This window comes from Diabrotica virgifera, chromosome 4 (assembly GCF_917563875.1).
Source record: "Diabrotica virgifera virgifera chromosome 4, PGI_DIABVI_V3a".
Taxonomy (NCBI): domain Eukaryota; kingdom Metazoa; phylum Arthropoda; class Insecta; order Coleoptera; family Chrysomelidae; genus Diabrotica; species Diabrotica virgifera.
Window position 1 is genome coordinate 123127745 of NC_065446.1, and position 72089 is coordinate 123199833.

A 72089-nucleotide genomic window follows, 5' to 3' on the forward strand; every position below is an offset into this window, starting at 1 on the left:
GACACTAATTGTTTGCAGCTAAATGCGTCTAAATGTAATGTTATGTCTTTTTCTAGAAGCCCTTCTCCAACACACTATGATTATCATATACATAATACTTCCATTTTTCGCCCCTGCTCTATTAAGGACCTGGGGGTCATATTTGACTGCAGACTAGCATTTGTTCCACACATCACTAATATCGTTGCGTGTGCGTTTAGTACTCTAGGTTTCATTTTACGAAATGCGAAAGAACTTACCGATATTGACACTTGCAAATTTTTATATTCATCTCTTGTTCTCCCCAAACTCTATTATGCATCGATAGTTTGGTCTCCAATTTATCAAAATCACACAACTGTTTTGGAATCAGTACAGAGGCGGTTTTTAAAAAGTATGCACTTTAAATCCACTGGCATTTATCCTGCTAGGGGATTTTCCGAAGAGCTACTTCTCGATAAATTTAAGATGCAAAGTCTTCAGCGTCGTAGAATAACTCAATCTTTATGCTTTTTATTTAAAATTATTAACAATCAAGTAAATACTCCTGAGTTATTGCAACTTCTTAATCTCCACGTACCACGTGTTGCTTCTCGTACTTCACAAACGTTTTATGTTAACAGAGCCAGATCAAATATTTTGGTGCAGTCACCTCTAGTACAAATGCAAGCTCACTACAATGCGAACTCTGATCTCTTTGACATCTTCAATTCTAATTTACGCATCATTAAGAATACTGCTAACGATATTAGGTTGCAACCAGTCACTTTTTAACATCTTGCTGTTATATTATATATTTATTCTGTATTTTTGTATTTAATTGTTTTACATATTATGTATTTTCTGTTTTTCTTTAATTACTTTATAAGTTTTTGTTCGTCGTTGTCCGTATGTGAGTATGTTTTTCTCATTTTGAGTTTTTTCACACACTTACATATAAACGGCGTTTATATAGTCTATGTATTTTATACTGTTTTGTTGTTATGTTTATGATCTGTAAACGGTAAATTTACTAATACGCTTAATACACTAACCCAGATTGTAATTGGTCCAGTACTGTTATTTGGGTACTATATAAATAAAAAAATAAAAATAAATAAAATAAATAAATGTGCCACGTGTCCTACCCAGTTCCATTTCATTTACGCAATTCTTTCAATTACATATTCCACCTTCGTCTTGCTTCGCACGTCTTCGTTTCGTATATTATGTTCTCTCAGACATACTCCCACATTCTTTTGTGGGACTTTTTGTTTTTCGACCCATAACTGAGTCTTCCTACTGCTGCTAAATTCATTCGGATTCTTCTAGTTATCTCTGCCGTTTGATTCTGTTTGACTAGTTTGATCATGTGACCTAGGTATATATACTCTTCGACACTCTCGATTTCACTTCCATCTAAGTAGATTGTGATTATATTGATTTGTCATCACTTTTGTTTTATTTAAATTCATTTTTAAACCAACTTTTTCAGATTTTTGTTTAAGCTCATTAAGCATGCAAATCAGTTCCTCTGTATTGTTGCTTATGAGTACTATGTCATCGGCAAGTCTTAGGTGACTAAGATCTGTCATCGATTTTAATTCCACGTTGTTCCCAATTTAACTTCTTGAACACATCTTCTAATGCAAGAGTAAATAATTTTGGAGATATGGAGTCTCCCTATCTAACACCTCCTTCCGTTCTTATTTTGCTTGTTGTTAGGCCTTCTGCTACATTTATTTGCGTAGTAGCATTCTCGTATAATGTATTATATAGGCTATTGATAATGTTTAAAATAAGAGAGCTAAAAGGAACTACAACGTTAACGGAATTTTATTGTCTCATATGGTCAATAGATCTCTAAATTTGAAAGAACCGCTGAGTGCTACCATTTAAATGGGTGCGTTTTTGAGAAAGTGGTGAATTAGTCCCTAGGCACAGAGTACATTAGGGTAAGTTCTATGCACTTTTGGTACAAATATGTCTACAGAAAAGTTGTTCCAGATTAAATTTACTATCTAAACAACACCTTTTAAAGTCAAAAATATTTTTTTTTACAAAAATATATTCAAAAGAAAAGCAAGGAAAAAATACGAAAGACAGCAATTTTGTTTTTTGCCCCATAACTTTTTTCCACAGGGATATAGGTATAGGCATTGCTTTAGTGAAAAATAACTTCTATCCTTCCTCTTTAAAATAAAGTTTGGTAAAAGTCTCTAGGATTTACAGTTTCTGAGATAGAATTTTTCAAAGTTCGCCGCTCACATCATTTTTGGGACATTTTCCCCATTATTTCGGAAACATTGTTCTGTAACTTTTTTCTACGCATTTATAGGTATATGCAATGGTGCATTTAGTAGAAAGAGAAGTCAGTTACCTTTAAAATGGTCTATTGTATAAGGTTACACGACTCTTTCTATGCAACTTATGCTTTTTCAAGCTTTTATACTTTTTATAATTTTTGATATTTTTTATGATTATTTTTAAATTTTTCATTGTGAATTTTTTCCTTGTAAATTTAGGTATGTACATTGTAAAATAAAAAAAAGCTTGTTTTCTTTACTTTAAAATGGTGTATTGCAAAAAACTCTAGGGCTATTTTTAAACCAGATCTTTGTAGGATATCCATAGTCCTGTCGCCAGGGGGGGGGGTACAACGGCCTTCTTAATTCAGATGGACTTACCCAAGTTTTTTTTATGTATTTTGACCCGTAGAACACGAATTTTTTGGGTAACAGTTGATCCGGATGTCGATAAGATTGTTATAAACAAAGAAGTTGAGGAATTACATAACAGCGATTTCTCGCAAAACAAAACATTTTTTTGTATTTTTTGGGTCATTCTAACCAAAAAATGTTCCTACAAGTTTTTTCGTAGGATGCATAGTTTTCGAGATAAACGCGGTTGAACTTTCAAAAAATGGAAAAATTGCAATTTTTGAACCCGAATAACGTTTGAATAAAAAATAAAATAGCAATTCTGCTTACCGCCTTTAAAAGTTTAAGTCAAATTATATCTGTTTTGAGTATTTGTATTGCTACAAATTTATTTTTTGATTGTTAAAAAAAGCTATAAACACATACTGTTTCCCGTGCCTAATACATGCGTTTTATTGCATGCTACTTAGAAATAGCCCCGCTTGCACTTTGACCTCCTCTACGTACTCGTTCGATTTTAAATGAGAAATCATTGAAACATCACTCAAGCACTAGGTGTTTATAGCTTTGTTTTAACAATAAAATAATACATTTTTGGCAATACAAATAATTAAAACCGATATAATTTGACTTGAACTTTCAAATGCGGTAAGCAGAATTGCTATTTTATTTTTTAATCAAAAGTTTTTCGGGTTCAAAAATTCCAATTTTTCGATTTTTTGAAAGTTCAACCTCGTTTATCTCGAAAACTATGCATCCTACGAAAAAATTTGTAGGAACATTTTTTGGTTAAAATGGCCCAAAAAATACAAAAAAATGTTTTGTTTTGCGAGAAATCGCTGTTATGTGATTCTTCAACTTCTTGGTTTATAACAATCTTATCGACATCCGGATCAACTGTTACCCAAAAAATTCGTGTTCTACAGGTCAAAATACATAAAAAAAACTTGGGTAAGTCCATCTGAATACAGGAGGCCGTTGTACCCCCCCTGGCGACAGGACTACCAAGAGTATCCGTAATTTAAGAATAATTTTAATTTTTTTTTTATTTTTTTTTTCAATTAGAAGAATATAATTGCATATTATAACATAATTTTTAATTCCAAATAACTTTTCTTAATAACACTTTTCGATATTGTGAAATCTAAAGGTACTTTACTCTTGAGCGAAATTCATATTTTTTAATATACCTCGTACAATATTGATACAATTTTATATCTGATGATTGCATCTTAGGTTTTAGACTATGCAGAGCATTTTATAAACAATATTTTTTTCATAAAGTTATTAATAAAAAAGTTTTCCATATGGTTTCAACTTAGTAGGGCCTATTGCATGTGTATATGTCACATTTTGAAAAAGCATATCTTGTTTAAAAATAGCCCTATAATTTTTTACGATACACCATTTTAAAGTAAAGAAAATATTCTATCTTTTTTTATTGTACAATGTATTTACCGAAATATGCCATAAAAAACGTTATAATAAGAAATTTAAAAATAATCGTAAAATATATCAAAAATCATTAAAAGTATAAAATTTTTAACAACCATATCTTGTTTAAAAATAGCCATACAGCCTTCTATAGGAGACCATTTTTAAGGGGAATTAACTTTCCTTCCTATTAAATGCAACAATGCATATACCTAAAGCTACGTAGAAAAAAGTTACAGAACGATGTTTGAGAAGTAACAAGCAAAATGGGCCAAAATCGCTGTGAGTGGCGAATTTTGAAAAATCATATTTTGGAAAATTTAAATCATAGAGACTTCTACCAAACGCCATTTTAAACAAAAGGATTGAAGATTTTTTCCTGTGAAGCAATACCTATACCCACATCCCCGTGGAACAAAGTTATGGGGCAAAAACAAAATTGCTATCATTTGTGTTTTTTTCTTGCTTTTCTTTTGAATATATTTTTGCAAAAAAAAATATTTTCGACTTTTAAAGGTGATGTCTCGATAGCAAATTTAACCTGGAACAATTTTCCTGTAGACATGTTTGTACCAAAAGTGTATAGAACTCACCCTAATTCGCCCTGTGCCTAGGGCCTAACTGACCCCTTTCTCAAAAACGCACCCCTTTAAATGGTAGCACTCCCCGGGTTTTTATCATTTAGAGGTCCATTGACCATATGAAACAATAAAACCCCGTTAACGTTGTAGTTCCTTTCTAAAATACATAATTAATAGCCTATATAGGAGCATTCTACAGTGAACGGCTAAATTATGGAATATTATCATTATTTCGAGAACCGTCGAGTTTTGAGGGTAATCCCGAAACAGGTCGATTTTTGTTATAAAATACCCATCTTATAAGGGTAAGGACGTAATCGTTAATTTTTTTAAATAGAAATGGGTATAATGCGACACCTTATTTGAAGGAGAATTTAATTCTCTATTTAACGACATTACATTTGTAACTAAAATATTTTTTTAAGGGTACAAAAACATTTTTTTTTTATTTAAATTCAACCAAATTACAACTAATGATTTAATTCATAACGTACCTTAAAGTAACCAAAATATGCATAATAAATATTTTAAATTAAATGTTCGAAATGCCCTCCGTCGGTTTCTTGACAATATGCGAATCTACGGACACATTCATCCAGTACATTGCGGATGACTTCTGGAGTAATGAGACTCATTTCATGCCTAATTCTATCTTTTAAGTTCTGTAAATTTTGGGGTCTATTGACATAAACTTTTGATTTTATGTAACCCCACAGGAAAAAGTCTAGAGGTGTTAGATCTGGCGACCTTGCTGGCCACTCTATAAAACCTCGTCTTCCGATCCATCTCCTGGGAAAGCAATTATTTAAAAATTGACGTACTTCACGTGCGTAATGCGGAGGGGCTCCATCTTGTTGAAACCAGATATTGTCACTAGGTTTTGCATTATTGGCATTTGGATACATGTTAGCAAGGACAGGTATAAGTTGATTTCTCAAAAAAGTTAAATAACGTTCTCCTGTTAGATTTTCTTCAAAGAAAAAAGGGCCAATGATTCTGTCATCGATGATCCCTGCCCATACATTCACTTTCTGAGGATATTGCGTGTGTGCCTCAGTCATCCAATGTGGGTTTTCTTGACTCCAATACCTGCAATTTTGACGATTCACGGTACCATGTAAAAAAAATGTGGCTTCATCGGAAAAGAGGATTTGATTGATGAAACGTGGATTGCCGATACATAAATCCTGCATAATTTCAGAAAATTGAAGCCGGCGATCGGGATCGTCGTCGTTTAATTCCTGGTGTAGTTGAATTTTGTAGGGATGGTATTTTTCTTTTTTTTAAATACGTAATACCGATCGTTGGGAAACTCCAGCATATTCACCCATTTGTGTTGAACTACTGTGAGGATTGTCATGGACATTTAATAAAACATCAAGTTTCACATTGTCTTCAATTTTAGGACGCCCAGCGTTTGGAATATGTTTAACGTGCCCAGTTTCTCCAAATTTTCGGACTATTTTACTTACTGTTGATTGGCTGATGGGTCTGTCTGAATATTTTGCGTTGAATAAATTGCATACCTCGTTCTGTGTTCTTTTTTATCTCCACATCCGCTAAGAATTAATATTTCTATGCGTTGTGTTTCATCTACGTGAGCCATATTTTAGTATTCAAAAGTAAAAATTACAATTGACGACTGATGACAATTCACAAAATAAAAAAATATTTACGACAATAAATATTACAGTAACTATGCCAATATCACTTGCTTGAATTAACATTTGACAAAAAGTTTCAATGTTTATGAGATAACTTTTTGTGTCCATTATTATTTTTACTTATTTTTGCTTTTATAAGTATTTATTTCAGAAAGTCATGGCAGGAACCGATGGATGGCATTTGGAACATTTAATTTAAAATAATTATTATGCATAATTTGGTTACTTTAAAGGACGTTATGAATTAAATCATTAGTTGTAATTTGGTTGAATTTAAATAAAAAAAAATGTTTTTGTACCCTTAAAAAAATATTTTAGTTACAAATGTAATGTCGTTAAATAGAGAATTAAATTCTCCTTCAAATAAGGTGTCGCATTATACCCATTTCTATTTAAAAAAATAACGATTACGTCACTACACCCACACCGGTGACGTCATCCTTACTCCATGTACGTTATAAGATGGGTATTTTATAACAAAAATCGACCTGTTTCGGGATTACCCTCAAAACTCGACGGTTCTCGAAATAATGATAATATTCCATAATTTAGCCGTCCACTGTATATCTGTAATCAATCCTTGCGGTATTCATTCCGCGGGTGTAATACCGCCCAGAGCTCTATGGATTCGAATGCCTTATTGTTGTCCACAAATGCTAAATGAAGAGGTTCATTGTCTTCGTTACACTTTTCGATAAGTGTCCTTATGGTCTGTGTAGGTGTCCTAGGTGTTCTAGGTACTATAACCTTTGCGGGATCCCGCTTGTTCAACAGGTTGGTAACTATCCAATTTATTTCATAGTCTGTTGGTAATTATCTTGGTAAGCAGTTTGTACGGATGTGGCAACAGGTTTATTGGTCTGTAATTTTTGAGTTTGTGTTTGTCTTCTTTCTTGTGTAGTAAAGGTACCTGCACATTTTGCCAAGAGGTTGGAATAGCACCCCCAAAGACGCCGAAGAGGCATTTGTTCATTATGATTTTAACTATCCCCAAAGTAATTTGACCTCCAGCTGTAATCATCTTCTTTGTTATTCTGTCGTCTCCAGGAGATTTTCCATTTTTCATTTTCTATGGGTTTTCAATGCCTCTTGAATTTGTTCATAGAACGATTCCACCTCTTCGTCTTTTTTTTTTCGGCCGTTGGGGCATAGACCTGGATTATGTTAATTTTTCTGTCGGTCGTTTTTAGTTGTAGTAGCATAACTCTTTCGGAAAAAGTTAGAATATTCTGGATGTGTTGTGAGATTTCATTGGTCAGTATTATTGCTACGCCATGTCGACGTTGTGTGTCATTATTACCAGAATAGTATATTGTATAACTTGACATTTTCCATTTCCTATCCATCGGATTTCACTTATTCCTAAAATATTTATGTTAACTCTTTTCATTTCTTGGATTACATTGTGTGTTTTTCCGGATTCGATTATGCTGGTTATATTCCACGTTCCAATTTTAAATTGACGGTTGCTTTTTACTTTTTCTGGCTGGGACTTCGCTAATTGACGACCTGAAAAGCCCTGACTTCTTTTCTGTCGGATCTTGGTGTCCGATACCTATGATCAGTATCCGTCTGCTTACTCTGTCTTTTCATTTCATGATGATTCCACTAGGGATATCTTACGACCTTTAATGCAGTGGTTTCCCGTTGCCTTCTGTATACTTATGCCGTTGACTAATGTCGTAGCTCATCCGCCTTTGGAACCAGTTTCCCAACCCCTAAAAAGAGTGCCCTACCACTTACCAACTAATCCGCCAGAATCTGTTGGTCAGTAAGTGGGATTTTGCTTATACCGGCAATCACTCGGGTGACAAATGTGTTCACGGACAAATGTGTTCAATGGTGTTTAAATCTGGACTCCTCTCTGGCCACTCCATGACCTGAATAGGTGGTTAAACCATTAATTTTGCATTATCCTGGCCACATGCGCTCTCTCATTGTGTTGCTGAAGGAACAATTCTGGATCTATATTTTTAGCAATTGGGACAACAGGTCGTTCAAGAATTTCGTTAATGTACTAGATCAGAGCGGCCATTGAAAGTTATTCCACAACACACCATAATTGGGACATGTTAAATAAAAAGCAACCAACCCTCAATTTGTAAATTAAGAGAAAATTAACTTTTTATGTTTTTCTAAATATTTAATTTTCCGTCGTATTTTTTTAAACGATAGCTTCACTAATCAATAGTTTAATTTTAGAGCAATTTTATTATAGTTGTATCAAAATTATCCTAATAAATTTTTACAAAAAAAAAGCCACATTGAGGGTTGATTTCTTTTTGCTGTTGGAAATATATCTAATAATATGCAATCTGCAAAATCCTACCAACCCACAAAATCCATGAATAAAACCGAATAATTTCAGTCAACTCAGTAATACTATACAGAAGAATTTCTACTATTAAACATAACATCAATACAAATAAAAAATATGCGATAATCAGTCAAAACAACAAACCATAATATTTAAAAAGTAAGATAAACATAGCCTTAATCCTAAACTTACCATTTTCTGCAATTTCGCGAGCCGCTTTAATTATTTTAACAGTCCTTGATTTAAACATATTTTTCGCATTAAAGATTCAAAGGTTTCTTCATAATATAATAGATATAACACAACAAATATTTTAATATTTAAGCACTAACTAAGATTGTTCAGTACCTACAAGTAAAAACAAAAAGATGCAACATTCCAGGAACCCTAATCGGCAAAACAATATCAACCCACCTGACTGGTACTTTTCGACAGTGCAATGTAATAATATGTTAAGTCACACAAACAATCCAAGTGGATTGGTTGTCTTATGCGAAATCTTAAGTGAACTATTATTAAACAGAAATAATTTGGAGTAGTATTTTTCATGGTTTAATATTTAGAATGGCTTGGTTGCTTTTTACACAATGTAGAATACACATTTTTAAATCGATATGTGACATTATCTTGTTTTCCGTAAAAATGTGGGTTGGTTGCTTTTTGCATAACAAGGCCCAATTGAACCTCCGCCAAAAGTCTGGGGGAATCCAAAAAGCACTGGCCTGGTCTTCTCCAGACTCTAACACGTCCATCAACATGATCTAAAAGAAATCTGGACTCGTCAGTAAACATCACGTTACTCCATTGTGCCATGGTCCAATCCATATGTTCTTCTGTAGAGAAGCGTCTGGCTCTGCGATGTGTAGGGGTCAAAGGAGATACTATTGTTGACCTTCTTTCATTCAAAACATGATCGTGAAGCCGATTACGTATAGTTTAAGTATTTACTCTTGTACATGTAGCTTTACCATCTCATTTTGTAGAGTTCTAGCAGTACTTCGACTAACTCTGACTGCCCATGGTTTGTAAAAGTCGATCCTCTCTAGCAGTAGTCGCTCTTTCACGATACGTATAAGGTGGTTTTTTAATAACTCGATACATTTCATGTCTGGTCCATGCTCTATTAATCGCAGACGACCAACGTTGAACATTTTCGCTATACGGCGTCTTGAGTAACCTTCTTGAAATAAAGTTATTGCTCTAGAAATTTAAATCTTTGTGAAATACACTCTCTACCTTCTAGTCTAAAAGCTAGTGAACCCTCCGACTAACGGTCTTCCTGTAAGGCAAGAAATTTGTATAGTGATAACTCATAGCACACCAAGGGGCTAAAAACCATGACCTGACAGGCATCAGCCCTCTCTCCCTGGGGCTGTATTTTTACCTCGACGGCGGTGGGAGGGCCGAGTAACGGGTCGTGGTCCCTAAAATTGTGAGGGGGGCACGACCGGTGAAACCAAGAACAGTCCCAGCGTCCAGCGACTGTGCACCGGGTGGGCGCCGGACACCGCCGCTGGACGCTAAAAGGCGTCGCAACTGAGGCGAGCAGTTGCGACGCCTTCGCCTTCAGCAGTTCTATTTCACCCTCGAACTTCCCTACGGCTACTCTAATCCCTCAATTTAATCTCGCCCACCTCAGCATTGTGGCCGGAGGTCGATAGGGGGGCCCCAAAGCACTGTGCGGGGGGCTCTGCCGTCGAACTCCGATTACAAGTTTTTGTTCGAAAACTTTTTCGATATACCCAATGCGAGTAGCCGCCATGTCTTACCCCACCAATGTACCTTTCCCACCACACATCCATTCCAAATCCCGCGTAACAGGGGAGGCAGCAGTTACGCGGAAACTCCAGGTAGCCTGTGAATACAGACTGCCACTGCGTCCGGAGGCAACCGTGATAAAAAGCCTAGAGGAGTAAACCTCAATAAAAAATCCCCATTATCACGGTGGAAGGCATCGTGCCAAAGATATGAGAGATGCGAGGGTTAGAGCATCATAAACGATCCCTTCGGGATACCTGGCGACCTCCCGAAGTAATACAGCCTTAACGCGGTAAGGGCGCACTGCTGCGTCGGACGAATAGCACGTCCCGACTCGTGGGAATTCATATGAATCCAAATCAAACAAAGAAAGCAAAGAGGGAAGACGAAGACGACCAAACGCAAACGAACAAGGATAACGCTACAGGTAAAAATGTGAATAGGGAAGAACAGCCGCTAGACGGCAAAGTAGACGAAGAAGAGCAGAGAAAATTCGAATTGGAACTATTGAATTGGCATAGTCAGCAGCCAAAAATGAACAGATCGGGTGCCCAAAAACACTCGACACTGGTAGGGGAGGAGATTCTAGGAGAAATACATAGGGAAGAAGAAGAAGAAGAAAAAGAAGATGGAGGCAAAAGAGAGGAAGGTTCCTCGGCAGAAATTGTAGAGAATGCAGAAGCAGAAGCTGAAGGAAAAAAAGAAAGCCAAGGGGAAGCAGGATGGCAGGATATAGAAGAAAGCATCCTGGCAACTTTCCTGTTCGATGAGGGGGAAAGAATCGAAATGCAACAAGTAAAAAAAAGAAAGGGGGATAGTCTGGAGATTAATGAGAAATTTAAGAAGGAGAAATTAGAAGAGAGTAAGAAATACTCTGAAGAAACGGATAAAGAGAGGGTCCAGAGGAAGATAAGGGAGATGCTCGATATCCTAAACACGGATGGATCCATAGAACAAGAGAGGATTAGAATGAAGAAGCTACTGGGGGAAATAAACACGATTCAAAATAAAACCAGCCATATCCAAGTGTCAAAAGGAGAGGAAGAAGAGATAAAATGCCAGCAATGTCAATTAAAGGTAGAACAAGACAGGCAGAGAAAGGAGACAGAAAAAATAATAGGGATCCTAAACAAAGGGGGAGACTCAAACGCCTTTAGCCAAATCTACAAAAAGAAATGGGAAGAAAATGTCTTTGAAAAAACGAAGTGGGAACAAGGTGGACTACAGGAAACGGTAGAAAAGAAAGAATGCTTAATAATAACGAAAAACGAAATAACAGAGGGGGGGATAGAAAGTGTAATAAGAACATATAGGGAGGAAGTCTTTGAACTCATAGAGGGATGCAAAGAGGGGGACATAGAGTACATCGAGAATGCTAAGAGAAGCTCTATGGCTAGTCAAAAAAACCAGTGGTATACATACGTCACAAAAATAAAGAGACACGGGATGTATGAGATGGCCGAGAAGGCCATCAAGCAGACAAAAGAAAGGGAGAAGCAACCGGAAACGGTTAGAGTAATCGTCAATAATGAAATTAATAAAGACGATGTGCGGAAGTCACTAGAATTCGTGGGTCGGGGGGAGAATATTAACTGGGAAATTATAGTAAGAGGAAAGGAAATGGATAGAGAGGTGAGAAACGAACAAGAGGAAGCCCTCCTAATTAAAACGGGAGAAAAAACATACACGGACGTGCTTAAAGAAATGAATAAAAAGATCGATATCGGGAAGATAGGAGTAAAAGTCGACAGATTAAAAAAAACCGAAGGGGGAGATATCCTCGTTAAATTAAAAGGGAGGGGAGCCGAGGAAAAATTAAAAAACGAAATGGATACAAGGATGTCTGGTATGAACATGGCCATACGGAAAAAAGAAAATTATTTTACGATAACGAAGTTGGACCCTGGAGTAACAGAGAAGATACTACATAACGCCATAAAAGCCTATACGGGTATCCCTACAGAAGAAGTGGATATAAAAACGCTAAGAACTAATAGGCACGGGGAACAGGTGGCTACTATAGCCGTACGCCCAACAAAAGCCGAGGAACTGAGGAAGTATAGCACAATATGTATAGGCTGGGTGGTATGCCCGATCATGGAAAAGCATACGCCCGTAAGATGCTACAAATGCCTCTTATATGGGCACAATACATATGAATGTAAGGGTGAAAGCAGGGTAGCGTGCTGCTACAACTGCTTTAACAGCGGTCACACGGCGGCGCAGTGTAGCAGCACTGCCTACTGCCTGACGTGTAAAGAAGAAGGGCACCGCATGGATCGCATGACATGCCCAGCCTATAGGGCGTGTGTATATGGCAGAGTGGGAAAGGGAGCCCTCTAAGAAATTCGTAAAAAAAAGAAGAAAAAAAGCGAAAAGGTGAGAGATGGTCTCCTGGAGAACGGGGGTGGGCCCATATACAGTCCACCTGTGGCACAGGAGACCGTCTCTCGCAGGGTTTCGTTTGAAACATCTACGAGAAAAAATAGACCTAATGCACTGTTATTTATTTATATTAATAATATATTTATATTTCTTTATTTTTATTTAACGAAAAATTTTATTTATACAAACCCTATCTATTTTATTTATATTTATACAAATTTTATTTATTTACTCTATTTAACTATTTTATCTACACTTATTTATTTATTTATTTTAGTTCTTAGGTGTTTTAATTTATTGACGAGACGCGAATCCGACGCAGTAACGACCTCAGGGAACTGAACCAAAACGGACCTCAAGGATCAACCTGGTATACGGATATTGCAGGTGAACGTGGGCAGAGCGCGCCGTGCGCACGACCTTGTCCACGCAAAAGCCTGCAAGCTAGAAACAGACCTGCTCATCGTCCCAGAACCAAACAAGAAGATTACCTCAGGCGGTGGTTGGGTCCAGGATGACGGAAAAAACGTGGCGGTGCTCATTAAAAACGGGGATGTGGGGGTGCGGAGCATCGTCAGGGGGGCAAACCATATCCTTATTAGGTTGAGGGATTTCTGCCTCCTGGCATGTTACATATCTCCCAACATCCCTATGTTGAGATACAAAGCCATTGTAGATGAAATAATGAACGCCGCCACGAATGAAAAAGAAATTCTGATCGCCGGGGACATAAATGCGAAATCCAGGTTATGGGGTTCCCCCATAAATGACAAAAAGGGGGACCTGTGGAATGAATGGATAGCCCAGGCTGGCCTCCAAGTATTAAACAATGATAAACCAACCTTCGTGAGGGGGGCCAGCCAAACACACATTGATGTCACGTTCGCGAGTGAGGGGTTATCCAGAAGAGTACACGAGTGGGATGTCCTCGACGATCAATTATTCACCTACCACCGTTATATAAAATATGAAATAAAGGTAAAAGGGGGAGTAAGGCGGTCGATGGGTCACACGGAAATCTATTTCAATAAAACCATGTACCTATCGGAGGTCAGAAAAATCAATGAGGAAGAGATTTCTGACCTTGGCCAATTGAGAAGAGCACTAGAAAACGCTGCAAAGTTGGCCACCGTGAAGAGAAAGGAAAATAAAAAATCCCCCTACTGGTGGACGGATGAGATAGAAGGTCTACGGGAGAGATGCCTCAGAGCTCGTAGGAATTACACGAGAAGCCAGGGCAACCTCGAGCTGAACGAAATATACAAAGATCTAAAGAGAACCCTAAATAAAAAAATAAGACAGGAAAAAAGAGAGAAGTGGCAGACCCTGATAAAAGCATTGGAAGACGATATATGGGGCGACGCATATAAAATTACCATGAAGACGTTGAAGATCATGGCCCCATATAAACTTGACGAGGACCAGCGGATGGAATCAGCTGAACTCCTCTTCCCCACCAAGCAAACCCAGAATTGTGTAAAAATCTATCCAACAATGGTAGAGGAGTTTACAGAAGAGGAAATACGAACCGCTGGTCAGGAAATGAAGACGGGGAAAGCTCCCGGCCCCGACGGGCTGCCACCAGAGGCAATTAAGATAGTAGCAACTGAGAAACCAGGCTTGATCAGAAGAATATATAACGACCTACTGCAGAAACAAGAGTTCCCCAGGGACTTAAAGGAGGCGAACCTAGTTCTTCTCCTGAAGCCTGGGAAACCCCCCGACTCAGCATCCTCTTATCGGCCAATATGCCTCCTTGACTGCCTTGGTAAGTTCTATGAGGGACTTATCAAGAAGAGGATGGAGGGCATGTTGGAAGATGAGAGAGTGTTATCAAATCAACAGTATGGGTTTCGTAAAGGTAGATCGACAGTCGACGCCGCGACCTGGATAAGGGACGCGGCAAAAACAAGCAAGAGGAGATGGGTGGTCCTCGTTCTGTTGGACATAAAAAATGCTTTTAACTCAGCAAACTGGGGCCTTATAGTAGACAGAATCGTCGAATGGGCCCCAGAATATTTGTCCAACATAATAAAGGACTACCTATCTGACAGAACCGTATGCATATCGAAAAAAAAGAAGAAAGAGATGACCGCGGGAGTACCCCAGGGGTCAGTCCTGGGACCCTTACTATGGAATATATTATATAATGGGGTACTAGAAGTAAACAAGGAGAGAGGAGTGAGAGCGATTGCATACGCGGACGATCTAGCTTTACTAATCGAAGACGACACGAATGGGGGAATAATAGAAAAAGTTAATAGAGCCATACGAAAGACCGCGGCTTGGATAGAAAGAAACGACCTAAAGTTAGCAGTAGAGAAGACGGAAGCCATAATCTTGAGGGGACCGAGAAAAAGAAATGATATTATATTTGAATACAAAGGCTCCGCAATAAGACCCCAGAAGACAGTGAAATACTTAGGTATAATATTCGACGGCAGGATTGCATTCGGACAACACGTACAGGAAGCATGTCGGAAGGCAGAAAAAAGGACCTCCACACTAAACAAGTTGATGCCAAATATAGGGGGTCCAGGATCCCAGAAAAGAATGGTGATGCTACAATCAATCCTATCTATAGTTTTATACGGGGCCCCAGTGTGGCACGAGGTCCTTCGAATGAGGAAGTACAAAGACATGCTTCTTAGGGCCCAGAGAAAACCTCTGATCAGGGTGTGCAGCGCGTACAGAACCGTATCAACCGAAAGAGTCCGAATGTACCAAAGGGCCAAGGATGCAATAGGTTCAGGACCACAAGAAAGGACGAGAAGTCTACAGATGTGGCAGAGGGAATGGACAGCCGAAGTCGAGAAGGCAGCCTGGACAAGATCCCTGATTCCGGATGTGGTGAGATGGTACGATTGCCGGCATCGGCGCGTCAGCTATTACTTCACACAATTCTTGACGGGACATGGATCGTTTAGGAAATTTACCTATCGTATAGGGAAGACCGGGGACGATCTGTGTCCCGACTGTGGAGTGGTGGATGACGCGCAGCATGTTGTGTTTGAGTGCCCTGCATATCACGCGGGGCGTACCGAGCTGCAGCTGGGGCTGGGATCCCCTCTAGGCGAGCCTCATGAGCTAGTCGATAAAGCTATCGACAGCAAGAGAGACTTCGACCTGATCATTGCTTTTGTCACCAAGACAATCAAGCACAAAGAGGAAAAAGAGAGGCGTCTGCAAGCGGGATGACCAATCGTCATTATTTATTTTTTTATTCATTTTTTTAACATGTTTGTGTCATGCAAGGCAGTCAGCGGGGGAGGACCCTTTACATCCAATCTACGCTGACTGCCCTTATTTTATATTATTTATTATGTTTTATCGATCTATTTATTTATTTATCAATTTTATTTATATAATATTTTACCGTTTTTGTTCTAATCTTATTTAAATGTGGTGCATGTCTCAAGAGGCATTCAGTAGGGGACTTTTACCTTCTACTCAGGCTGAGTGCCTCTTGTGTTTCTCGTTCTGTTTCTGTTTTGATTTATGTTTTCCTTGTTCTACCCGTGTTCGTCATGGGGCAGCTGGCGGGGGAGGACCTTTTACATCCAACCTACGCCAACTGCCTCCTTGTTTTAAGTCTGAGATTTTTAATGAATATGTGTATTGAATGAATGAATTGATGAAAGTAAGAATGTTTGGCGTTGCTCGTAATTACCAACTGGTTCTGTTTTGCTAGTTCCATCGTGAGGGGGGGCATTCTGGTCGCCCTGCCCGCGGGAGGGTTGCGCTGGACGGTCGCTTTTTAACATGTTTGTGTCATGCAAGGCAGTCAGCGGGGGAGGACCCTTTACATCCAATCTACGCTGACTGCCCTTATTTTATATTATTTATTATGTTTTATCGATCTATTTATTTATTTATCAATTTTATTTATATAATATTCTACCGTTTTTGTTCTAATCTTATTTAAATGTGGTGCATGTCTCAAGAGGCATTCAGTAGGGGACTTTTACCTTCTACTCAGGCTGAGTGCCTCTTGTGTTTCTCGTTCTGTTTCTGTTTTGATTTATGTTTTCCTTGTTCTACCCGTGTTCGTCCTGGGGCAGCTGGCGGGGGAGGACCTTTTACATCCAACCTACGCCAACTGCCTCCTTGTTTTAAGTCTGAGATTTTTAATGAATATGTGTATTGAATGAATGAATTGATGAAAGTAAGAATGTTTGGCGTTGCTCGTAATTACCAACTGGTTCTGTTTTGCTAGTTCCATCGTGAGGGGGGGCATTCTGGTCGCCCTGCCCGCGGGAGGGTTGCGCTGGACGGTCGCTTCACCGGCCGGTCTGGCGTGAGGCTCTTGCGGGGAGGAGGCTAGGAGGCCGCCAAACTCATGGAATGCACGCAAGGAGTGCCGGAGGGGAGTTAAGAGTAAGGTCGGCGGGTCAGATATGCACGCTAAGTGCGGTTCCAGACCCGTCGCTGGAGAAAGAGGGGGTGAGTTTAGTCGGTAGGCGGCCTCGGCCCGCGGTGAAGCGTGCCGGACTGAATCCGACACACCTGGGACATCTTCCCAGAGGGTCTTTTGAAGATTCTCACCTCCCAAAAAAAAAAAAAAAGGCATCAGCCCTGCACGTGTATCTACCAGGTGAATCTAAAAGTGCATAGTTTAGGGGGGAAATAAACTTTCTCCTGTAAAGTTTACATTTAGGTATGTGTTTCAGTAAGTCATTTAGAAGAAATGTGTACAATGACAGGCGATTCTGAACAGCATAAGACCTTGCCAGGCGAGGGGAAAGATTAGGGGTTTTCCTAAAATAATTTTTTTGCGTCGAACAAATTTTTTTTAGGTTTCCTGAATCATTCCAAACAGAAAAGGTCTTTAGTGATTTTTCTCTTAGGTTAATAGTTTTTGTTAAATAAGCGATTAAAAATTTTGAAAATTGCGACCCTAAATCGGACATTTAACTAAAAATTTCAATGTTGCCAAGGTAAGCAGCTATTCTTTAAATATTGACTGATGAAATCTCGAAGAGTTTTTTGCAATACAATGTCGAAAACCCCTTTGTTTTTAATTTGCTAATCAAGCGGGCGCGACACTGTAGTATACGTGAGGACGTTTGAGTTTGCATAAATTCATTATCTCGAGAATAGGCAAATTTGAAGAGAAATCCTCGGACAGGTCGTTTTTCATTTATATAATGTATAATATATGGCATATATTATATAATACTAGTGACGTCATCAATCTGGGCGTGATGACGTAATCGATGATTTTTTTAAATGAGAATAGGGGTTGTGTGATAGCTCATTTGAAAGGTTATTTAATTTTCCATTCAGTAATATAAACATTAACATAATTCTTTATATAGGCTGTACAAAAGTTTTTCTTCTTTTTGTCTAAATTTATTTAATAAATCTTTTTTTGTACACACTGTATAAATAATTATGTTAATGTTTATATTACTGAATATAAAATTAAATAACCTTTCAAATGAGCTATCACACAAACCCTACTCTCATTTAAAAAATCACTAGTATTATATAAAGTCACTAGTATTATATATATGCCAAAAAGTCCTAATTTAAGAATAAAAATCGACCTGTCTGAGGATTTCTCTTCAAATTTGCCCTTTCTCGAGATAATGAATTTATGCAAACTCAAACGTCCTCACTTACACTTCAGTGTCGCGCCCGCTTGATTAGCAATTAAAAAACAAAGAGGTTTTCGATATTGTATTTCAAAAACCTCTTCGGGATTTTATCAATCAATGTTTAAATAATATTCACTTACCTTGGCAACATTGAAATTTTTATTTAAATGTCCGATTTAGAGTCAAAATTGGCCGATTTCGCAATTTTCAAAATTTTTAATCGCTTATACATATAACAAAAACTATTAACCTAAGAGAAAAATCACTAATGACCTTTTTTGTTTGAAATGATTCAAAAAACCTAAAAAAATTTTTCGATGCAAAAAAATTATTTTAGAAAAAATCCCTAATCTTTCCCCTCGCCTGGCAAGGTCTTATTATGCTGTTCAGAATCGCCTGTCATTGTACAAATTTCTTCTAAATGACTTACTCAAACACATACTTAAATTTAAACACTACAGGAGAAAGTTTATTTTTCCCCTAAACTATGGACTTTTCGATTCACCTGGTAGATACACGTGCTGCGCAGGGCTGATGGCTGGCAGGTCATGGTTTTTAGCCTTGGTGTGCTATGAATTATCACTATCAAATTTCTAGCCTTACAGGAAGACCGTTAGACGAAGGGTTCGCTAGCTCTTAGGCTATTCGGAGCCTTCCAAGTACATCAAAATTCATGATTAATTTTTAACAACTTTAACGTAAATATCGACCTAAATTCAAGAACGGAATAAATGTGATTCCAAAATGTTATCAATTTGTGCTTTTTTATTGAATACGGGAAAAACGGAAATCAGAAACTTATTTGTTTCTTTTATTTATAAAAACTATATGTGTCAACGTGGTGGACGTTGCTATTTAAGTTGCTACCTAACAATACACAATTTACGGTAAGGTAAAGTTTTCAATCCTAATAGCGAGATTAATAATATTGAAAAATATTAAAAATATTACTAAAAGATTTTTAAATTAAAAACTTACTGGTCCATTTCCCTGGTGACACCTACAAGGCTTCTACAATATGCAAGCCAAATGGATGGTGCAGTGAAGACAAAAGGGAAGGAATTCTACACTATGCAATTCACAACCCCCGTCTGCAGCTTGATAAAGTTCCAACGGAAAATGGACCTAGTTACTCTCTAGGAGTAATACTAATATAAAAATAAAAATGTATACCATTTTTATTCAGTTGCAATGCGAAGGCAAAACAATCTTATTTTTCACTCAGAATACGGAGCGCAGTCCAGCACTCTGAATCGACGATTTTCGACTCTTATTGGAGTCTCATCGGAGAGACGTAGGCCTGTTGCTCCATACTCTGAGTGACCCACAACGAGAGTTCATCCCCCACGCCGAACTGACGTGAATGGATCAGGTGACTAGCGTCGTCATACGTTGGTATACATTTTTATTTTTATATTAGTAATACTCCTATAGAGTAACTCATTTTCCGTTGGAACTTTACCAAGCTGCAGACGGGGGCTGTGAATTGAATAGTGTAGAATTCCTTCCCTTTTTTCTTCACTGCAGCATCCATTTGGCTTGCATATTGTAGAAGCCTTGGAGGTGTTACCAGGGAAATGGACCAATAAGTTTTCAATTTAAAAATCTTTTAGTAATATTTTTAATATTTTTCAGTATTATTAATGTCGCTATTAGGATTGAAAACTTTACCTTACCTTTCAATTGCCAGATGACGCTAGTCACCTGATCCATTCATGTCAGTTGCGGTAAGGGGGATGAACTCTCGTTGTTGGTCACTCAGAGTATGGAGCAACAGGCCTACGTCTCTCCGATGAGACTCCAATAAGAGTCGAAAATCGTCGATTAAGAGTGCTGGACTGCGCTCCGTGTTCCGAGTGAAAAATAAGATTGTTTTGCCTTCGAATTGCAACTGAATAAAAATGGTATACATTTTTATTTTTAATACACAATTTACATTAAATTAAATTAGTGGCTCCTCTTTCATTTTGATCAGTGTAATAAATCCAAATAGTAACATCTTTAACACCACTAGAACTGGCCTATTATTGATAGCGTATATCGCACTGTGAATTCTGCGTCATTGTATTCCCGACTAATCTCCTAATTGGTATGATTGTTAAGCCACGTATCTCGACAATTACAAAATTTCCCAATGGGAATTTAGAACGCATAGATGCACGTTCCTATCTATGAAGAGCAAATTTTTATCACAAAGTCTGGCATGAATAAGCTAGGCTTACGAACCGGTAAGCTTTTTAATTAGAGCTAGCTGAAGGTGGCAAGGTGGGTACAAATTGCTATTATATTTTTGGATTATATGGGAGTATATTTAGTAGAACTCTTTGATAATCTGTGTGCTTATTGGTAAAATACTCAAGACTGTTTTACATATAGTAACGTAATTTTCAAATTCATTCCAACTATTATGATGCCACTTTCGATTCTTCTTTGTGGTGGTCGTTCGCTGGCATACGCATACGAGCATAGTCTAGCTAGCATATATATATATATATATATATATATATATATATATATATATATATATATATATATATATATATATATATATATAAACATCGGAAAAGTCTAAGGATATTAAAAAAAAGACGTAATTTATTCTTTAATTGTTTTAAATAAATAGTAGATTGTAGTATTTTGTAGTATTCAGTATACAACAAAATTTGTTAAAATGTCAAAAATAACGAGAATGCCTTTTAGAAATATCAAAGATATCGAGAAGTAAAATTAAAAAAAAATAGATCACCAAAAAATATAGTCGTAATAAAAAAACAAAATGAATAGAAAATATTGCGTTCACACCGGTTTATTAAGGCTCTACATGTCGTTTATATAAAAAATGAGATTGTCGATACCCTCTGTTGAGATAAGTTTGCCCATTCTTCTAGCAGATGTTATCGGAAATGGAACGATGTGTGTTTGTTATCCATATTATGTGCAGTAATTTTTCGTTGAAGCATGTTTCATAGATGCTCGATGGGATTCAGGTCGGGTGTTTGTACTGACCAAGGTTACACATCAATACCTTCGTCGATAAGCCAATTAGGGGAGTGCAATTAGAACGAAAACATGCATTGTTTCGGAAAAATTCAAACAAGCTGATATTTTACTAAAATTTTTTGTTAGTTTATATACATGTTAAAGTAAAAAGTTCTACTCGCAGATTTGGCCGCTAATTGTTTATTAATTGTTTAAACAATGACAATTGTTTTGAATAAATAATTTTAAAAATATCGTTAAATTCATCATTTTAATTTGATCAAATATGTTTGTATTTTGTTTTCGATTATGCTGAATCCGAATAAGGCATTGCAATTTGAGAATTCTTATACAGAAGCTCTTATACAGTGTGTCTGCGTAGCTAGGAACCACATGGAAAACTTTTTTGTTATCAATTGTGCGAAAAAAAGTTATTCTTAATAAAATGCTCTGGATAGTCAAAAATCTAAAACTCAACAATCAGATATCAAATTTTATCAATTTTATACGAGTTATGTCAAAAATATGAATTTCGGTAAAGAGTGAAGTACTTTTACATTCCAGAATATCAAAAAAATGCAATTAAGAAAAGTTTTTTGAAATTAGAAACTACGTCTAAATATACAATTACATCTGGAGGGACGCCGGTGTTCAACATTCCTCCATGGAGAGTTTGGAGTAGTTCCAATGTCTCTTTCCAGGGTTTTGCACTTGCAGTAAGTTCAATGCGTCGCTAGGCCTTTGATAGCTAAGAGGAGAACTTTTAATGAACCGTAAGATGCTGTAATTCTGGCCTGTTGAATTGTTAATGTAAATAAAACACTTTCTATTTTGCTATGACTGTAATGATGTTGAAAAGGGCAAGAAATAGAATTTTGCATGTGAACAATTGAGTTTACAACTTATCCGTGAAAGACGCCACTACACATATATTTACACTTTGTACCGGCTTTTTGCTAATTGCGGCGTGAAGAATTCTCTTCGAAAAAGCGTAAATGAAAAGAGGTTTTTGCGTACGTTCTTAATGAGTGTTGATAGTTGACTGACTGTTGCACCCCGCTCTTTCATCCCGTTAACAAATATTTCCATTGGGTGCTTTGGGTAAAAGAGAGGGCGGAGATTAACATTCTTGGAAGCTTTCACTGCGTAATGGAATTATTTTATGGTTGTTACAGAGGCGGCGCGGAAATTTGTTGTTGGTGAAATAGAATTTATTTTGGGTGGAGAATACAGTTCTCCAACATTCCCCCCGGCGTTAGAGCCTTGTGGTCTAACCTACTCTTCTTTACCTTGATTAGGAAGAACCGAAATTTTAGAGATTGCCCTTGTGAATTGACCATCGATGGTCTTCAACTTGACCACTCTGACTTTGCCATCTTGCCCGGGCATTGTATCAACTACCCGTGCTAAAGGCCATTTTAGAGGAGGTACATTATCCTCTCTCAGAAGAACTAAGTCATTGACTTTTACGTTTTCCCTTGGTCGGGACCATTTTGGAGAATTTTGTAACCGGTTCAAGTAATCAACAGACCACTTTTTCCAGAAACTTTGTTGTATTTTTGCAATTTGCTGAAACATGGATAGTTTATTTTCCGGAATTTTTTGTAAGTTTTGCTCAGGATGCGCTGACAGGCTGGAGCCAATTATAAAATGCCCAGGACTGAGAAAGGTGTAATCTGAAGGGTCGCTGGACATGGAACAGATAGGCCTTGAATTCATCACAGCTTCAATTTGAACCATGACAGTGTAAAACTGTTCGAAAGTGAAAGAAGAACAGCCTATTAGCCTACGCATATGATATTTTGCGCTTTTTACTGAAGCTTCCCAGAGCCCAGCCCAATGAGGAGATCTAGGGGGGATAAACTTCCATGAGGTTTGATTTTCAGAAAGGTATTCCATAATGGTTTGAGAATTGGACTTATTTTGAAAAAATTTGTATAAGTCATAGAGTTGGTTTTTTTGCACCAGAAAAACATGTGGCATTGTCACTGTAAATGACGGTTGGGTTACCACGTCGGGAAATGAATCTCTTAAGTGTTAATAGAAAGGAAGAAGTTGTTAGATCAGAAACAACCTCAATGTGCACAGCTTTGGTCACCATGCACACGAAAATGGCTATGTATGCCTTGATTTTTGGCGCTTTTCGGAGTGAAGAAGATTTTAACAGAAAGGGTCCACCATAATCTACACCCACTTTTTGAAAGGGTCTTGTTGTAATGGACAACCTATCTTCAGGTAAATTACCCATAAGCTGTTGTGCAGGAGCACACGAAAATCGAAAACATGTGGTGCAGTTGCGAATGATTCGTTTTGCTTCCTTTAGACCATTGAGAGGCCAGAATTTCAAACGAAGATTTGAGAGAACTGTTTGCGCACCAGCATGTCCCAATCTGAGATGTTCATTTTTGATGATAAGATTGACGATAGGATTATTGGATGGGAGCAGTATCGGATGTTTTTGCAAATAGTCTATGTCGGGACAGTTCGTAAGTCTGCCTCCAACTCTGAGAAAATTAGAAGAATCTAAAAATGGTTTTAGTGACATGAAGTTTTTATTCGAAATAAATTTGTTATTTTTAAGCGCCGAAATTTTTTTTGAAAATGCATCACCCTGTATTTGCTTGATGATGAAATCCATTGCATAATTTAACTCCGCAACAGAAAGAGGTTCAGAAATTTTTTGTTTTTTACAATTAGAAATAAAACAAAATACGTACGCTACTGTACGTTTTAAGCGTGAAATATTTGAGAAACGTGAGAAAATTTTTATCCAGAAATTTTCCACATTAGAATTTACCACGAGGCTTATTTTTCTTTCCTCGGGCAGGTTTTCGAGAACTTTGTCATTTACTAGATTGGAAACATTGAAATTTTTATCTCGCAAGCATTTGGGACCTTGCCACCAGAAGTTGCAATTGAGAATTTCAGAACCAGACATTCCTCGAGAAAGAAGGTCTGCGGCATTTTGCGCAGACTTTATGTGAAGCCATGTAAAGTTTTGAGTCAACTCTTGGACAAGAGCTACCCGGTGAGCCACGAAAACCGACCACCGACTTGGATGACTTTTACACCACGACAGAGCTACTTGGGAGTCTGACCAGAGGCTGACTGAATGAAATTTTATAGATTGATTTTCAAAGATAGAAATTATTTTTGCAACAAGTTTTGAAAGAAGAACCATTGCGCACAGCTCAAGCCTAGGAAGTGTTACCGTCTTTAACGGAGTTATCCTTGATTTGGAAGAAACTAATGCACAAGAGATGGTCGCATCTGAATAGAAAGTTCTTAGGTATACGCATGCGCCATAAGCTGCCATGCTGCTGTCTGCAAATCCATGGAGCTCAACCTTCAGAATTATTTTTTCAGAAAAATAGAAACGAGGAATTTTTAATTGTTTTAATTGTGACAAGTCCTGTAGAAAGTTGTTCCAATCGTTTAGAATAGTTTTGTCCGAAATTTCTGTGTCCCAGTGAATTTTTTGCAGATAGAGTTTCTGCATAAGCATTTTGCCTTTAACAATAAACGGATTGATGAGTCCCAGAGGGTCGAAACATTGCGCTAACGCAGATAGGATTTTTCTTTTTGTTATTGGTGGGCAGAAATTATTTTCGGGGACGGAAATTGTTATTTGGTCTTCCGCAGGGTCCCATTTTAGGCCTAGAACCTTACTGGAAGTGGAATCGAAATTTAGGTCATATTCCTGAGTAGTATTTTTTGAATGTTCTGGGTTGATTTGTTGTAGGAATATGGATGAATTTGAATGGAATTTATGTAAAGTAAACCCATGGCGGTTTAGAACAGAATTTAATTGCTGAAGTATTTCGAGCAATTATTGAATATTATTTGACCCACATAAACCATCATCTACGTAGAATTGGTTTTCGAGAAAATGCGAGGCCAATGGGAATTGAACTTTATTTTTATTTGAAATTTCTTGCAAGACTCTCGTCGCAAGAAACGGGGCGCTATTCGTCCCGTATGTGATAGTATTTAATTGAATACATTTTATAGAATCGTGGGTATCGTCCCTCCATAGAATATTTTGTAGAAAGCGTTGATCTTTGTTGATCCACGTCTGTCGAAACATTTTTTGAATGTCACAGGAAAATATGAATTTGTATTGCCTGAAACGAACCAGAATGTCGAATAAATCGGGTTGAACCTGATACCCTTTTAATGAAATGTCGTTTAGACTTTTTCCTGTAGAGCTTTTACAACTAGCGTCCATGACGACACGCAAAGTTGTACTTTTATTTTGTTCGTTGATGACACATAAATGTGGAATAAAATATTTTTTGTCCGAATTTTCATTTACGAACGAAAGAGGTACATATTCAGCATGCCCTAAAGAAATATATGTGTCAATGAAATTTTTTGTACTCGAAAAATAATTTTTTATCTTTTTGGAATTTATTTTCGAGTGAAAGAAAACGCCGTTTGGCTATAGAAAATGAATCACCCAGTAATTGGTGTTTTTGTGCACTTTTTAATGGAATATCTACTTCAAAGCGTCCATTTTCAAGGATCTTTGTTGTAGTTTGAAATATTTGTTCGGCCAGCTCGTCAGCTTCCGACAGAATAGGTTTTTGAGAAAGTTCTTCCATGTTCCAGAATTTCGTGAGCAGCTCGTCCGTGCTACACGTAGAAAGTAGAGCAACATCTCCAGAAGCATTGTTTGCTACTGTAGGTGCCGTCAAGTGAGGAGCAATCACGCCGGCTATTAGGTACCCCAGATGAGAAGCCTGCAAAACTGGAAGCCTAGGGCCCAGAGGAATTATGTCAGGAAGAATTAAGTCGTAGTACAAATCAGCCCCAACCAAGATGTCTACCTGACTAGGTTTGTGATATGAATCGTCGGCGAGAAAAACGTCCCTTGGAATTGGTAATTTTTTTGTAAGAATGCGGAACTGTGGAAGATTGCAAGTAATATTTTCTAAGATGGCACATGAAATTTTGAAAGACTTTTTATTATAGTTAGAATGCATTTTTATGTTGACCATCTTTTTTGAAACCGAATTACTTTGGCCTATGCCAGAAATGTTTAGAGATATGTCATATGGCTTGTAGCCCAGCCTATCAGCGAGACACTGGGTACAAAAGCTATTTTGACTTCCCGTATCGAGTAACAATCGGGCCGTTAAAGGTTTCCCGTTTTTGTCGAAAATGGTTACTTTGGCCGTAGCTAGAAGTATGTTTAAATTTTTTACGGACAAGGCAGAAAAGGAATTTGTAAAAGGTTCTTGCCATTGAAACGAAGGACCTTGAAAGTTTGAATTTGACGAATGTTCGCATTCGTAATTGTTTGAATTTGTAGAAGTGGACGGACTTTCATTTTTATGGGTCGTAGAAAAAGTATTATGTATACCCGAATTATTATTTGGTGCCAGAATGTGCAAATTTGTATTATGGCGCCTTTTACAAACGGTACATACATGTTTTGATGAACAATCTTTAGAATTATGCCTACCTAGGCAATTTACGCAGAGACCTTTTGAATTCACGAATTTTATTTTGTCATCATGCTGAATGTTTTTGAAAAAGTGACATTTGTAAATTTTATGACCTTGCTTTTTGCAGAAAATGCAATAAAAATCAGAAACTAAATTATTTGACGTATTATTTTTATCTGAATCCTCTGATGTGTTATTACTGGATGCATGATGTGAAACTTTTACGTTTTTGGCTTGCCTAGGATTTGTATTTTCCAGGCTTTCCAGAACAATGCACCTTTTTTCAAGAAATTTAAGAAGAACATCCAATTTTGGTACATCTGAATGATTTCGCTCAGTTTCAAAAAGTCTCCTTGTTGAAAAATCTAATTTGCTTTCTAGCAGGAAAACTAAAATTATATCAATGAGCTCTGTACTTGAAAATTGCAAATTTTTTAGCAATTGCATATTTTTTGTTAAGGTAGTTAGAAAATTTCTGAGGGCTTGCGGTGAGCTGTTTCTCAGTGTAGGAATGTCTATAATTTCTGTTAAGTAAGAATTTATGATTGTGACCTTATTCTGATAGCGGTTCTTTAGAATATCTAAAGCAATCAAAAAATTTTCATTTGTGACTTTCAAAGAATCCACCAACTTAAGAGAATCACCCTGTTGGTAACTTTTCAAATAAAGAAACCTTTGGATGTCAGAAAGGGACTGATTTTGTATTATCAGTGTGTCGAAGAGCTCAAAAAAACTTTCGAAGTCCCCTATTTGCCTGGAATATTTTCATATGCTTATTTCCGGGAGCTTTACGGCCACTTGCTTAGCGGCAGCGACGCTCCCTGTATTGGTAATATCCAATGCTCTAATCGACCTTTGTATTTTTGACAGAACCGCAAAATAATTTTCTTCAAATATGGCACGATCACATTTTTGAGAATCGTCCAGGAATTCAATTTCATCCTGTACGTTATTGTAATCAGAGAACAGGTCTTGTAATCGACCTTCTCTTGTTTTGAATGAGAAAACATCTTTTTCCGAGTCATGGTTTGCTTCTAGCCACGTTTGAATTCTATTAACAGAATCTAGAATGGAATGCTTTTTGTTTAATAATTTACTTAAACCTTTTTTGCTCATTGTAATAACTTTAATTTGTTTATTTTTGAATGAAATTATTATTTATTTTTGAATTTTAACAAGCATGCAATATTAAACCAAAAATTCAACCCTGAATAGTTCTTTAAATAGTGTTTAATTTTATTAGAGTAACATTTCGCAAGAGATCTTTGAAAATTAACTTTTTGAATTTACATATATAGAAAAGTTTATTTTGTACGTCACCCCTGGGCTCTTGGTACTTGAATGTGGGCTGCTTTTCCTGGAATCAGCTAGTCCTTGAACACCACTTCTTGAAGTAAACTATTATCACTGTTTTTGTTCACAGAATGTTTATTTGTCCGTAGAATAAATAACGCAATCACTTTGTCTCTTGGAATTATTGTCTATTCGACGAGAATATCCGAAAAACGCGACACTTATAATGTCTTTTAGAAAGAGTTGGCATTAGCCAGAAATGCTTTTTAACAAAATAATAGAATTAGATAGAAACTTGAATTGAGTGTTTTTTGGCCAGAAAAGTTCGGTCGATGGATCAAATGTGGCTCTAAGGGCCAAATTCGGCTCTTAGAAATAAAATCCGGTCTCGGAGGAACAAAATGGAGGGACGCCGGTGTTCAACATTCCTCCATGGAGAGTTTGGAGTAGTTCCAATGTCTCTTTCCAGCGTTTTGCACTTGCAGTAAGTTCAATGTGTCGCTAAGCCTTCGATAGCTAAGAGGAGAACTTTTAATGAACCGTAAGATGCTGTAATTCTGGCCTGTTGAATTGTTAATGTAAATAAAACACTTTCTATTTTGCTATGACTGTAATGAAGTTGAAAAGGGCAAGAAATAGAATTTTACATGTGAACAATTGAGTTTACAACTTATCCGTGAAAGACGCCACTACACATATATTTACACTTTGTACCGGCTTTTTGCTAATTGCGGCGTGAAGAATTCTCTTCGAAAAAGCGTAAATGAAAAGAGGTTTTTGCGTACGTTCTTAATGAGTGTTGATAGTTGACTGACTGTTGCACCCCGCTCTTTCATCCCGTTAACAACTATTTCCGTTGGGTGCTTTGGGTAAAAGAGAGGGCGGAGATTAACATTCTTGGAAGCTTTCACTGCGTAATGGAATTATTTTATGGTTGTTACAGAGGCGGCGCGGAAATTTGTTGTTGGTGAAATAGAATTTATTTTGGGTGGAGAATACAGTTCTCCAACAACATCATTCTAATCGAAAAAAAAAATTTTCAATTTTTTCTCAAATTACGGATACTCATCATAATTTTATTACAATTATGATAACTATTTTATTATCACTTTTACCAAAAAACGTTATTCTTCATAAAATGCTCTCACTGGTCTAAAATCTAAGATACAACCATCAGATATCAAACTTTTTAATTTTATACGAGTTAAGTGCCTTTATTATCCACAACATTTTAATTAGAAGGATGTAATTAAACACTAAAGCAAATTTTTTAATTCCAAAAAACTTTTCTAAATAACAATTTTCGATATTGTGAAATATAAAGGTACTTTACTCTTGAGTGAAATTCATATTTTTTGACATACCTCGTATAACATTAATTAAATTTGATATTTGATGAGTGCATCTTGGATTATATACGATGCAGAGTATTTTATAAAGAATAACTTTTTTTCGTAAAACTGATAATAAAAAAGTTATCAATAGGTCCTAAGTTACGCAGACATGCTGTATAAGAGCTAAAAAAAATAATTTTTGCCGAACATTTATTATTGTTGAAGCTTATTATTATAGTTATTTTCCTAACAAGTGCAGAAAGTCATCCAGAAACACAATAAGATATATTTGAAATAAATTAGTAAATAATATCTAAATATTAGTTTCTTGCATGTATTATAATTACTTTAAGGCCATATTAACATATATAAATTAACAGGCGTGCGGAAAAGTAAAATCCGCGTGCGGAAAAGTAACACGCGTGCGGAAAAGTGACACGCGTGCGTAAAAATGAAAGTTTCTAAACTAAAATGCGTGCGCGAAAGTAGACATTTTTGCACGCTCGTAGAAAAAATGTATTTTAGGTAAGTTTTACAGAAAAAAGTTTTGATAACTTTGTATAAATATTTTTTTGCTGGTAATTTTCGATTTTTATAATACATTTTTGTTATGTTTCTTAATTTTCTTAAGAAGAAATAGTTTATTTTATTTCTAAAGTAAAATAAATTAGTTTAGTGCATTTTAAAGATTACATCCCAATATTTCAAAAAGCAATTATAAAACTGTAATAGATCTGTTCAAACTTGAGTAATACCGTCTTAAAGTGATGGTAATTCTATAAAACTACGAAGATTTCAAAAATTACATTTTTGAGACGTCATCATATCATTTGAATTAAATTTTTGAGATTTTTTTGAATGAAACATCATTTAGTAAGAGGCTTAGAAGATAAGTTGTGCAACATTGGGTGTTTTATAAGAAAAATTGTATTAGTTACACATTTTTAAATAATTTTTAAACAAAATTCATGTAAGGATCACTTTCCGCCCACACCGTAATTATGCCAATACATTTTATTTCCTTCTATTACAACCATAAGATAGCTTGATTATTCTTCTTTTATGTCCAGTTTGTAAAATTTCATTTTATCCATCAGTTAAAGAATTACATTAAAATAACTCAACCATGCACTTCGCCGTACGTCAGTTTAGAGTGCGCCAATGTTTGTGAGAAGGGTGACTTTAGCATTATAAATAAGAAATTATAGAAGATACAGATATAATTTTAGAAAATTCTTTATATAAGGTTGTTTTGTAAACTTTTCTGAATTTTTCAATGGGCAAGTCAGTTTTTTTCCAAAATTTATATTTTCGGAGTTATTTAAGAAAACATCTAATTCCGTAGTTCATTTGTTTAATAAAAAATGAAGCACCCACTTCTCGAGTAGAACTTTTTGATATATTGTTTATTAAACATTCTTAATAAAATTACATAAAGTTCTATCTTGTTTGATTTTTTCCGAAGTGAAAATCTATCTGAACTCCCCTAAATATGTCACTGAGCGCATAGGCGTAATCAGAACAATCCTAAGGGGGGTTACAACTACTGGAAAGGGGGGGGTTACAACTACTGGAAGGTCTCCGAGGGGTATGGTGTTAAGCATATAGAGCTCAAAGTACATCCCAATGGGGGGGTTATAACCCCCAAAACCCCCCTGGTTACGCCTATGACTGAGCGTGCGACATTTGGACATGCATTATCATGCACGAGATGGAAGTTTTTAACCAACCGCATTAACAAACGGATGAACGAGAGATTTTAGAATAGTCTCGGGATACTCTTGACCTGTAAAGGAAGCGGATCGAAAAAACGAGGTCAGTTCTACTACCGACTATTGTTCTACTCCGTACCATTAGTGCACCACCTCTGTATGTGTAAACACCCTGAACGTGTTTTAAGCGTTCTACATTTCTAGATCGTTTTAGAACTCTTACTCGACGAGAATCTGGATGAAATCCAAATCTAGATTCGTCGGAGAATAAAACTGTAGCCCAATCGTTAGCCTCCCAGTTGTTGATATTCTTGTCACGACACTAATCTTGCAGCGCGATTGCTGCTGGAGATATGTGAACATTTCAATGGCCTTCGATTGTGGAGATTAGCTGCATGGGGACGATTTTCTACAGTATCACAAACTAAGGTTACCTAAGTCGCTAACCAATTCAGGTATAATTGTTGAGTGTCTTCTAACAATTAACACTAGAAATCGGTCTTGAGCTGTAGTTGTAGCGTGCTTAAGTCCCAGATGACGTTAGGCTGGACTTCCAGTGGCACAATTGACTTATAACACTTTGACTCTCAACTAAATTCGTTTGCCGCATTAAAGAAGGCTTACAGCCCTATTTATGTCATAAAAAGTTAAATTACGTCGTTGCGTTATAAAAAAATAATTATTTATGAAACAGTTCATGAAGTATGCTTTTTGAGAACGCACGCGATATTTCGAGCACGAGCGACAGCGGAGCGAGTGCTATACATCGCGTAAGTTCGCAAAAAGTACTTCACGCACAGTTTCATACAATATTTTATCTACTCTACCATAAACAAATAAAAAAACTGTAACTCTTCGTCACTGGAATTCATTTCTATTCTACAATTTTTAGAACTTTGACATTTAAAAATTCTAACTTCTTTCAAACCACAAAACTGTCAAAACTTTTGTCGTAATTTATTGATAATTATGTCATCACCATGACAACACGAAAGTTAAGGATATTTGATTATATGAAAGAGTGTTAAGAACAGTGCGAAAAATTAAGTCCCATTTAAAATACAATGTTACTTCACGCACATTTTAAACACTTCACGCACTGCTATCTATAATGACACTTTTCACAAACTAAAAACTTACACATAATATGACATAGAGTAGATGAGCAATATTTTCTAAAGTAAACAATAACTATTTTAGCATGAACAAAATTGAAATTAGCAGAATATTTACTGCAGTGTAAAACCTATAGTTTGTCCCTCACCTGTAACAAGCTTTGTCAAATATTCGTTATCACCTTTGCCGTTACGTTTTACTCACAAAAATTTACAGGATGAGCCAGTGTATAAATTCAATTGAAATCAAATGATCACGTGAATTTATTTTTATTGATTTTCTTATGGTATAAAAATATCCCTAGACTTTCCCGATGTTTGCATAATGGACATTAATAAGGACAATCGTATAGATGTGCCTCTTATTTATGTTACTTAATCAGCATAAATAATTATTTTAATAAGTGAAAAATAATTTCGACCACGAATCCAGTAATATGTTAACCGAGGTACACTAGTACCAAGCAGCGCCGCTGGGGGAACACTCCAATAATGCGTCGCAGATTACTCATATCAAACGTGGTCATTTTGTACTCTAAAACCGAGAAAGGTATGACAAAAAAGAAAATAATCGTTTCGTTTTGATTCAATTCGAATCTCTTGCCATCCTCTGACACCTGATGTTTCGGAATATATTCCTTGTCAAAGAGGCTTTACAAGAAGACTGAATTGTACCATAACGAATCGAAGAAGAAGTGCGAAGAAACCTAGAAAAGTATGACAAAAAAGAATATAATCGTTTCGTTTTGTTTCAATTCGAGTCTCTTGCCATCCTCTGACACCTGATGTTTCGGAATCTATTCAGGTGTCAGAGGATGGCAAGAGACTCCAATTTAATCGAAACGTAACAGTAATTGTCTTTTTTGTCATACCTTTCTCAGTTTTTGAGTACAAAATGACCACGTTTCATATAAGTAATCTGCGAGGAATTATTGGAGTGTTCTCCTAGCGGCGCCGCTTGTTACTAGTGTATCTCGGTTAACAGATTACTGGATTCGTGGTCGAAATTATTTTTCACTCATTTCATACCAGTATCACTTGGAGCAATACAAATATTGCAACTCTTCATGCTACTATAACTTGTAATCTACTTACAATAAAAACTTGGTCTGACTATAACTTACTCTCGTTTAACGTAGATAAAGCAGTAGCATTATCTTATAAAGGAGCTCTTCAACCTTTAACTCTTAATAACAGCCAGATCAGTACCGTTCATTCTGTAAAATTTCTAGGTATTTTTTTTAAACAGCAACCTTAAATGGCTCATCCATATTAATTTGTTAAGGAAGAAACTATCTTCAGCTTGCTATGCTATAAGATCTGTTTCGAATGAACTCAATTTAGCATCTTTCAAAATAACATATTCTTCTTTGTTCGAGTCACATCTTCGTTATGGTCTTCCTTTTTGGGGTTCTAATACAGCTGCCTAATTCGATGTTATTTTTAAATTACAAAAAGAGCAATAAGATATCTGTTTGGCCTCAGAAGAACAACACATTGTAGAAGTTACTTCAAATAACAGAATTTTTACCCTTCCATCTTTATATATTTTAGAAACGGTTTGCTTAATTCGTAAACATCTACGCGTCTTTCCACCAAGACCTAATCATGATTACTTCACGAGAAATTCTACTTTTAACGTCTATTTACCTACCCCGTCATCTGAGTTAGTAAAGAAATCTATATTTATAAGAGCAATAAGATATCTGTTTGACCTCAGAAAAATAACACATTGTAGAAGTTACTTCAAATAATATAATTTTACCGCTTCCATCTTTATATATTTTAGAAACTGTTTGCTTAATTCGTAAACATCTACATGTCTTTCCACCAAGACCTAATCATGACTACTTCACGAGAAATTCTACCTTTAACGTCTATTTACCGACCCCGTCATCTGAGTTAGTAAAGATATTCCGCAAAAAAACTTTACAACCATCTTCCTCTACAACTTAAATCTGCAGCATCTTTCCCCAAATTCCGTAAACTGGCAAAAGCCTACCTATCCGAAAGACCATATTATGCAGTAGAAGATTTTCTTAATCAATAACTAAGAAATTACAGTACCCTTTGCACAAGTAGTATTTTTATTATTATTTTTCATCTATATTTGGGTGTTATATGCAGCAGCTTAACTTTTAAACTTTTGAACTTAATTACTAGATAGACTATGCAATTTGCAATTTATTTAAATTTTGCAATTGGTTACCTGTTTAACTTCATTATTATTATTTTTTTAATTTATACTCACGATTTATGTAATTTTAGTTGATTGAATTTTTATTGTTTTGTTTTCTTGACTGTTTGTAAGCTTTGTCGATAAAATTATACAATTTTTTATAACAATAAAGCATATTTCTATTCTATTCTATTTTATAGATGTGCCCAAAGAAATTTACACCAACTCATTTTATACCATTGCTACGCCTATTTTTTTTAATTTTTTTAATTTTTTTTTATTTTTTATATATATTTTTATTTTGTGTGTGTGTGTGTGAGAGAGATCCTGGCATCAGACAAAATCTATTTGCCACAAAACATGTAAATTCTTAATTACACTAAATGATCTCATATTGTCTATTTCTAAACTATACCGCTATTTTTGAATTTCTGATAAAATTAATGATGGAATCTAGTACCACTTTATCTGAGGAAGAAAGGAGAGCTGTAATATTTAGTGGAAATGAACACTCGTGATGAATTAGTTCTTGATACAGAATTGAAGAAGATTGAGAGTTCAGAGAACATTCTAGAAATATATGATTTAGATCACCAATGGATACATTGTCACAGACAGGAGAGTTAAGTATTCCAATTTTATATATGTGAGATGGAAAGCGACCATGCTTCAAAATACTGACATTTGTGCTCTCTTATAATTAAAGGTGAAATGAGGAATGTTTTTTGGAAGTGTAGGGTGAATTCTGAAATAATGGTTTGTAGATTTATTTGCAATTCTTTTGTAATCAGTTTCCAATTTCCTTCTGATATTAGGTTTTTTATTTTATAACTATTGTGTAGATCCGCATCACCCATTCTGCTCCAGTCGTTCTAACTCGGATTTTCTCTTAACGATGCCGGTTATAATGTCAATTATGGCCTCGAATCTGCCTTGTTTCCGATCGCAAAATTAATAATAATGTTAGGGTCAATGTCGCCAAACCTACTAGGAAACCTGACCTGCTCGTGAGCAAAGACGCTGCACCGAAAAGTGCAGTATTCTGCGTCTTCACTCACGCGACAGGTCTGGCATAGGTCGTCGTTCGACTTCCCGATCCTGTGGGTGAATGCCCTGAATGATCCATGACCGGTCAAAAATTGCGTAAAGTAGAAATTTACTTTCTTGAGTCTGGAATTTACGACTTGCAGGCGTACCACGACTCGTTCGGGATCAGCCTTTGGGTGCACTGGGCTTTGGTAGATTCCGCCTCCCATTCCAGCTGCCAGTCCGCCAGGAGTTGTTGTCGTTCGGCCAATCTTACCTCGGGTAAGTGGCCCTGGCGGTATTCATATAGGAACTGGCGTTCCTTAGCTAGCAGATGGATGGGAGAGGCGCCCGCGATCACCTGTAGAGCCACGACTGATGCAGTCTTGTATGAGTTTACTACATTCAACAGAAGCTTCCTCTGTGCCTTGCTTATCATATTATCTCTGTATTTATTGTGACGTAGAACCTCAACCCGGACTGGGACCCCGTAGAGAAGGTTGGACTCTACGATGTGTAGGTACAGTCTTCTCCGGGCACTACTTGGCCCTCCGATATTTGGTGTTATTTTTCGGAGAGCTGCAGTTTGTGCCTCGGCCTTCCTTACCACCATTGCGAGGTGTTTGGTGAATCCCAGCCCTTTGTCGAGGACCTCGCCAAGATATTTGACACAGAGGCTTGACTTGACCTCGCTCTTTCCAAAATAGAACAACAGGTCCAGTTTTTCCCTAGGTCCCTTTAGGATAACCACCTCTGTCTTACCGCCTGCGAGCTCAAGGTCGTTCTCGTTCATCCAGGCATCCACCAGCCTGAAACACATCTCGGCCGTACTAACCACCTCCCAATACAGACCGCTGGTTACGAGGATGGCCTGGTCGTCAGCGTATGCAACCGCGATGCAGTCCCGACCATATCCTGTATTCAAAACATCGTCGTAGAGGATGTTCCACAGCGTCGGGCCTAAGACGGACCCTTGTGGAACACCTGCTGTAAGTTTAATAGCGTCGTCACCTGTAGACACGTGCCTATTAGTTAGATAGCTTTTGATCACGTTTGTCAGATAACTCGACAGGTTGAGGGCTTACATCCTGCGGACTATATGTCCCCAATTTGCCGAGTTAAATGCATTTTTAACATCGAACATGATCACTACTGCCCACCTCCTCGCCGTGGCTTTAACGCGGTCTGTAATGAACTTAACAGCATCTACCGCCGATATGGATTTCCTGAATCCGAATTGACTATCAGAGATGGCGTTTATAGCATACAATTCCGCTTGTAGACGGTTTCTTAACTACGTTTTCGTAGAGTTTACCTAGACTATTAACCCTGCTGTCCTGTTCGGGTCTATTTGACCCAAAAAATAATTTATTTCTTATTTTACAAATTATTACGCGGCGTAACGATTTGGTGTTTCGTGACTTTATTACCTAATATGAGGTCTTTCAATTGCATATGAGATAAACAATCAACTTCCTGATTTTTTTGATAAAAATGAAATTGTTACCTAGGGTACGTTCGGGTCAATGTGACCCGAGTATTTAAACCGTTAAAAATTACTTGTGTATGTGTGTTTAGTTGTCAGTATTCTATATTAGCAGTACCTGTGTGTTTGTCAGCCGCATACGTCTGTAAACAAAAACAGGTTTCTGCAAGCTAAAACTTGTAAAATCAACTGTAGTGTAGCTGGACGATGTTGCAAACCAAATTATAAATATGACCAACATGGACAGACAGCATGTATTTGGAACCAACTGGAAAGACATGAATAAAGTTGGTTTCCAAGCATACATTGGTTTTTTATTTTTAGCTCGAGTTTATAAGTCCCATGGTGAATCAACTAAAAGTTTATGGAATGAAGAAACGGGTCGTACTATATTTAGATCAACAATGTCGCTTGATATATTTACAGAAAGTTTGCAAGTAATACGTTTTGATAACAAAACTACTAGACAGGATAGAAGACGTTTTGATAAACTTGCGGCAATACGTGAAATTTATGAAACATGGGTAGAAAATGTAAACAGAACTTTTAACCCTGATGAAAATGTTACCGTCGATAAGCAAGTAGTTGCCTTTAGAGGCCGCTCTCCCTTCAAATAGTACATTCCAAGCAAGCCAGCGAAATATGGCACAAAACTTTAGGGTTTATGTAATTATGAACAGTAAAACTTCTTATGCTCTAAAATTGAAGATCTATACAGAAATGCGTGTGATGTGTGACTTGAGTAGTGATTTGAAATGCCACAATATTACGTGTATAATAACTTTTTTGCATCGTAAAATTTAGGAAAATTTCTTCTAAAACAAAGTAGATACAATGCCTGGGATTATAAGTAAAATAAACCGGAGCTTTCAGCAAAAATCGCGAATAGAGAAGCTCATAGCTCGTCTTTTTTGCTTCATGCAAGATTTGACAATATTCCCAAAAATAATAAAAATGTTGTTCTTATGAGTACTTTGCATCATGAATCGAGGCATCATGCATCATTTTCATCAAATGAAAAAGCCCCAAATTATTTTAGATTACAATTCCAATAAGGGAGCAATGGATACTCTAGATTAGCTTGTTGGCACGTATATATGTGAGAAGAGATAAATCGCTGGCCAATGATTGTTTTTTATAATCTACTGGACATTTCTGCCTACAACGCGTTCGTATTATGGGCATCAATAAATATCCAATGCAATACCAATCAATTGGGAAAACGGCGAATTTTTCTTGAGGAATTGGGAAAAAACTAATGAATCTAGTCATCATTTCCAGAAAAAATATACCAATAACTAAAGGCTCTTACGAACTGGCAAAAATGACACGAGCAGGAACAAGTAGACAAGATGGAAATGCTAGTGAACCGTCTATTAAATCTAACTCCGCCTGCTAAACGAACACGCTGTAAACTTGCCGTAAAAACGATGACAAGACAAATTATTATATTGGATTACATCACAAACATATTTGTAAAATCCATTCTTTTTATTAATTTCCCAGTTGTAAACTGAATTAAATTTTTGTAGATATTTGTTACTAGGCTTTTTTGAAAGAAAAAATGTCTTTTGTTTTTGTTAAGAAGGTTTAATTTACATTAACAACATAATTTTTGTTTAATTAACCATAATTTATTGTTAGTAAAGTTTTATTTATCACCATTAGCTTATTTTATTTCGATTAAGGAGCGTAAACCATAGTTGGGTCATATTGACCCGAACAGTACATTTGTGTAGTTGACTCGAACGGGACAGCAGGGTTAAGGGGACAAATCGGTCGGTAGGAGCTGGCCTCCTCCGGATTTTTACCGGGCTTCTGAATTAGGGTGAAGCGTGCCCTCTTCAAAACGTCAGGAAATTTAAGCCGTGAGGAGCTGGGTCAGTACCGATCTGACCAACTTAAGCTGCGCTGCTACCAAAATATTAACGGCCTCCGGCGGCACACGGTCCGGTCCCGGCAACTTCCCAGTCTTGATCGCTTCCGCTGCTCTGGTGAGTTCTATGGAAGTGACGGCTTCAGGGTGCTCACATGTGGCGGGCACGAAGAACAAATCGCATAGGTTCATCCTTAGATTAACGAAACGGTTTCGTTAATCTAAGGGTTCATCCAACACATCCGTTTGGACCTCCTGATAACCTTGGCGAGGTCTTTTTTGGCTCGTTTGTATGTCTCCCTGGATTGCACGGTTCTGTCCCTCTCTGCGATGCGTCTTAGTCTGAAACAGTTAATTCTAGTTGCTTGTACCTCCTCGTTCCAGCAGTACGGTACCGTATACGGAATCTGGCTGCGCCTCGTGCTCGCCCTATGTGCGCATATCATGATATCTATAAGGCTGGAAAAGTCAGGGACCTCCCCGCGGAGATCCCGGACCCGGTCGGTGAAGGTTGCCCTATCGAAAGTCATGACCTTTCTACCTCCACCGGTAGAGCCCCTGGATCCGATCTCGTAGGAGATATACTTGTGGAATGCGAATAGATTGCCATCCAGCACATCTCACTTCGTGACCCTACTGGAATACATGGTTGACATCAGCGTAACGTCGATATGGGTGCGCGAATCCCCCCTCTTGAAGTTCTCATGAACAAAATCACGTATTACAGTCAACAATATGGAATCAATATAAATGTAAAGAATACAAAGCTTATGCAAATTAGCAAGATAAAGGTAACAGAAGGTCAACACTACATCAACCAAACCGCTGTAGAAAGAGTGACGTACTACAACTACCTCGACACCATAATAAATGAAGAATGGATCAACAATAAAGAGATCAGAGCGTGCATCGCAAAAGATAGATCCACCTTCAACCCTATGGGGGACTTTTTCAAAAGCCACAACTTTTTTCTTGGTATAAAAGTAAGAATCTTGCCATGCTACTTCTTCTCTGTCCTTTTTTATGGTGTTGAGTGATGTACATTAAACGAATATATGTGCCTAAAATTGGAAGCATTTGAGATGTGGCTATGTCGGAGAATTATTTTTAAAATCCCGTGGACTGACAGGGTCACAAATGAGGTCCTTAGAAGAATAGGGAAGAATCGAGAAGTACTAACCACCATCAAATCTCGAAAGTTGGAATACTTTGGAAACATAATGCGAAATTAGTCCAGATATGCCCTCCTACAAGCCATCCTGTAAGGAAATATTTGGAAAGCGAGGTCCAGGAAGAAAAAAACATCCTGGTTAAAGAATCTCAGATCCTGGTTTAACACAACATCTGTACAGCCTATCCGCGTTGCTGCAGATAAAATAAAGTTTGCCATGACAAACATTCGTCACGGATAGGTACATCAAGAAGTAGTTAATTCAAACGAATATAACTTTAATTCAATTGAAGATAAAGTAGTTTAACAAATTTTGTTTAAAAGTCTATGAACTAAGCTTTAAAATGAGATTTTGAAGGTCATTTACATGCGTAGAAGCTGAGCTACGATCGAAAGAGCTTCGAAAAATAATTATTTTAGTCCGTTCTTTAACGGTAAAATAATGCAAAACTTCTAAATTTTAAAGAACCGCTTGGATTGATATGAAATTTGGCATACACATAGCTAACAAGTCAAAGAAAAAAAGTGATATTGTGCCGATATGTGCTTTTGCCCCGGGGTGGTTTTCACCCCCTAATGGGGGTGAAAAATTATTAGTCCAAAGTAAGTCCGGAAATGGATAAACTGACTAATTCTAAGTAACTTTTGTTTTATAGAGTTTTTTCACTAAGTCAATATTTTTCGAGTTATTTGCCAGTGAATATGCTCATTTTTTCAACAAAATAACCACGTTTTTAGACGGTTTCTTGCAAATAACTCAAATAGTAACTATTTTGTCGAAAAAACATTCTTAGCAAAAATATAGCCTGTAAAAAATTTAAAAAAATGGTGTATACATCACGTCTGTATACCTAGTAGAAGCAGAATAGTAGCAAATTAAAAATAGGTTCATATTCGTAAAATTCCAAATGGAATAGTTTAACCTGAAATAACTAAAAATAAAGCTCATTTCGGGGAAAACTTATTACAATATTTTAAAGTGTTTTAAAAAAGCTTCATTTTTGTTTTATAAAAAAAATTTCTAGCATCAAAAGTAAACAAGTTACGCTCCAAATAAAATTAGTCTCTTTTTTTTTTGGTAAAAAAAAAATCGGGAAAATCACCCCCTAATTAGTATCTCAAATAAATTTAATAGTTACGACTTCACAAGTTTTTTGACCCGTGTATGTATTGTTTATATGATCTGTAAGTTTCATCGGTTTAAAGTCCTTATTTTTGAAATGGCTGTAGTTAAAAGGGGTTGAACGAGTCACTGATCACGAATGTATGCAAATTTAGAAACACCAAATCTTAATCAATTTTTGTCTAACAGAAAAACAAAAAAAAACGTGATATTTAGAAAAGCAATGCTAATTTTTTTTGTTTTTCGAGATTTTTGGTATCTCTAACAATTTTTAAGTTATTTTAAAAAAAAATCATATTTTTCAAAATTAAAATTTTTAAAAATTTCACTTTAAAACCAAATTTTTTCAAAAATAAGCACTTTGAATCGATGAAACTTACAGATCATACATACACAACATAAGTAAAACAATTTGTGGAGCGGTAACAATTTATTTCATTTAAGTTGCTAATTAGGGAGTGGTCATCCCAATTTTTTTTTGCCAAAACAAAAGGGACCAACTTTATTTTGAGCGTAACTTGCTTACATTTAATGATAAAAACTTTTCATAAAAACAGAAATAAAGCTCTTTTTAAACACTTTACAAAAGTAATAATGGATTTTCCCCAAAAAGTGCTTAATTTTTTGGATATTTCACTTCGAAGTATTCTTTTTGAAATTTGGTGAATATGAACCTGTTTTTCATTGGCTATAAATCTGGTTTTACGAGGTCCAGAGACCTATGGCTTACACCATTTTTTTACGTTTTTACAGGCCATATTTTTGCTAAGACCGTTTTTTTCGGGAAAACACTTACTTTTTGAGTTATTTGCGAAAAACCGTCTAAAAATGTAGTTATTTTGTTGAAAAATGAACATATTCACTCGCAAATAACTCGAAAAGTGTTGACTTGGCGAAAAAACTCTATAGAAAAAAAGTTACTTAAAATTAGTCAATTTATCCATTTTCGGACTTATTTTGGACTTATATTTTTTCACCCCCAATAGGGGGTGAAAGTCACCCCTAGGGCAAAAGCACGCATCGGCACAATACCACTTTTTTTCTTTGACATGTAAGCTATGCGTATGCCAAATTTCATGTCAATCCAAGCGGTTCTTTAAAATTTAGAGCAAAAACCGCGAAAGAATGGACTATTTCACAATTTGTAATATGCATTATGCGCTAATTTTACAATACCTTGAGTTCTAATTATTGGAATTGAATTTTTAAATGCCATTTTCTTTATTTTTTAATGGGGAACAAATTTTATTTGAATTTTTTTATCGGTTTTAGTTTACGTGCTAGAGCCTTATAAACAATTTATAAACAACTAAATTGTTTATAACAATTTTTTGATCACTCGGATCGAAACCCACCCTCGAAATTCGTAATCAGCAGCCACAGATACATAAGAAAATACATGGGTTTGCCCATCAGAACTGAAAAGGCCACGGTGACTTCTATTTGGCGCCCAGACTAATACATAAAAGTACAGCAATTTATTAAAAAACTTAAGTTACATACATACAAACAGAATGAAAAATATTTAGGAGAAAATTATCAGTGATTCATTTTGATTCATTTTTATTGAAATTGATATTATCCTTCATTTTAGCAAAGCTAAATGAAATGTTCAAAAATACTCATAAAAAATTTATATGGATATTTCTCATTGCAGTTACCATGTGCGATTCAAATATTCCGGGGATTAACATACGACAATTAGCTACCGTTGAATGTACAGCTGCGGCTCATTATTGTAGTGGAATATACAGGGTGAGGCAAATAAAGGGCCTATTAGAAATATCTCGAGAACTAAAGCCAACAGAATCATGAAAATTGAAAGAAAGGGGTTTTGAAGGATGATCTATTAAATGAAAATATTTTTATCTCTTTGCAACTTCCGGTTATACCGGAAGTTGCTTATAACTTCGTTTTTTTTAATGGGACACCCTGTATATTTTTATATTTTTGGATTATCTTCGATGTCTTCTTTCTTAAAATATGAGGTTTTGTAATATTATACAGGGTATTTTAAAAGATAATTACGTTTTTTATTAATTTCGTAGCAAAATTAACACCCTGTAGAATTGTAGTAGTTTGACATCTTAAACTCTACTTACGTTCAAATGATTTTTAATATACTCTACTATTGTTAAGAATCATTAGTATAGCTAAATTTTTAATTTTAGTATACAGGGTTGGTCGAAACTCGGAATGAGTATTTTCTGAGTTTTCTTAAATGGAACACCCTGTATTGTAATGAAATGATATTTTATGGTACTTTTTTATTTCTTAAGCATTCCCTATACCTAACTGCTTTAATTTGTGCTTAATTGTTAATCGCACCAACAATCTTAACTAAGTAGGTATTTCGACAGCTGAACCATTATTGGTAATTTTAAGGACCAGTCTGGATTAATATGTATTTATTTCTGAAAATTATTTGGGATTGAGAATTTTTAAGGCCAACCTAATAAAATTTTACGTATTTTTTGTTGCAATTAATGTTTAGCTTGAATCACCAATAACTCACAAATTAAAGCAGTTAGGTATAGGGAATGCTTAAGAAATAAAAAAGTACTATAAAATATCATTTCACTACAGTAAAAAAATACAGGGTGTTCCATTTAAGAAAACTCAGAAAATACTCATTCCGAGTTTCGACCAACCCTGTATACTAAAATTAAAAATTTAGATATACTAATGGTTCATAAGAATAGTAGAGTATATTAAAAATCATTTGAACGTAAGTAGAGTTTTATATGTCAAACTACTACAATTCTACAGGGTGTGAATATTGCTACGAAATTAATAAAAAAACGTAATTATCTTTTAAAATACCCTGTATAATATTACAAAACCTTATATTTTAAGAAAGAAGACATTAAAGAGAATCCAAAAATGTAAAAATATACAGGGTGTGCTATTTATAAAAACGAAGTTATAAGCAACTTCCGGTATAACCGGAAGTTGCAAAGAGATGAAAATATTTTCATTTAATAGATCATCCTTCAAAACCCCTTTATTCAAATTTTTATGATTCTGTTGCCTTTAGTTCTCGAGATATTTCTAATAGGCCAGTTATCTGCCTCACCCTATATAGGCAGATCTATAGAGGTTATAAATTGTACGGTTATGTAAACGGACTTATGTATAAAGGCTCCTACTACATGGTTGTTGCCTCTTTTCTTTGTGAAATACTCTACACCATAACTGTAAACAAAAACATAACAAAAATAGAAAGGAGCTGTATATTACACAACAACAAAACAAATTGGAGTAATTTTAGATATCAAGTAAATAATCAAATCAATTTAAACATCCCATTAAAGACCGATAAACAAATCGAACAAGCAGTAGAACATTTTAACACAGTTTTACAGGAAGCAGAATGGAACTCAACACCATTACCTACAAATCGACATATGAACAAACACTGTTCCAATACAATACATGAAAAAATAATTGAAAAAAGAAGACTCAGAAAGCAATGGCAATTATTAAGATCACCTCAAAGTAAAACAAACCTCAATAAAGCACAAAAAGACCTAAAAAAATTGATAATGGCAGAAAAAAATGCAAGCTTTCAGGAATACCTACAAAAACTAGATGCAACTCAAGCCACTGACTACTCGTTATGGAAGGCTACAAGGACTCTACGAAGGCAGAACTATACAATCCCATCACTAAGGACATAAACAGGCCAATGGGCGAGAAGTCCTCTAGAAAAGGCCGAAACATTTGCGACACACCTTAAAAAAGTCTTTACACCAAATGAGGGAAATTACTCACTACAAACTGAAGAAAAAATTATTTCGATACTCACAAAACCTTATCAGCTAGAACTTCCTGAAAAAATATTCACAAAAAATGAGGTAAAAAATATTATACAACACAACATCGATCCAAAAAAGGCTCCAGGATACGACCTGATTACAGGAAAAACTCTTCAGCAACTCCCAGAGAAAGGCTTCCAATTTCTGACACAGTTATTTAACTCCATAATGAGACTAGGTCATTTCCCATCACAATGGAAACTAGCACAAATAACAATGATACTAAAGCCAGGAAAAGAACCAGAAAGTGTACAGTCCTACCGTTCTATTAGTCTTCTTCCAGTGGTATCCAAAGTTTTTGAAAAGCTGACACTTACTAAGCTAATGTCTATACTAGAAAACAAAAAACTAATACCACCACACCAATTTGGGTTTATAAAACAATATTCAACAATACAACAGGTACATAGAATTGTAGAGAGAATCAACGAGGACTTTGAAAATAATAGGTACTGCTCGGTGGTATTTCTGGACGTAAGTCAGGCATTTGATAAAGTCTGGCATAAAGGTCTATTATGTAAACTAAAACAGAATTTACCTACAAATTACTATATACTCTTAAAGTCATATATCACCAACAGAAACTTCCAGGTAAAGTATGAGAATGAATACAAAAACATACAACAAATTCTCGCTGGAGTGCCCCAAGGAAGTGTACTAGGACCTATATTATACCTTATATTCACTGCTGACTTACCGACAGATACACATATAACTACAGCCACATTTGCGGATGATACGGCAATACTATCATCGAACAAAAATCCCAAAATAGCCTCAGAAATCTTACAAAATAATCTAAATAAAATTCAACAATGGATGACAAAATGGAGAGTCAAAATTAATGAAAATAAATCGCTACACCTAACATTTACCACGTGTAAGGAAACATGTCCAGCTTTATACTTAAACGGTAAAGGAATCCCACAAGGGGACGAAGTCAAATATCTAGGTATGTATGTACTTGGACAGAAGATTAAACTGGAGGAAGCATATATTTACTAAGCGAAAACAACTGTTTTGCGAAAACATATATTGGCTGTTGGGAAAAAATAAAAGCTATCAACTGAAAATAAAATATTAATCTACAAATCCATCCTAAAACCAGTGTGGACTTATGGGATAGAATTATGGGGAACCGCCGCACATTCCAACATTGAAATCATACAAAGATTTCAGTCCAAAATATTGAGATCAATACTAGGAGTTCCATGGTTCATTACCAATGAAGCCATCCATCGGGACGCCGGACTACCATACGTCAAACACGACATCAAAAACTGCGCGAAAAAACATACAGAGAAACTTAAAGTGCATCCAAACGTGTTAGCAAAAAATTTAGTGAATATACCGCGTACTGTTCGTAGGTTAAAAGGAAAAGTTCCGTTAGAGTTAAGTGAACAATAGGTACTAAATTAATGTGTATAAGTTTATGTCAGAAATAGTCAGTGTTGTAGGCTAAGTTTTAAAAATTGGATGCCTCCCTACATGTCATTCCTAATTATTGTCAGTCCTATTACTTATTGTCTGTTATCTACCTAAACATTTAGGTTTAGATTGTATAGATAGATTGTAATAAATGTGCGGTTAATAAAAAAAAACATAGATACAAACAGAATTAAAAATAATTATGAAAAAATTATCAGTGATTCACTTTGATTCATTTTTATTGAAATTGATATTGTCCTTCATTTTAGCAAAGCTAAATGAAATGTTCAAAAATACTCATAAAAGATTTATATGGATATTTCCCATTGCAGTTACCATGTGCGATTCAAATATTCCGGGGATTAACATACGACAATTAGCTACCGTTGAATGTACAGCTGCGGCTCATTATTGTAGTGGAATATATAGGCACATCTATAGAGGTTATAAATTGTACGGTTATGTAAACGGACTTATGTATAAAGGCTCCTACTACACGGTTGTTACCTCTTTTCTTTGTGAAATACTGCAATATCGCTGCGCTATAATTGTCACGTCTGATTTGTTCATAGGAATCATTTTAACTCTCACAATCATTGCACATTTAGCATTTTTAAGATTTGGCGATATTCATTATGTCTCGAAGAGGAAAATATTGAATAATTGACTAAAAATAAAATAAAATGTTTTGGGGCATATACAGGGTGTCCAAAAGCTCTCTTGACACATGAAGGCCAGAGATTCTTCAGATAATTGAGGCGCTCAGAGCAACAGTGGCCTAACCCAAAAACGAAGTTTTGAGATAAATGCAATCTTTGCATTCGTATTTACATTGTGCTTATGGGATGGCGCTTAAAATTATGTAGCGATATTTAGCCAAGTATAGAGGTAGGTTGTGTAGACCCTTGTTATTGTTAATCTGAAGATTTAATGTTGCTGCTTTTATTGATATATTAATCTAAAAATGCTCAATTTTTAGGTTAGGTCACTGTTGCTCTGAGTGTCTTAATTTTAAGACAATTTAACCCAATTCACCTAGTCGAAAAATGCTTCTCAAGGGAGCTAAAACTCTTTAAATATGGCGCCTCGTAATTAGTTTTTTTAATTAAAGACCTCCACTATGCTTCTAGTTCTTCTTCTTCCAGGGCCGTCTCCTAATCGGAGGTTGGATCTTTCCATCACTATCTTTACCCTACCGCTGCTCTGAAGAGTTCTATAGAACTGTATTTAAACCAGTCCCTTAAACTCTTCAACCATGACACTCTCCTTCTTCCTATACTCCTTCCGCCTCTTATATTTCCCTGTATTATCAGTCTTAGCATTTCATATCGCGGTCCCCTCATTACGTGTGCCAGATATTGTAACTTTCTTATTTTTATTGTGTTTATTATTTCGCACTCTTTACCCATTTCTCACAATATTTCCGTGTTCGTTTTCTTCTGTGTCCATGCTATTCTAAGCATCCTTCTATAATACCACATTTCAAACGACTGTAGTTTATTTATTTGTTCTTGCTTTAATGTCCAGCTTTCAAGTCCATATTGTAGTATCGAGAACACGTAGCATCTCAAAGCTCTTACTCTCAGTACTCTCTTACTAAGCTAAGGTCTTTGTTGCAGAGAACTGTTTTCATTTTTACAAACGCATTTCTAGCTATTTCTATCCTAGTCCTTATTTCTGTTGTTTGATCATTTTTCTCTGAAATCCAGGTTCCTAGGTATTTGTATTTATCAACCCTTTCTATCGGTACATTTCCCAAATGTATGCTTGTTTGTGTGTTTGTTTTCTTAGTTATTATCATGTATTTGGTCTTCTTTATATTAATTTTTAGTCCATATTCTTCACAGAAATTGTTTGTTTTGTTTAGTAGTAGTTGGAGTTGTTCAGCAGAGCTTGCCATAATCACGGTGTCATCTGCATACCTGACCGGCTCACATGATGGTTCATCTACAAGTGAAAGTTCTTGAGGTTTTTACAACACTATAATTACAAAATGCTATTAATAGCTAATAATTAATGAAGAAATGTGTACATCTATATATTTCATAATGTAAACTAGCTGATTCCTCCTCCTTCCTGTTTTTTCTGGTCAGTCAGTTGTTTTTTGTCCTGTATTTAAGCTGATGATGGCTTGTGTTAAGCCGAAACGCGTCCTTATATATGTTTTTTAACAATAAAAAATAACCTTGTGGTACATCTTCGAGTTTTTTGTAATTTGGTTTACCTCGAGACCACATTTGAGTAAGTATGGATACTTCTCTTCATGTTTAAAATATTGTAATGGAGGAAGTAGGCAAACCACATTACACATAATACAGAAAACTTAATAAACATTATCAAACCCTTTATATGTGATATCTAGGGCTTAGAAAAGCAGTTGTGTGTTTATTTAAAAGTTATCAATTATATTACAATAATTGGAAGTTGTTATAGTATGTGGAAGTACCATAAAAATCACTGTGTGGGTGACAAAGGTGTAAAACTGTTTTCTGATCTGGGAGGGATATATAATACAAGCTAAGATACATGCCACTATTTCTCAAGATCCCTGCATATCGCCTGGAACAGGGTTCCCTAAGGGTTCGACAAAACAGACCAATATATGAGATAGCTAACATAGGGGAGAGGGGTGGTGTTATAAATTTATGAGAATATAATTAAAATGTAACATAAACGGTACCGAGAAAGAGTAGTGAGACTATTAAATTTAGTTGCAGTATGATTATATGGAGTGGATATAATTAAATTATTGATGAAAATTTAGAGATGAAACGGTATGTATGTTGGTGATGATAGCAGCTATTGGTTTGTGTGTGTATAATTGGATAGTGATAGTGGTTGATGGATTCATCTCTATCCATCAACCACTATCACTATCCAATTATACACACACAAACCAATAGCTGCTATCATCACCCACATACATACCGTTTCATCTCTAAATTTTCATCGATAATTTAATTATATCCACCCCATATAATCATACTGCAACTAAATTTAATAGTCTCACTACTCTTTCTGGGTCCCGTTTATGTTACATTTTAATTATATTCTCATAAATTTATAACACCACCTCTCTCCCCTATGTTAGCTATCTCATATATTGGTCTGTTTTGTCGAACCCTTAGGGAACCCTGTTCCAGGCGATATGCAGGGATCTTGAGAAATGGTGGCATGTATCTTAGCTTATATTATATATCCCTCCCAGATCAGAAAACAGTTCTACACCTTTGTCACCCACACAGTGATTTTTATGGTACTTCCACATACTATAACAACTTCCAATTATTGTAATATAATAATTGATAACTTTTAAATAAACACACAACTGCTTTTCTAAGCCCTAGATATCACATATAAAGGGTTTGATAATGTTTATTAAGTTTTCTGTATTATGTGTAATGTGGTTTGCCTACTTCCTCCATTACAATATTTTAACATTTAAATCAAGTCTACTTCCATTTTTACAGACTATCTACCACAGTGGGAACGACTGTTTTTATTGTTATTAATTTAACAAATTTTACAATAAATACCACAAAACAACAGGGAAATTATAACTTCCTGTGGAACTGTTATTCCTGCCATGTCACCATTCAGAATTTCCGTTATCAAAATCACTTGCTTCCGTACAGTCATGATGTGAACTTGACAGATAGAGCTCATTGGTACCTCGGGCGAAAAACATTGGATATCTTAATCATCCATGTTATAATTCACATCTTTGTCATATGTTCCGATGACGGATCAATTGTAAAGGGTTTTTACCCTGTTATTTTTACTTTGGTGGCTTGCATGTAGATTCTAAGTGAGTGTAACCTATAACTTTTTATAACCTTAGTCAACATTTTAAATACTTTGCACCATTTTATCTGGTTGTACACATTTTAGGATTGCACTGATGATGATCGGTCAACCGATCGAAAACTAGTTCTGTCTTTGATGTAGCCCTGTATAGGGATTTTAACAAATATACCTATTATAAAGCATTTTATGTTAATGATATTGTTCTCTATTCACTGCAATCTTTAGCGTTTGTATTTTTAGGGATAGCACAAAAGGTTCAGAGTAACCATTGTTTTGGTATGTTTCCTGTTTTGTACACTGTGTTAAACAAGTCTACGATAATGTCGTAAGGTTTCATCATTTATGCATTTTAAGCTTTCTACTGGGATTTGGTCTGGACCTACTGCTTTACCATTTTTGCGGTTTTTTAATGTCGATTTAATTTCTTCTTTTAATATCTTTAAAACCGTATCATCTTCTACTTCGACTCCCATCTACACTGTTCTATTGTCTTTGGACAATTCATTTAGGTATTGTGTCCATCTCTTTAATTTTTCATTAGTACTCAATACAAGTTTCCCATCTGTATCTTTTAGTATTCACGGTTTTCTTTTTCTGTTGTTCTGAGTTAATTCCTTAATTTTTTTATATGTGTTAAAATTATCATAACTTTTCTGGTGTTCTCATATTTCTGCGCATTGTTATTTTAACCATTGTTCTTTAGCTTGCTTAATTTTGGATTTTATTTGTTTATCCACATTTTTGTATATCTGATTATCTTTGTTTTTATGCTGACGTCTTTCTTCCATTAAATCTAAGATTTCCTCCGTCATCCAATGTTTGATTTTGTATCTGGTTGATGTAAGAATTTCTTTTTGACATTTATCTATTTCTGTCTTTATTAATAACCATTTTGTCTCTGTTTCAGTATTTTGCTGGATTTGTTTTTTAACATTTGTTCTACAGTTTTATCAATGTGTTTGTTTAGTATTATCCCGACACCATATCTGTGTGAACCGTTTTGACTTCCTGAATAGTATATGGTTTTATTGCTGATTTTCATCTTTTCTGAGTCAGGCCATTGGACATCGCTGATTCCTAAAATGTCTATATTCAGCCTTTCCATTTCTTTAACCTTCCGATGGCCAACATTTTTGTTACACGGATGACCAAGGGGGGAAAAATGACCCCAGGTCAAAAATGTCAAAAATGACAATTAACAAAAAAATGAAGTTTTTTTATGGCATGGACTTTATGTCATTCAGTCAGTCACAACATGAGTAATAGTGTCATGTGTAGTGTGTATGTTGAGTAAGTGTCTTGTTACTTTGCAAAGTCGACGTTATTAGCGTAAAACTACTTGGAATTACACATAATAGACAGTATTTTAGTAAACATCAACTTCAGAATATATTTTTTATTCGTAAAATATAGGGAATTTTTTTTATTTCAAAATATGAGGATATCTAGAATGATATTAAAGTCAAATAAAAAAATAATGAGTTAAAAATTGAAAATACTTGTGAATTTATTAAAGAAAAACATACGCTGGGGTCAAAATTTCCCCCGGTTGGTCATCCGAAGGTTAACGGCATTATGTACTTTTCCAGCTTGATGTAGACTTCTAACATTCCAAGTCGCTACTTTGCAAGGTTTTCGCATGTTGACGACCAGGGAGGCCTTGAAGTCTTGTGAGTTTCTTCCTCTGCTGGATCTTGTTTTCCGAGTTTCATGATCAGTAGAGTGTTTGGTTATTTTGTTAGTCATGATGATTAACTAGGGATGCTCTATGAGCCTTTAGTGCATTGGTTTCCCGTTGCCTTATGCATCTCCACGCCGTTGACCATGCCTGGTTGACTCTTCCACCCGAAGCTGTTGCTCAGTAAGTGGGACATTGCTTATACCAGCGATCACTCGGACGTCAGCGCCTCGTTTGTTATCTAGCAGGATGTACTGGAAGATCATGATCGAGATCATCTCACGGGCAGGTGAGGTACATGGAACCTAAAAAAGGTTGGGCATTTAAGGGTTAAGAAATAAGCCTCTGAAATTATAGGTACAATGAGGACGTTTGGGTTGGAATAAATTCATTTTCTCGATAATGGGCAAATATGGAGGTAAATTACGAATCAGGTCGATTTTTGTTTTTAAATTTTAATTTTTTGGCATATATATCATACTAGTGACGTCATCCATCTGGGCGTGATGACGCAATCGATGATTTTTTAAAATAAGAATAGGGGTCGTGTCATAGCTCTCTTGAAAGTTTATTCAATTCTCTATTTAATAATATAAACATTAACATAATTATTTATACAGGGTGGCCAAAAAATTATTTTTAATTAAATTAATTGAGACAAAGAGAAGAATGTGTATAATTTATTTAATTCGAAATACATTTTATTGTTTTCCGAAAACAGGAAAAAATGTTTATTTGATAAATAAATATTGTTTTTCGCTTAAATTCAATACTAAAACTGCCACCCACCTGCCTCTTAGCAGTTTGGACATTTAATTTAAGCGAAAAGCAATGTTTATGTTTCAAATTTACATTTATTTTTGTTTCTGTTTTCTGACGGCAGTAAAATGTATTTGGGTGATTCGCCAAAATAGACGGCAATTTCGAGGTAGAGAAATTTAATTTAAAACATGGTTTAGAATTAGTTCATTTTTAAATATTTTTTATAAAATGAGCTATTCAACTAACCCATGATACCAGCAGAGATCATTTTTAAATATTTTTCGAAAAACGGAAATGTGACTTCGGAGTTGACTAAGTGTCCACGGTGTCCAGATGTAATTTTCTGTTAATTGAAATTTATGATAGTAACAATTAAATAAAAATTGGTATTTAATAAAACTGTAAAAAACACTTCCATTTTGATATATAAACTACTATAGAAAAACATAAAAAATAGGTAAAATATCAATTGTGACGGAATTGATTTAGACCGGCCTTCGTGTTGATAGAACTTTCCAATATGTAGCCGTGTCTTCTCCGTTAAACTTCAAAAATCTAATCTGCTTTTGAACACAATCTTGACATTATCTTAATATACATTCTTCTGTCTTTTCTCCATGTCAACATAATGTGCCTGCCTATATAGACAGATGTCTCTTTTATCAACATTAGGGAAGACTACTCAAAATGGTATATTCTTACAGAAATAAGCATAGCTGCATGAAATATTACTTTCTTTCATAAAATCTTTGTTTAACGATTTTGGGGGCTTTCGTCTTCATTTTTCCGTCTTACTCCAGTGTATACGAGCCATTTTCTATAAAAAGAAGATAATTACCAAACCGACCGAAACATCTTGAGAGCTTACCCGGTACCCCTTTTCCTATATCAGACTAAATTTAGATTGTATTTTTTTAGTTTAAGAATGACCACTCACATGCTTTCGACAACTCCGAGGCACGTTCGTCAACTCCGAGGCACGACTGGGCTTCGGAGTTGATTGCTTCGGTGTTTATGACTTCATACATTTTTAATTCTACTTTCTACAAATATTAAAAATAATTCTGCTTTATTCATCCTGTGTCAAAAAAACTTTATAGCGCATACCTAGAAGAAAAACATATTAAAAAATTTAGCAAAATTAAGCTTTTACGAAGGCTTCGGTGTTGACTATAAAAACATACGCTTAGCTTAAGACACCTTGAAAAATTTTCTATCGCTTAACGATATTATGTTCGTCCACTTTCTTTCACAATTTGGGTTAGACTGAAGCATTCCTCTCTTGTCAAGCTGCCTGCCATACAGTATAGTGCAGTTTGGCCTAAATTTTCATATATTTTCATGAGGCCTCGGTGTTGATGCACAAAGTCAGTTACAGTTTTTAGTAGTAGATTTTTATGGTTTAATTTTAAAAATGAAAGTTATTAATTTAACAGTTTTAAATTACATTGGGTTTTTAATTAATTATTGATAAAATAATCTGCACTTTTAACTTTTCAGTGTGTAATACTATAAAACAGATCCAAAAACAAGGTGGGTTACAGCCTCGGAGTTGATATTTTGACATTAAAATTGCATAAAATTCTTGTAAAAATACTTTTTTTTTCAATTAATATTAAGTGGCGTACATTCACCTATTGTATAACTTAACTTTGGCAACACAATTTGAAACACAGTATGTAAGGGACTTAAGAAAAAAAATGAGTTACACAATATGCCGCTTATTTTGGCGAACCACCCATTTCGAATTAAATAAATTATATACATTATACATGCTTCTTTTTGTCTGAATTAATTTAGTTAAAAGCTTTTTTTGGGCACTCTATATAAATAATTATGTTAAGGTTTAAATTAGTGAATAGAGAATTGAATAGCTGAGCTATTACAAATGATGTATCACACGACCCCTATTCTTATTAAAAAAAAATAATCGATTGCGTCATCACGCCCAGATGGATGACGTCACTAGTATGATCTAGATGCCAAAAAATTATAATTTAAAAAGTAAAATCGACCTGATTCGTACTTCATCTCTAGAATCGCCTATTCTCGAGAAAATGAATTTATTCCAACTCAAACGTCCTCACTGTACCTATAATTTCAGAGGCTTATATCTTAAAATCACGATTTTTTGGAGCTACGTGCCCAGTGAGTCTTTTGTTCTACACGTCAAGTACTATCAGAACCCAAAGCTTCAGAGCACTTGACAGAGAGCCATTTCCCATAAGGTGTCTGCGGGGTCCTTTGTGCAACAACGAGGGACATCTGCCGCGATATCTAACGCTGCAATGCAAACTGATTATCGTTGAGATTTTGCTTTCTGTTTTTATTGATCAAAATCTCTGTGAGTGCAATAATCAAAATAATGCAGTTTATGGGTAATTAAAACTATGCTAAATTTACAATCAAGATGCAGTAGAAATAAACAAACCAAGACTTGTGAAACGCTACTAGGAGCACTCCCGAATCATAGTTTACAATGTATAAACTTTGGAAATAATGATTTGGGATTTATAATATATATACATTGTAAATTATGATTTGAGAGTGCTCCTGGTAGCATTTAACGTGACTTGGTTTGTTTATCTCTACCGCATCTTGATTGTGAATTTAATATAATTTCGATGTTGCTCCAATAATTCTTATAATCCGCTTTTATTCAATATTCCATCATCAATGATGAATTGACTATTAAAAATTCATTCCAGTTTGTTCATTTGAATATAGTTTTTCCTGGCCTAAAACTTAATTGGTAAACGATAGCCTATATTTTAGTTTGACGAGATATTATAAATAATGTTGATCTGAAGCTATTTCCTTGTGGCATTTTTATGATCAAGTATTTTCAATGAGAAATAAGCCACAATTTTACCAAAAAATGATTTTATTAACGTTTCTACGCCCAAGTCGGGTGTCGTTGTCAAAATACAAAATAATACTAATATTAAATATTATAAAAATAATAATATTCAGTACATATGGAGGTGTGAAAATAGAAGGTCAGTGGAGAAGAAGAACCAATAAAGAATTGGAAGAACTATATCAAGAGCCAACGATTAGGACGACGATCTTGGGCCACATAGAGAGAATGGGAAGTAAACGAATGCCAAAAAATGGTACTCTCACGAAGACCAATACAAAAGAGGAGGAAAGGCAAGCCAAGGAAAAGATGGAAGGACAGTGTATATGAAGACTTGAAGAAAAGTAACATTGAGAGATAGAAAGAACTAGCATTGGACAGAAGGAGATGGAGAGAGGTGGTGAAGGAGTGTATAAAAAGGAGTGTATAAAAAGACTGAAGTGTATTTAAATAAAATTTACAAGTTTTATAAGTTATGTAAGGTATACTAAGTTATTTATTATATTATTTATGTAATCAGAAATGTAAACATTTTAGCCCTAGGCCTACAAGGCCGGTTGCGCTTAATAAATAAATATTATTTTGTATTTTGACACCCGACTTGGACGTCAAAACGTCAATAAAATCATTTTTTGGTAAAATTGTGGCTTATCTCCCATTGAAAATATTTGATTAAATAAATAATATGAGTGGTTAATGACCAGACGGACCAGACTCTTAGAAGAGTGGTCAATGACAGGCTTCTACTGCACAATACAGAACGCCAGCCTTTTCGTTAAAGTTCTCTTCTGCTCGAAATTTCCTCATCACTTTCAACGCTGCAGTCAATCCAGCTAGCCAGATATCTAAAGTGTTCCACTCTTTCCCGAATTTTGTTATCTAATTTTGGTGCTGAGTCTTTGATATTAATTTTTTCGGCTACCATCCATTTTGTCTTCTTTGCGTTGATTGTTAAGCCGTTTGCGCTACATTCGTTGTTTACAGCGTTCAGCGAGGTCTGAAGGTCTTCTAGAATCTCTTTAATTATGGTGGTGTCATCTGCGTATCTGATGTTATTAATGATTTCACCACCGACTTTAACACCTTCGCGACGATTGTTTAAAGTTTTCTCAAGAATTGATTCGGTGTAGGCGTTGAACAATGTCGGTGATATAACACATCCCTACCTGAAACCACTCTTAATAGAAACTTTAGCTGAAACTTTTTGATCCAACTTAATACAACCCGTAGCGGAACCTGTCCACCTGTATGTCTAAACCTCAAACAAATACCACAGTAAGATGAAGTAAAGTACCCTGGGATTCACCTGGATAGAAAACTGACCTGGAAAAAACACATATTTTCCAAACGAAAACAACTAGGCCATAATAAGAGACATATACTGGCTAATAGGAAAATAATCTCAGTTATCAACACAAAATAAATTACTCCTATACAAATCGGTGTTGATGCCAATCTGGACCTATGGGATTGAACTGTGGGGAACAGCCGCAAATGCTAATATAGAAATTATACAAAGGTTCCAATCAAAAATACTTAGGATGATTTTAAATATACCGTGGTATATCACCAACAACGCCGTACATTACGGTTTAACCTGGCGGTTATAGCCGTCCCAAAAAAACCGGTTTTTCCAAAAACCGGTTTTCGTTTTTTTTTTAATCCAATAGGTTACAATGTTACATTTACAATGCACTTGAGTTTGCGATACTCCACTCGACTCGATACTCGATATCAATATGATCAAAATTAGTACTATCAAAAGAAAATCAATATCAATATAAAGAAAATACAATTTTTAATATAACTATTTTATTCTATTAATTAATATATTTATTTATTATTTTATTATTATTATTATATATTTATTGATTATTATTAAATATAATATAGGTAGCCTAAGATTAATATATACTTATTGCAATAATATACCATTTAACCCAACCATTTCAACTTATAAAAAATTTCCCAGACTATTTCAAATGGGATTTAAAAACGCTGGACGGAAGGGCCGCCCGAGAACTTTATCGTACCGATCTATTATCGTTATCGTACTAGATACTGGCATTCTATAAAAATAACAAAGTTACTCGTTATTTTGATATTTTAGAAACACCTTGTATACTTGAAAATATTTTATGGTTCTACGCATCATTAATTCCTGCATTTGAGAAAATGTTCGGGGACACACTATAGATTATTGCATAAATCAATAGAATATTAGTCATACTTTCATTTCAAATTAGTTCATTTTTCATAGAGAAATTAATAGTTTACAATATTTGCATTTTACTGCATGGATTGTAATGAAATTTTGGGAGTAGCCCAAAGCCCAATCTCCTAATTCAAAGTCTATCCGATATACTATATACTATAGCGCTTTCATCATGGGGGCGGTTCCCACCACTTCTCGGGATAGAATATTTTTATTTTCGAATTGCATGGAACAAAAGAAAGAATTTTAAGAAAATTTAAAAAAGCGCTCTATAATTTGATCTTATTTTTTTCACCCGTCCAACTTTTTGAAAGTAGAAATAACACGATATTAAGAGGTATTGCAAAAGAAAAACAATGCATTTAAATTCTGGTGAATGAGGGGTTAAATGTATGTATTTCTCATTTTTCCTTAACCCGCCAGTGGTCGCTATATGAGACTTTCTCTCACGGTTTCAGAAAATTGCGCACAACTTTTTTTCTGGAAAATTATACGCGCTGTAGTTCCTTCTAGTCTCCTATCTATCCTCCTTCGACAATCTAATAGACTCGTTCGCTCAGATAGTGACTCAGTTTACTTATTATCGCCATATTGTTGAGTCAGTGCGCTTGATGTGAGAGATTCTCTCATCAAGCGACCACCGGCGTCACCAACTGTGTATAAAAATTAATTTTATTTCTCCCCTTAAAACCTAAAATAATATCCTTTTATGATGTAATAAAAGGCGTCGTGGATGTGGTCGATGATATGAAAATCCTATATTATGTTTCACGCGTTCGTTGTAGATAGTCACACCATATATTTTTCAATGTTAAATATTGGCGGCATCGATAGTCACATTTTATGTAAAGATAATAATAATAAAACAGAAAAACGTCGTTCCTTTTTAAAACAAATTGCTTTATCGTTGATCAAACTTCATCTTTTTTGTAAAATTTTGTAAAGAAAGGCAAAAGTTGGATATGTGAGAGAAAATCTCACGCGCGACCACTCGCGTAACAATCGACCTAGCGTCCAATGCCGGGTTAAAGTACATTAGTCATATCTTTTTTGCACCATATCTCGCTTAGTTTGAATGTAACCGACATTTAACGGTGCTCGTTTTAAAGGCCTTTTCAAACACTACAAAAGCATGAGCACTTTGAGCATGCATCAAATAACACTGTAGTAAAATGTATTGTAGAAGGAAAACGATGCATTTAAATTCTTGTGGAAGAGGGGTTAAATATACTTCTCAATTTTTTTCTTAAAATTCGTTAGTCATCAATTTTTTGCAGCATATCTCGCTTAGTTTGAATGTAATAGACATTTAATAGCGCTTATTTGAAAGGACTTTTCAAGCACAATAAAAGGTATTGGTAGCATTATACACCTAAAATCTACCGATTCTCTGTTATTTCAAGTTGAATACACTGATTTGAGCACGCACCAAAAAAAAAAACAAACTCTTTTTACCTACCATATCTCTTTTACTTTATCGTACTATATACGTAGTATAGTATAATAGATAAAGTTATAGGATCGTGCAAAAAAAATTTTTTCAGATTTCACTTTTTTTCGACGTTTTGAGTCCCCCTGAGTCTAAAAAGCAAATAAAAAAAACATGTCGGAAGTATGTACGTACGTATGTACGTACGTATGTCGCCACCGCCCAGCAAAAACTACTGAACCGATTTTGATGAAATTCGGTATGAGTAAGTTTAAGAGAATTTTGTCGAGAAACTAAGCTTTTAAAAAAAATCTCTCAAAGGGGGGCCGAAATAGGGGGGTTATTTAGGGCCCATTTTTGCAAATTTTGACAGAAATAAAAGAAATTCAACTCAAAGTAAGCTCATCGATAGGTAAATAAAAGTACGGAATTTGACATTTCCAAATTCAAAATGGCGGCCAACATGGCCGACCGCCCCCCCGACACATTTCCCTATCTATCTAAAAAGTTTTTGAAGATAAGTTTAATTTGAAAAAGTCGTTATATAGCCTAAAGATGGGGCTATAAGAAAGATGTTATCGTTTTTCAGAAAAAGTTACGGGTTGCCTATATTTAAGGGGTCAAATTTTGACATAAATTTGAACTAGATTTTCTCAAAAATGGCTCCAAGGAATTTTTTTATTTTTTGATATATTTTTGATATCCTATCAGTAAATTGAATGACATTAGTCATATATCTTAACTCCCCATAGGAGGGGAGTTATGAATTTTTTATAAAAAAATATTCGAGTGCCCGTAACTTCCTTCTTAATAGAAACTAAAATTTGAAATTTTGCAGACATATATGGTATTTTATTATCTATTATCACAATAAATTTTACCAAAAACATGGCTTCCGGTTGAACCGGAAATGAATAAAAAATCTTAATTTTTTTGATACGCCCTGTATATTTTAACACATTTTGAAAGAATGCAAAATTACCTTTCCAATGACATCAAATTTATTGCTATAGCTCAAAAACTCGAAAAGTTACGGTAAATAGAAATTTTGCTATAGGCTAAGGCTCCACGGGCGAGAAATTGACGCTAGCAGTAGCCGTAAAACGAACTTAAGGTTCCGCGGAACGGAATAGGAATAGCCGAACTGAACCGACTACGCACAAGTCCTGTAGTCGGTACAGTTCGGCTATTCCTATTCCGTTCCGCGGAACCTTAAGTTCCTTTTACGGCTACTGCTAGCGTCAATTTCCAGCCCGTGGAGCCGTAGCCATAATCTTATGTGTGTCCTCTCTCACGCGTTCATAGCAGAGCATTATTGTAGAGCAGTCAATGAGGGTATTTGGCTCCGAATTCCATCCTACTACATTGATGTACTTGATATTTTCACAGTAAGTAGGGAATAGCTCAAGAAACAAAATCTACCCTATATACTATGGCGCTTTTATCTTGGGGCGGTTCCCACTTCTTCAATGGGGTGGAAAATTTGTTGGTCAAAATAAGCACGGAAGTGGCTGAAGAACCTATTTCTAAGCAAAAACTGGTCTATACTTTTTTTTGAGAACTCAATACTTTTTGAGTTATGCGTAGTTGAAAATTGGCCATTTTCATTGAAAAATGACACCTTTTCGGACGGATTTTTTGTGAATACCTTAAAAACTATGCATCGAACTAAAAACTCTATATAAAACATTTTTTAGATTATAAATAATAAAGAGATTCGTTCCTTCGTAAATGTTCTATTTATAATACAAAAAGAGATATGGTAGGTGAAAATAGTTTGTTTTTTGGTGCATGCTCAAATTGGTGTATTCAACTTGAAATAACAGAGGAACGGTAGGTTTTAGGTGTATAATGCTACCAACACCTTTTTTAGTGTTTGAAAAGGCCTTTAAAACGAGCACCGTTAAATGTCGGTTACTTACAAACTAAGCGAGATATGGTGCAAAAAATATAATGACTAATGTACTTTAAGGAAAAATGAAAAGTATATACATTTAACTCCCCATCCACCATAATTTAAATGCATTGTTTTTCTTCTCAATACCTTTTAATATAGTGTTATTTCTACTTTCAAAAAGTTAAACGGGTTTAAAATGAATGGTTTTTTTAAAAAATGTGATCAAATTATAGAATGAATTTTTAAATTTTCTTAAAAATCTTCCTTTTTCTCCATGTAATTCGAAAATAAAAATATTTCACCCCTGAGAAGTGGTGGGAACTTCCCCCATGATAAAAGCGCTATAGTATATAGGATAGACTTTGAATTAGGAGATTGGGCTACTCCCAAAATTTCATTAAAATCCATGCAGTAGGATAGAATTTGGAGATAATATCTTGTTCTTAATCTCGCGCATTGACTGGCCTAATCGAAATAGAATGAAATGCAAATATTGTAAACTATTAATTTCTCAGAAAAATGAACTAATTTGAAATGAAAGTATGACTATAATATTCTATTGATTTATGCAATAATCTACACATCTATAGTGTGTCCCCGAAATATGGCATCGAACATTTTCTCAAATGCAGGAATTAATGATGCGTAGAACCATAAAATACTTTTAAGTACAGTAGGTGTTTCTAAAATATCAAAATAACGAGTAACTTTGTTATTTTTATAGAATGCCAATATCTAGTACCATAACGATAATAGATCGGCACGATAAAGTTCTCGGGCGGCCCTTCCGTCCAGCGTTTTTGTATTATAAATAGAAAATTTACAAAGGAACGAATCTTTTTCTATTAATAATCTTAAAAAAATTTTATATAGTGTTTTTAGTTTGATGCATAGTTTTTAAGGTATTCACAAAAAACCGTCCTAAAACGTGTCATTTTTTAATGAAAATGGCCAATTTTCAACTACGCATAACTCAAAAAGTATTGAGTTCTCAAAAAAAAGTATAGATCAGTTTTTGCTTAAAAATAGGTTCTCTAGCCACTCCCATGTTTATTTTGACCAACAAATTTTCCACCCCCTTGAAGGGGTGGGAATTGCCCCAAGATAAAAAGCGCCATAGTATATAGGGTAGATTTTTTTTCTTGAGCTATTCCCTACTTACTGTGAAAATATCAAGTACATCGATGTAGTGGGATGGAATTCGGAGCCAAATACCCTCATTGACTGCCCTATAATAATGCTCTGCTATGATCGCGTGAGAGGGGACACACACAAGATTCTAGCCAAATTTCAATTTTCTGTAACTTTTCGAGTTTTTGAGCTACAGCAACGAGTTTTATGTCATTGGAAAGGTAATTTTACATTCTTTCAAAATATGTAAAAATATACAGGGCGTATCTAAAAAATTAAGATTTTTTTTAATTTCCGGTTCAACCTGAAGCCATATTGTTTGTAAAATTTATTGTGCTAATAGATAATAAAGTACTATATATGTCCACCACATTCCAAATTTTAGTTTCTATTAAAGAGGAAGTTACGGGCACTCGAATATTTTTTTATAAAAAATTCATAACTCCCCTCCTATGAGGAGTTAAGAAATCTGACTAATGTTATTCAGTTTACCGATAAGATATCAAAAACATATCAAAAAATAAACAAATTCCTTGGAGTCATTTTTGAGAAAATCTAGTTCAAACTTATGTCAAATTTTGACCCCTTAAATATAGGCAACCCATAACTTTTTATGAAAAACGATATTATTCTTGTTATAGCTCCATCTTTAGGCTATACAAATGTTTTTTCAAATTAAATTTATCTTAAACAAGTTTTTAGATTGGTAGGGAAATGTATCGGGTGGGCGGTCGGCCATGCTGGCCGCCATTTTGGATTTGGAAATGTCAAGTTCCGTATTTCTATTTACCTGTCGATGAGCTAACTTTAAGTTAAATTTCATTCGTTTTGGTCAAAATTTGCAAAAATGGGCCCCAAATAACCCCCCTATTTCGCCCCCCCTTTGAGATGTTTTTTTCAAAAGCTTAGTTTCTCGACAAAATTCTTTTAAACTTACTCATACCGAATTTCATCTAAATCGGTCCAGTAGTTTTTGCTGGGCGGTGGCGACATACGTACGTACATACGTACGTATATACGTACGTACGTACATACTTCCGACATGTTTTTTTTATTTGCTTTTTAGACTCAGGGGGACTCAAATCGTCGAAAAAAAGTGAAATCTGAAAAATTTTTTTTTTGCACGATCCTATAACTTTATCTGTTATACTCATATTGCGTATGTAGTACGATAAATTAAAAAATAATATCAACATAAATATTTCACTTAAAAATAAATTGGATAATGCAATTTATCTTTTATTTCTACTACCATCAAAAAAAATTAATCTTGTATTTCTTTTTACACGTTTGTATATTTGTATAATAGATACATTTTAACTCATTTAATACTTCCTGTATGGGAGTATCGTTTTGAAAACGTAGGGAAATCCTTGGAGATTCGTATTCGTAATCGGTAACTCGATATTCATAGTCAGAACATTCTTTTTGGTAATCAGAAAAAGTAATTCACCCACTTTCAATGTCAAGAGTCACGTGTGAAAAATAGATTATGTTTGCGTCTACTTCAACCAGATCACTTCTTATGTAAATACTATGATTTCAAATACCTTTTCAACGAAATATTATAATAAAACTTAATTGTTTCTGGCTGATGTGAGTTTGCACTCTCAGTTTGCTTCTATATTTATAAAATAAAATTTGAATTATGGTTTGTTTGGAATAATTACTTGAGAATAATAATTATGATTGGGATCCAAAATAATACCTAACCTAATCCTAATCACCGTACAAACCTAATAACCGGTTTTTACTTTAAAAAGAAAAAACCGGTTATAACCAGGACAAAAAAACAACCGGTAAAACCGGTTATTGCGAAGTATAAAAACCCATTTTAGGTTAAAACCGGTAGGTTTTTCCCGTCCCTAACTATTGTGAGCTAAAAACAAGTGTAGTGCTTATTTATGTTTTCCCAGAACCAGTAATAATTTAGTAGACTAACATTAAGACCGGCATATTAATGGGTATGTTCGCCACATGTCAATAGTTTAGCCGTCATAAATATTACTTAATGCTTATTACTTTGTAAAAAACGGCAGATTGTAATACATTGGGATGTCAACAAAAAAAAACTTAATACAAGCGGTCTGATTGTAGTAAAAATTTTTGACGTGTTTGAAGTGTCCAGACCTACTAAGCCAAGCATTGAAATAGTAACGTTTGTGGTACTCTATCAAATGCTTTTTCTAAATCTATGAAGCATACGTAAATATTTTTCCTAATCGCAAGGCTCCTTTTTAAGAGTATTCGCAAGCAAAAAAGAGCTTCCCTGGTACCCATACCGTTGCTAAAACCAAACTGGTTATCGCAGTGTGATACCTAGATGTAGAAACAGTATTATAACATTATAGTCCAGAAAGCCACTGCGCATCCGCTAGGAAAAATATTCTAATTCGAATTTTTTGCACAATCTTACTCAAAAAGGACCCCTTTTAACAAATTTGCATGTTGCCAGGACCAAAAGTTGGTCAAAAATTTTTTAAGCGTTTTTTTTTGTTTTTTTCCTAAAATTATTTTTTTGCATGGAACAATTTTTTTTTAGGTTTCTTGGATTATTCCAAACAGAAAAGGTCTTTGGTGACTTTTCTCCAAAGTTGATAGTTTTTGACATATAAGCGATTAAAAATTGAAAAATTTCAAAATCGCCCATTTTTAACCCTCAAAAACTATGTGAAAATCTAAAAATTTGAATGTTGCCAAGGTAGGTAGATATTCTTTAAACATCGATTGATGAATTCCCGAAGAGTTTTTTGCAATAGAGTATCAAAAACCCCTTTGTTTTTCCACCGTTGCATGTGAATGCAGTATGGTGCAAATGAAAGGAATAAATTCGTTATTTCGTAAACCGGCGACTTTAAGGGAAAATCCCGAAAGAGGTCGATTTTTATTTTTAAGTTATGATATTGTGACATATATGGTATACTAGTGACGTCATCCATCTGGGCGTGATGACGTAATCGATAATTTTTTAAAGGAAAATAGGGGTCGTGTGCTAGCTCATTTGAAAGGTTCTTCAATTCTCTATTCAGCAATATAAACATTTACATATAGATTCGTTGCAATCCGGGACTGCACGCTGGGGTTTTGTTTTGGTTGGATCAGGGAGAGCAGCATATGTGCCTCCTGATGAGAGACTAATAAGTTTCGAAACCGGTAGAGGTGCTTGCAGCACTCTCTGATTGGACTAGAATATGGTTCGGCTGTATTTTCGTTTTGCAACGAAATTGAAAATGGTTATTCATTTTTGATTTACATTTACTCTGTGTGGAGTATGAAGGGAACCATTCTCGTTGGAACTTTACCGCGCTGAGCAGATGGGACGTGAATTGCAAATTGTAGAATTCCCTCATCTTCCTTAGTCTCAGCATCCGTATGGCTTGCAAATTGTAGAAGCCTCGGAGGTGTAACCAGAGAAGGTTCTTATTGTTTTCATTCTGGTGGGATGTAGAATAGCATTATGTTGTTTTATATGCCATTAGAGTGAAAACTTAGTCTCTCAGTCTATTTACATATTTATTTATACAGGGTGTCCAAAAATTTTTTATTAAATTAAATTATTTGACAAAAAAGAAGTAGAAGGACACCCTGTATAAATAATTATGTACGTGTTTATATTACTGAATAGAGAATTGAAGAACCTTTCAAATGAGCCAGCACACGACCCGTATTCTCATTTAAAAAAATCATCGATTACGTCATCACGCCCAGATGGATGACGTCACTAGTATACTATATATGCCACAATATCATAACTTAAAAATAAAAACGGACCTGTTTTGGGATTTTTCCTTAAAGTCACCGGTTTACGAAATAACGAATTGATTCCTTTCATTTGCACCATACTGTATACACATGCAACGGTGGAAAATAGTGTCGCGTATGCTTGATTGTCAATTAAAAAACAAAGGGGTTTTTGATATTGTATTGCAAAAAACTCTTCGGGATTTTAGCAATCGATCTTTAAAGAATATCTACCTACTTTGGCAACATTCAAATTTTCAGTTTTTCACATAGTTTTTGAGGGTTAAAAATGGTCGATTTCGCAATTTTTCAATTTTTAATCGCTTATATGTCAAAAACTATCAACTTTAGAGAAGAGTCACTAAAGAACTTTTCTGTTTGGAATGATCCAGAAAACCTAAAAAAATTTGTTCCATGCAAAAAAAATAATTTTAGGAAAAAAACAAGAAAAAAACGATTAAAAAACTTTTGACCAACTTTTGGTCCCGGCAACATGCAAATTTGTTAAAAGGGGTCCTTTTTGAGTAATATTGTGCGTAAAATCCGAATTAGAATATTTTTCCTAGCGAATGCGCAGTGGCTTTCTGGACTATTATAATAACGATATCTTTACATATTCCCACCACTTCGTATTTTAAATTTTAAATTAATCACGTATTACAACCGCTTTGCGGATGTAATAGACAGAGTCTTCGAAATTAAAGTTTAAATAGCATTCTCACGGGTTTAATTAAAAGCATCTGATTATAGTTGTGTAATTGAAAACCTAATATCGACACTTGAAATACATTTATTCTACGAGCATTCACTGTTCCTCAATAGCTTCTAAACCCTTAGACTATCTTTCGAACATGTCTCCGGTTTTGCTTTTAATTTTACAGTCACGGTAATTTTAATTCCTCCGGGGATATTCTTCAAAAAGGACATCCGCAAAAATTAATTCGTAACAGTTTCCAGTTCCCTTACGCCAGAATGAACTTGTCTTTTTCTAATTCGAACGGTTCGACAAGAATTTCCAAGCGGAAACGTGATCTGAGTTGCAGAATTCTCTTTCTGATCAAAGTTTTACTACAATTTTTTTTTCTTCATTTTACCCACCACGAAATAAATAACGGAATGCAAGGATTTGAAAGACTTACACTGAGAAGTTGTTTCATATCTAATGAAAACTTTAATCTAACAATAATTGGTCTTTTAAATTCCGGTCCTGAATATCAGTACACAAGTTGAAATAGTTCGTATTCTACAACTTTCATAGTTTTCGAATAAAAAAAAGTATACATTGAATTAGTTAAATGTAACACTAGTCCATTTAACCTCGGTTTTTGCTCCAAATTTTAAACAATCGCACACATAACTATCATGTCAAAGAAAAAGTGAGTTTGTGCCGATGTATGCTTTTGCCCTGGGGGTTAGGTTCATCCCTTCTCGGAGGTGAAAAAATATATGTTCAAAATAAGTTCGGAAGTGGGTAAACTAACTAATTCTAAGCAACGTTTGCTCCAAAACGTTTTTCAATAAGTTAATATTTTTTGAGTTATTTGCGAATGAATATGTTCATTTTTCAACAACAAAAAAAAACAGGTTTTTAGACGGTTTTTCGCAAATAACTCAAAAAGTAAGCATTCTATAAAAAGAACATTATTGGCAAAAATATTATAGGCTATAAAAAAGTAAAAAAAAGTTTATGTTTGAAGTCTATAGACCTGGTAGAAGCAGAGTTATATATATAGTGGCTAAACACCCCTTTAGGGGTTACGCCGCTTACGCTCTCTAGATCTATGTTTTGAGGTAGATCAGTCCTCATGTTCGTTATTTAATTTTCTCTGTTATTTTTCTCCACTCTTTCCTGTCTCTGGTTTTCCCTTTCCAATGTCGTATGCCCGCATTGTTGAGATCACTTACTACTTCTTGTAACCATGTAGATCTTGGTCTTCCACGTCTTCTTTTGCCAGCTGGTGTCCATTCCAATATTGAGTATATCGTCGTAGTTGATCCGGATCTCCATATGTGTCCTAGCCATTTTGCTCTTTGCTGTTTTATTTTACATACTATATCCTCCTCAATTTCTTCCAGTAACTCAAGGTTCGTTCTTTGTCTAAATTCATTGTCATTTATTTATATTGGTCCTAATATTGCTCTTAGTATTTTTCTTTCTTGTATTCTAAGGTTTTCCTCTTGTTTTTTTGTCATGCTAAGAGTTTCGGCTGCATACATCATCGTCGGTCGAATTATTGTTTTGTATACTTTCATTTTTGATTTCTTACTCAATAATTTATTTTTAAGTAATTTTTTATTTGCATGGAAGCTCTTATTTGCTGTAATAATCCTTTCTTTGATTTCGGTTTCTCTTTCTCCATTGTTTGTTATTAATATTCCTAAATATTTAAATTTTTCGACTTCTTCAAAAGTGTATTCTCCTACTCTAACCTTTCTGTTTTCAAAGTTTTTGTCAAATCTCATTATTTTGGTTTTCTCTTGGTTTATTTTTAATCCCATTACTTTTCCTTCTGTTACCATTTCGTTTAACATTCGTTCCATTGTTTTTCTATTTTTTGTTATTAGCACAATATCATCAGCGTATGCTATTATTTGTCCTTCTCTCGTTCGGAGGGTGCCTTTGTTGATCTTCCTGACGACGTATTCTAGGGCAAGATTAAACAGAGTTGCTGATAATGAATCTCCTTGTCTCACCCCTTTATTGATGACAAATTCTTCTGTGTCGCCTACTTGAGTTTTTATACTAACTACAGTTCTACTCATTGTCATTTGTATTAATCTTCTTAATTTATGTTGTATTCCCATTTCTTTCAGAGCTACCATTAGTTTTGATCTATTTATTGTATCAAATGCTTGTCGAAAATCTATAAAAAGCAGTTCAATTTCTATTTTATATCCATGAGCTTTTTCCATAATTTGTTTAACTGTATGTATGGCATCTGTTGTAGACTTTCCCTTAACAAATCCGCATTGATAGTGTCCTATGATATTCGTGGTAGCTTCGGTCAGTCTTCGTTGTATTAAGGCGGACATGATTTTATATGCTGTGTTTAATAGCGTCAGTCCTCTGTAGTTTTTACACATCTGTTGATCTCCTTTTTTATGAATCGTGATAATTTGTCCTTTGCACCATTCTTCCGGCATTTTTTCTTCGTCCCATATGTCTTTTATTAAATTGTATAATCTATCTTTTAATTCTTCACCACCATATTTTATAAGCTCCATATTGATACAGTCCGATCCTGAGGCTTTACCATTACGGCTGCTATTAATAATTTCCTCAACTTCCTCTTTTGTTGGTATTTGTAGCTGGTTTCCTAACATCATTGTCTCTTCTCCTCTGTTTTCATTTAGGTCTTGATCTTGTTGTTCTGTTAATAATTCTTTAAAATAGTTAGTCCAAATTTCTTTATACTCTTCATCGTTTTCTGATACTTTTCCATTTTTATCTTTTATGCTTTTTATCTTTCCTTTAAACGTTTTGTTCTGCTCACTAATTTTCTTATAGAATTCTTTTGTGTTTCTGTTCTTACTCTCTTTTTCTATTTCTTTTATCTTATCATCCAACCACTCACGTCTAATTTTCCTTATTTTTTTCTTACATGCATGCCTTATTATATTGTATTCTTCCCTATAATCCTGTCTATTTGTTCTTATCCACATTTGTCTCATTTCTACCTTCTTTTTTAACATTTTATGGCATTCTTCATTATACCATTCTTGTCTTTTTTTGTTTCTTTTTATCCCTACGTGTACTTCCGCTGTTTCATTTATACATTTTTTTATATTTCTCCATTCTGTTTCTATATCCTTTGTAGGTTTAGATTGTTCCTTCAGTTTTTTGTTCATGTCATCAGCATATTTAATCCTTATGTCTGGAGTATTCAGTTTTTCTACGTGCCATTTATTTTTTGTTGTCGTGTTTTTTAGTGTTCTTTTGACTTTTTGTCTTACTTTTGCAGTCACCATAAAATGGTCTGTGTCTGCATGTGCACCTCTGTAGGACCTCACGTCTGTTACCGATGTTTGCTTCCTTCTTGTAATCAGAATATGGTCTATTTGTGACCATGTTTTTTGGTCTGGGGAAATCCACGTCACTTTATGGTATTTGGGATGTTCGAATTTTGTACTAACGATAATCATATTGGTACTAGATGCTAGATTACATAATCGTTGGCCATTGTCGTTAGTTTTTTCGTGTATTGTGTGCTTACCTGCTACTTGGTTAATGTAGTCTTCCTTACCTATTTGGGCATTAAAATCTCCCATTACCAGTATTGTGTCTTCTCTAGGTAACTTCTCCATTTCTCGTTCGAGTTCCTCATACAATTTGTCTTTTTCCTCCGCAGTAGCACTTTCAGTTGGGGCATATACGTTTATGATTGATATATTAAATGGTTTGGCGTTAATTCTCAGGTAAGCCATACGTTCATTTATTGGTTTAAATTGCATAATGTTATTTTTTATTTTTCCCATAATTATGAAAGCAACTCCATATTGACCTTGTTTTTCATGTCCCGAGTACTGTAGTGTGTAGTTTTTTCTATTTATTTCTCCTTGACCTGCCCATCTGATTTCTTGAATCACTGCAATATCAATTTGGTATCTTTCTAGTTCTGAGACGATATCCTGCATTTTTCCTGGTTCAAGCATTGTTCTGATGTTCCACGTACTTATTTTTAGTTGATCACATTTTTTCGGTTTTTTATTATATTTTTTTGTGTTCGTATGTTTTATTTTATCTAATCTGTTCAGGTCCTTTTTCTTTGCCATTTTCGTGTCCGTTTTTTGTGTTGTATCCAATATTTGTTTTTTTATCAGTTTTTTGGCGTGTCCTGCTTTGCCCTTTCCAGTTCATTCTTCTCTTTGTTCCATTTCCATTCAGTCCCGTCAATAATTAATTTTTGATAACCTACTCTAGTGTTCTTACCGTTTTCTTTTTGAAATTTTGCAATTCTCCGTATTTCTTGTTGTATTTTCATCTCTTCTTGCGTTAGATCGTTATTGATATATATTTCCGGCTTTGAATTCCTTAGTTTGTTTTTGTTCTTCATAATTTTTATTTTTTCATTTTTGTTTTTTAGTTTTACAAGACATGTTTTGTCCCCTATTTTATAAGCTTCTTCTATTTCTACTTTAATACCTAATTCTCTTTCCACGAAATCTGCCATAACCTCATTGACTACATTTGGGTTATTTGTATCCATCGGTAGACCCTGCACAATAACATTGTTAGCTTTTCTCTCTTTCTCAAACTTTTCTACCTTCATTTTCACTATCTTTAGTTCCTGTTTCATTTCATCATTTTCTTTTTGTAGTTGTTGGTTACTTTGTTTGAATTCATTTATTTCTTTTCTTAATTCTCGGAGGTCATTTCTATATTCTCGTTGTTCTTCTTTTATTCCTTTTACCTCCGATGTTAAACTTTGTGTTTGATCTGTTAAATTTTGCATCATTTTTAAAAGCTGATCAATTTTGTTTTCATCTTTCTGTTGTTTGGTTGGTGTTCTGGATAGTTTCTTGCTCTTGTTAAAAATATTGTCTGCATCTATCTCTAGACTTCTCTTTTTACTGTCTTCTGAGGTGTAATCATTATCACTATCCACCATTTTTTATGTATTTGTACTCTATATTAAAGCAAGCGATAAGCTCTAGTTCCCCAGTCGACCCGGCGAAGGCTCTAGAACTTCTCAAGCAATAATTGAGTATGACTTTAAATATATTAAAATTCTTTTTACTTCGAAATCTTGTTTACTTAGTTTATTATTAATTGATTGATTTCCTTTCTTGGATTTTTAAAACTTTTTGGAAAACCGGCAACGTCGCTTTTAATTTGATCAAGACTTGTTCTCTTATCTGTTGTCAAAAGAACTGGAATTTATAAAATGTCGTTTGTTTTGATTAACATAAAATGTTCTATAAGTTACTTATAGGCCGATTTTTGCCACTATTTTTTGCACTTTAGATAGTTTATGACCTTATACAAATGTTCGCATATAGTTAATATTTTATTTCGCACTATTACCTCAAAAATCGGAATAAACTCTGGTGAAAATGTTTAACACTTTTATTTCGCACAATGCGTTGTTGCCACTCTCGAAGCAGAGTTATAGGTAGCTAAAAAAATATTTTTTTCAAAATAACTTAAAAATTATAAGCGATACCAAAAATCTCAAACAATAAAAAGAGTTAGGCTTTGCTTTTATGAATGTTTTGGATTTT